This window comes from Leucopleurus acutus (genome assembly GCF_964270905.1).
Source record: "Leucopleurus acutus genome assembly, chromosome: X".
NCBI classification, from domain to species: Eukaryota; Metazoa; Chordata; class Mammalia; order Artiodactyla; family Delphinidae; genus Leucopleurus; species Leucopleurus acutus.
Window position 1 is genome coordinate 83,000,514 of NC_139148.1, and position 72,089 is coordinate 83,072,602.

General features: G+C 37.3%; 1 pseudogene across 1 annotated transcript; it reads left to right on the top strand.

The window, feature by feature from the left end:
- Positions 1 to 23,760: 23,760 nt before the first annotated feature.
- Positions 23,761 to 24,162, top strand: LOC309978739 (small ribosomal subunit protein eS25-like; annotated as a pseudogene). Its single transcript has one exon. The product of its transcript is annotated as a small ribosomal subunit protein eS25-like (transcript).
- Positions 24,163 to 72,089: the final 47,927 nt, after the last annotated feature.

Below are 72,089 nucleotides of genomic sequence, written 5' to 3' on the forward strand. Positions count from 1 at the left end.
ACATAAGAACTGAACACTCTAGGTCAAGTAAAGCTCTGGGGAGCAAAACATGATTGGTTGAGGGAGAAATGAACTAGGATTTCTACCCAGGGTGTTTCTGATATAGTGACGGTATGAGGATGAAATTTATGATGTCAGAATGTGACTGATGGAAGGAGTACTGAACTATGTTTCCTCCCATGGGATTTTTGAAAGGGTCTATATTGAGGTGAAGAGTAATCAGAGAACTTGCTGGAAAAAAGACTCGCTCAGAATGTGATTTAATGGAAAAGAACTGAATAAGCCCACACCCCTGGTTATTTCTATGAGGATAGGTTTGAGAACAGAATATTCTGGCAAAAGTGATTGTTTTGGAGCAGATCTGAACGTTTTGGGTTGAAGGAAAATGGAACTAAGAACCTTCCTCTAGATGTTCCTGATATAGTGCCATTATGATCACAGAACTTTCTAGAAGAAGGAAATGCCAGGAGGTGGGTCAGAATGTGATTAGTTGAAAGACAACTGAACTAAGTTCCCTCCTCTGGGGGTTCTGTTAGGGTTTTTTGTGTGTCTGTGTGTGTAGAGGGGAGGAAGGGGTATAATGACAGAACTCTCTTAAAGAAGTAAAGTCAGGGGTGGGCTTAGTACATGATTGGATGAGGAAGAACTGAGTAAATCCATTCTTTTGGGAGTGTTCTATGAGGGTTGGGGGATAAGAACACAACTTTCTTGAAAAGAGCTATGTAATAGAAGACAGAGCCAATCAGAGATCATCACTACAAGGGGACAAACATTATTATATATGATAATGAGCTTCAAGTTATAAATAGATTGGGGGACCAACTCCTTTAATTTTGTGAATTTTCTTGGTCTATTGTTTCAAAGTTGGCTCCCTTTGTTGACTTCTGATTTTAAACTGTATTATGGGACCAGTTTCAATATACTTTCTTGCTCCTCTGCTTCGCTTCTCTGTCTTTATAGTTTTAAAATACTGACTATGTACATTAAGCCTCCACGATAAAGTACGTGGAGTTCAGACTCTTCTTAAACTAGACAGTCAAGTGATTTATGGAGGTCATGTCCGAGAAGGTATTCTTACAGGGATGGAAATGGAAATAGGGCAGTAAAGGAAAAAATGGGAATGGAACTAGGTTTAGGGGAAGGATTCAGTTTGAGTTTGGACAAAGAAACTGTCAAAAAAATCAAAGCTCAAAATCAAAACCACAATGAAGTATCACCTCACACCAGTCACAATGGCCATCATTTAAAAGTCTACAAATAATAAATGCTGGAGAGAGTGTGGTGAAACCGAACCTTCCTATACTATTGGTGGGAATGTATTTAAATTGGTGCAGCCACTACGGAAAACAGTATGGAGGTTCTTTAAAAAACTAAAAATAGAGTTACCATATGATACAGTAATCCCACTCCTGGATATATATCCAGAGAGAACTCTAATTTGAAAAGATACATGTACCCCAATGTTCATAGAAGCATTATTTACACTAGCCAAGACATGGAAGCAACCTAAATGTCCATTGAGAGATGAATGAATAAAGAAGACGTGGTATACATATACAGTGGAATATTACTCAGCCATAAAAAAAGTACGAAATAATGCCATTTCCAGCAACATGGATGGACCTGGAGATTATCATACTAAGTGAAGTAAGTCAGACAGAGAAAGAGGAATACCATATGATCTTAGTATTTGGAGGGAATCAGGAGTCGCGTTTCATTGTTCTAAGCAGTTAGCTCCTATGAGCTGGCAGTTGCAATGCACTAAAGGAAAGAAATCAGAGTGTCCTCAGCCATGCCATGCTCTAGACTTTTCTCATGGTGGTAGGAGGATGGGGTTTGAATATTAATAATGCAAACTAACAGGAAGCATTTTCAATCCAGAGAATTTTTTTCCTACTGGAAGCATTTTTTGTATTCAATAATTTTCTAGAAATGACATTGCTAAGCATATAGAATATAAATATTGTTATTTCCTACGGTGACTTGTTAAGACCAGGGTGAAAATCTGACCCTGAAATTTATCTGAAAGTGAATTCTAGTTTAACACACTTCTTTGTTGAGCATTTCTTTATATAGCAAGTCAATGATTTTCCACCTCTTTAGAGAACAATTTCTGGTTGTGTCTACATACATGTGCTAGAAAAATATCTCACAAAGAGCAGATTCTTGGAATAGTAGTGATAGTATATGTAGTTAAAATTTATGTTTAAAAAAAATTCTTAAAGTGCCACTTTATCTTAACTTTAATCTTAGAGCACTTTTCAACTACAGTTAACTCTTTGTGAAGAACACTTAAGCTTTACCTTCTAAGTCCAACAGGAGAGAGTGCTACTCAAAGTCAATTTATTAAAGACTCAGATATAGAGCTTGAACAAAATGGAGCTATGGCTGTCATCCTCCAAGGGAACAGGCTCAAAGTTTTAAGCGATGCACTTAAGGACACACTAAAGAAAATTAGCAAAACTGGAACAAACCCAAATCTCACTTTCAGGTCAATTCTCTTTCTGTTATCCATATGGATTGAACTTTAAAGGACAACTATAAGATTACAAACTTAAACTTTAGAAGATGTTAAGAATTTTCCGGATAGCATTGTTGCTTTTGTTAGCTTTGGTATTCCATAGGCATGGATGTTACTGGTTTAAGGATGAAGCTGGAAACTTAAACTTTAGCAAGATATTAGACATTTTCTGGATAGAGGTGCAGGATTTTGCTGGATTTGCTCTCCTGTAGGCACTGGTGTACTGGCAGGTTTTGGTTGGGTCTTTGTGTTTGCTGTTTTCTTCAAGGATTCTCTACTGCTGACTCTGTTGAAAGCATTTTTGAAATGAAAATAATATAATGTATAGAATTTTCTCCAAAATAATCTAGTGAGCAGGAGGATTGGATAGGTGTATAAATAAAACAAGATTGGCCATGTGTTGATAATTGTTGAGGTTGCATGATGAGTACCTGGAGGTCCATTATACCACTATATCTACTTCTGTATATACCTGAAATTTTCCATTATCAAAAGTTTAAAAAATATTATTTATATTATAAAAGACAAGCCTGATGGGTAATAGGAGCTAGCTAGTAATAAAGTAATGAAGCTAAGGGCTTCTTTTGAAAGTCAGGCTGGATATAAAATCTTTGGCTCATATATCTTTCTTTAGCTATATTGAGTATGCTACTGCTTTTTCTGCTGGCATAAACTTTGCTATCAAAGTCTGACTATAACCTGATTTCCTTTCTTTTATGAATGATCTTGATCCTTTTAGCTGAAAGGGTTTTGTTTCTTTTCCCCTTAAAGTCCAGGAAGTTTACTAGAATATGTCTCTCTCTTGGTTGATCTGGGTCAATTTCCTCAGAAATTTGTGAGGAGATTTGTGCTCTTTTTTTTTATTGGAGTATAGTTGCTTTACAATATTGTGTTAGTTTATATTGTACAGGGAAATTTGTACTCTTTTAATATGCACTTTAAAATATTATTTCAGGGAAGTTTTCTTGCATTATGCTTTTGAGAATTTGTTTTGCTTTGTTACCACAATTTTCTTCTTTGGGGATTGAGAACCTGTGGAAAGTAAAAAAGATTTCGAACAGCTGCTGAGGACATCATCACAGGGATGAATGAAGAATTGCCAAGTAGTATTGAAGGCCCAATTGAGATTAAATGGCATAAATTTGTAGTGGAGCCAATTGGCACTGTTCTCCAACTTTCAGTGGCAGAACTTAAAACAAGCAAACAAAACAGATTTTTGGGTTTTCCAGTGCTATCTATTGGCAAGGCACAGATAGAGTGTAAGGTCAAGGGGATGAGGTAGGAGTTGAAATGTAGTTGAAATAATTATCAAAATGTCAATTGTACAAATAAGACAGAAATACAGCCTGGAATTTCTAGGACAGCTCCAATATGCTACTTTTTTTCAATAAAGAGAATTTAAATGTGTGACTAAAGATAACTTAATTCTTACTCTTTTGTAAGAATGTTTACAACACATTATCAAATCAGAAAAAAAAGTAATGCTGATAAACCATGTGTCCCCAATTTTTATCTGGATAGAAATATTCCATATCTATATGTCTTTGGCCATAAAAAATACACATGGATTGTGTTGTGCAGCAATGATATCGATGCAAATAGTGCTTGAGAAAAAAAGACCCTTTAATTTGACACACTTTTTTATCAGTCATGCAAAGCAGTGTCAGTAAGTTTCAGATTCTTACTAATATTATTTCTGCTAAATTCTAGGCTTGTGGAGCTGAAGGTACCACCAATGTAGGAAATGAGGAAAGTTGATATTTGTCCATAGATTCCCTTTCTGAAATGAAAATCCATCAATGTTTGTATTTTCTGCATTTACACCCAGCTTAAGGTAATTCTAGACAACACTGTAATGTTGAAAATGATATCATTTTTTTGGTCTCTCTTTCCTTGTAGGAGTGGTAAAAATGCCCATTGATCAAATCCCTTCTTATTCTCCTTTAAGTTTCTGTGTTTCCTGCTCTTTACCTGTGATCCTGTCATATTTGACCTCATGTATGCTCATTGATTGGTAGACTTTCTTGATCATTTTCCCTTATCTTCCTATTAATTGTTAAGGGGTGATGAATGAATAGAGCAAATGTTTATCTCCACATGGTGGTGGCCTCAATCCTTTTAAAGCTAGATATACAAGTCCCATTCATAAATCTGAAGAAATTCTGTGGTCAACTTTAGAATCTCACATAAGGTTTCATTACCTCTAGCTAACCTCTCTTTCCTCTTTTTGTCTCTAAAAAGCCCATCTTTCTTTCTTTTTTTTTTTGTTTTTTGTTTGTTTTTTTGCGGTACGCGGGCCTCTCACTGTTGTGGCCTCTCCTGTTGCGGAGCACAGGCTCCGGAAGCGCAGGTTCAGTGGCCATGGCTCATGGGCCCAGCCGCTCCGCAGCATGTGGGATCTTCCCGGACTGGGGCATGAACCCGTATCCCCTGCATTGGCAGGCGGACTCTCAACGACTGCTCCACCAGGGAAGCCCCCATCCTTCTTTCTTAGTGCCCGCCCTTGAAATCGTCTGGTCAATACCCATTTTATCATCTTTGTCCCACTTTTGTTTGCCCTAACTAATATGATGAAATGTATTTGGGATGCACTGGGATCAGCTAGTCAGGATCTTAGCGTGAGCTTCTTGACCATTTACCCAGCTTGCAGCCCTTATAACAATCTCCTGTAAAATCTCACCCATTTCCTGTTTCCAACTACCTTTTCAGGACCAAGGCAATGTTACAGATGCTGGGTCCTTCTTCATGACAGTGCTGCAGATGCCTACACTGAGATTACTGATTGTAATGGGTTGAATAATATCCTTCCCAAATTTCTATCCACCCAGGACCTCAGAATGTGATCTTATTTTGAAATAGGGTACTTGAAGATGTAATTAAATTATGGATTGAGATGAAATCATAGTGGGATTGAGGTGGGCTCTAAATCCAGTCAAAGTGTCATTATAATAGATAGAAAAGAACACACGGAGACACACAGAGGAGAAGGCCGTGTGAAGATGGAGGCAGAGACTGGAGTTATGCTATCACAAACCAGGAAGCGCTAGGGGCCACCAGAAGCTGGAAGAGCCACCAAGTTTGGGGTAATTTGTTATGGTAGCCCTAGGAAACTGCACCAAAAATACCACATCGTATTACTGCCAAGACTGGTGGCACCAATGCTGCTGATTCTTTGACTTTGAATGTCTCAAGGAGATTTATTCTTTTAACTGTAGGCTCTTTGCTAAAAGATTCAGACTTAAGACTCTTGGGCCTGACCTAGAATATTATCTGATATCCACCATGTTATACTTCGAGTCTCCTTGCACTCTGTTCTCCAAGACTGGTATATTTCCAGAGTTGAACTTGTTCATCTTGATTCTTCCCATATAACTCTTTCCCAGAAAAATCCTTAGACTCTAGCATAATATAAATGGATCCCTTGCTTTGTTGTTGGATCTCAACAACTCTGAAAATGTTCAAAATGTGCATGACATTCCTGCTATATTCTTCGCTTCTTCGTTACTCCTGAATACAACTTGCCCTGTCTATTTAAAGAGTCTATCTCTACCCAATAATAAGCCCTTCTTAGAAAGATGGAGAAATTGACACTCCTTCAGGTAATTCTAACTCAATACCAAGGCATGGGGAAAATGAAAAGGTGGCGCCATCTGGTTCTTGCTCATCAGTTCACATAGCTTGCCACTGTTAGTTGCTACTGTCCCTGTCTGGTGGCCTATGGTAGCCCATGAGGTCCAGAAGAAAGCTGCTGTTCAGTGCCTACTTAGCCCACGGTAATCTTTCTATTGCCTCTATGCCACATTTGAGGCATGAGTATAATTTATGAGGTAGCTTATAGTCCCACATTAGACAACACAACCACAGTCACTTCCTCTCTGGAGTCATCAGACATCACCATCCACACCCCAAGGCATCAGAGTGGAGGACCCCTCTCTTCTTCGTTCTTACTATCTAATACTGCTTCCTTTTCATTTCTTCCCTCTGCAAGCTAAGGGGAATATCAAGACTGCAGGGAATGCCTTTCTCCTCACCACTCATTTACCCTTATGGATTAATCTAATTCCACAGACTTCTCCATAGCGCCTGGCTGGGGAGCATGTGGAGGTGTGGTTAACAAAATCGGTTTAAATATTTGTTAGAAAGCCTTAAGATGAGAAAAAATTCCACCATGAAATGCAGTCTTCCCCCTAAGATAGCAAGAGGACAGGTACTTCCCTGTCTCTTATCTGTTGCCTAAGGAACATTCTGATTCCAAGGCTGGGGAGGGTCCTTTCTAGCACCCTGAAACACAGACCTACTGTGATCTTGAATGGATAGCACTGTGCAAGAGCCTCAAGGGAAGACTGGGCAGAATACTGGGTAATGAGGAAAATAAAAAAGAGGGATGGCGTTTTATTGTATAATAAGACAAACCAAGGCTATCTGCTTAAGTTGCTCCCAGTTTTGTAATCATCAGTCATTGTAAATGAATCTGGTGTTAGCACAGAATTCCTGAACAGGAATCAAGAGCTCCTGTGGCTCAGGGATAAAAATACCTTGGGATCTTGCTAGGGATACATAAAGAAGGACAGGAGATTGGCACCGTACAAGATACTAGACAGCTTTGAGAGTGGCCTGTTACTATTGTGGGCTACTCTCCTCTTTTGAGGGAGTAGAGTAGCCTATACATGGAAGTGATTCCCCATAAGATTAAAAAAAAAAGGCGCATTCTGATTTCAGGATAAGCCTGGAGTAGTGGGTTAAGTAATCAGTTCCCATTAATACATTGGAACCACAAAGGCAAATATATGAATTCTGCCTTTGGGTGGAGTGCGCAGTGCTGCCATGAATGTTTCCTGTTATACAATGATGAAGTTGGCAGGACTGTCCTTTGTGATAATATACAGCAATCACAAGATTCACATCTGGATTTAACACTTTTACATATCGTAAGCTAAAAAGGAGGTCCATACTTTTTCTCCTACTTTGTAAGAAGATTCTTTTTTTTTTTAAAACTGTTTCTTCAACTTCATGGTTGATTTTATTTATTTATTTTTAATTTAATTTTTATTTTATATTGGGGTATAGTTGATTTACAATGTTATGTTAGTTTCAGGTGTACAGCAAAGTGGTTCAGTTATACATATACATATATCCATTCTTTTTCAGATTCTTTTCCCTTATAGGTTATTACAGAATATTGACTGGAGTTCCCTGTGCTATAAAGTAGGTCTTTGTTGATTATCTGTTTTATACATAGTAGTGTGTATATGTTAATCCCAAACTCCTAATTTATCCCTCCCCCCAAGCTTTCCCCTTTGGTAACCATAAGTCTGTGCGTCTATTTCTGTTTTGTAAAATAGGAATAGAAGGTATAGATCAATCCACTTATGTTGAGACTTAGATAAAAGAAACTCAGGCTCACATGTGTCCAGGTCCCCACAGAATAAGAAGGCATAGACCAAAGTTCTATCTCAAAATAAAGTTTATGTCCCTTGAGTTTCTTCTGTGTATATATCCTTTCTGATTCTCATGAGTCAGATATGATAATATTCCTTTCATAAATTTAGGATAATAAAGCACTAGCTTCCTACTGAACAGTCCTAGGGCACTTTATATTTGGGGTTCTGTGCAGTCTTAATATGTGACTTAAGAGCATATTAATCCACATGTGTTAGAATCTTTCCAGATTTCTTACTACTATGGTTACATGCATATCAACAGTGGGCTTCAGGAATGATCCTATTCTCCAAGATTTCATTGATTATGATTCTCTAGCACAGCCTTCTTCCTAGATTATTCCTAGAATGGCCTTGAGTCATTCAACTTTACAATGTGCTGCTCCTTTTGTGGTCACTCCACATCCTAGGCAAACATAGAAACACCCTGGTCCTCACCTGAAATTTCCTCTTCAACCTCTCCTACCCTCAATCCCGGAAAGTCTCCGAAATGCAAGTCATTTTGATTTATGTTTTGTTATTTCCTAGAATGATTGTCAGAGGGAATAAATTGGAATTGGGAATTACTTTCTTACTTGCTCCTATCTTATAAACTTTTATGAAATGTACGGAAGGTGTGCTGGTAAATAGCAATTCACAACCTACTGCTGGTATTCCTGTGTCAGGTATTGAAAGTGGCTAGAGATAGTCCCAAATCCTGCCACACTTCCTCCACGCCCGTCAAATCAGGATAATTCCAGTAGCTGGTTCACTTTAATTTCTACAGCGTCTTAGAGAAATTCCAACCTGACAGTTAAGATACTAATTATCTTCCTAAAAGACATTCTCTACCCTCTTCTTCCTGAATAACAGAACTTGATTTTTTCAGGAAGTAAGCAGAGATCTCTTAATCTCAGGGTAGAGAGACCCCTAACCCAGCCCCAGTGGATAAACTAATTGCTCCAGTCACTTGAATTCTGTTTTCTTCCACAAGTGCTTTGTCTAGGATTGGACCCAGAGTTGAGTGACTTCTGACCACTGGGATATAAATGGGAGTCCGGTGGGCTGTTTCTGGGAAGTATTTTGCTTGCTGGTAAAGGGGACAGGGCATAAGAAGAGGGCTTGCTGACACTGTCTCTTCCCTCTTCTTCCAGCCATAAACTAAAAAGACAAGCCTGCAGCTCTGCCAGCCATCTTACAACTATGAGATGACAATCATGAGGATAAAAAGCCAATAGAACAGGAATGAAAAGAAAGAGTTTGGCAGAAAAAGGCAAATACCACATCATATTCTCTCTTATATGTGGAATCCAAAAAAAAAAAGCTGAACTCATAAAAACAGAGAGTGGAATGGTGGTTACTAGGGGTTGAGGGATGGGGGACTGGGAGAGATGTTGTTCAAGGGTACTCACTTGCAACTAGTAGATAAATAGGTCCTGAAGATCTAACATACAGTATAGGGATTACAGACAACAAACCTATACTATAAGCATTAAACTTGCTAAGAGACTAGATCTTAATTGTTCCCACCACTAAAAGAAATAATTATGTGACACAACAGAATGGCAATCATATTGCAATATAAATGTATCAAATCAATATGTTGTATGCCTTAAAATTACACAATGTTATATGTCAATTATATCCCAACAACAACAAAACAGAATCTGGGTCTTTGTTGAGCAGCTGAACCAATACTAGCAACTGCTTACCTGTAGACCAGCAGATCTCAAACTACTGTTCTCAGAACCCTTTCCAATTATACTCACTATTGAGGAATGTTAATTTCTTAGTTTTGATAAATGTGCTGTTGTTATGTAAGATGTTAATATTAGGGGAAGCTGGATAAAGGGTATACAGGAACTCTTTTATCTCTGCAACTCTTCTTTAAATCTATTTCAAAGTAAAAAGTTAAAAAAAATTATTGAGGACCCCCAAAAAGCTTTCACTTCAGTGAAATATATCTGTTGATATTTATCATGTTATAAATAAAAATGGAGTTTTAAAACAAATTTTAGTTATTAATTCATTTAAACACTAAAAGTAATATCTATTGCACATGACATAAGTAACATATTTTCATGAATGTTATATTTTCTGAAACAAAAGTAAATTTAGTGACAAGAGTAGCAATGTTTTATATGTCTGCAAATTTCTTTAATGTCCGGTATGATAGAAGACAGCTGGAATCTCATCTTCTGCATTCAATCTGTTATGATATATAGTTCTGGTTCGATATGAAGAAAATCTAGGCTCACACATGCATTTCTTTTGAAAAAAAATAAGTATTTTGATGGCCTTTCCAGATAATTGTAGACATTTCTCTTTGATACTTCACTGAAATTCAAGAAGTGGTAGCTCAAAAAAAGTTCGTTGCAACATGGAATCAGAAACCATATCAATGAGCTTTTCATGCCCCCGCACATTAAAATCTATTTGTCTATGCTGCATTTTAATGGATCTTTTACCCACTCATATTTTGTAACATGATGTATTCATTTGTCATTTGGAAAATAACTGGTTCACTGAGTTTTATACAGGACTTCCAACTGCTGACACATTTCATTATAGAATATGAAAAAAATCATGTTTTTTTCTTAATACCACCATTGATCTCATCAGAAAAGTCTTTATGTTGGGAAGCTGACAAGCTCATGATGGCAGATGTAAGTTTTCCAAAACTCTAATTTTCACTTGAAAGCACAAATGTTATTATTGGTAACAAATACTTTGAGTTGTTTTCCTTAAAATGACAGGCTCACTTTGTTCATTTTCAAGAAAATATCTGCCAAATACCCAAGTCTGTGTAACCATACTTTACCTGTCAGTCATTCTTTCAAGTAAAAATGATGCTTCTTAAAAAAAGCAGCCAACTCAGCTCATTATTCAATTGTACAAACTCTTTTTTTGGAGACAACCATTCAACTCCAGTACCTAGCAGAAGTACTTCATGCAAACTCCCCATTTCATTCCATAGAATATTAAGAAGATGAATATTCAGGGATTGAGAGTCAATAAAATTTGCATTCTTTACTGCTTCTTCAAGAGCATTCTAAAGTGAAACTGGCTTTTTTTTTTTCTTCAAGTGCATGGCAATGAAGACTATAATGGCTACTACTAGTACAGTTTGGTACCACTCTGTTGATCTGTGCTAAGAAGTTAGCAGTTTTAGCTTCTGTTGCTTTAGCACCAACAGTGCAAATGTCAACAGAGTGGAAAAGGCAAATAATATCTCACCATTATTATTAAAATTGTTTTGATCTTGCAGAAACCTGAAAGGTCTCAGGAACCCACAGGGTTCCCTGGGCCACACTTCGAGAACTATAGTTAGACTTATGTGGGGAAAATAAACCCTTATTTGCTTTATCCTCTCTTAATTAGGTTTTCTGTTATCTGCAACTGAAAACATTCCTGATACATTCAACATAATATATTCTTGGCTATTCCTTTGAATTCAAAGCATCCATGCTTTCACTTCTTTTTCTTTTTTATCTTTATGTCTGTTTTACATGACTTTTTTTCAACTTTTTATTTTATATTGGAGTATAGTTGATTAACAATGTTGTGTTAGTTTCAGGTGTACAGCAAAGTGCCTCAGTTATACATAGACATGTACCTATTCTTTTTGAAAGTCTTTTCCCATTTAGGTTGTTTCATAATATTGAGCAGAGTTCCCTGTGCTATACAGTAGTTCCTTGTTGGTTATCTATTTTATTTTATTTCACTTTATTTTATTTTGTTTTTTTGGCCTTGCCACATGGCACGCAGGATCCTAGTTCCCCAACCAGTGATCGAACCCATGTCCCCTGCAGTGGAAGTGCAGAGTCTTAACCCCTGGACTGCTAGGGAAGTCCCCGATTATCCGTTTTAAATATAGTAGTGTGTACGTGTCAATCCTAAACTCCCTAACTATCTCCCTAACTATCCCTCCCCCCGACCCTTTCCCCCGGTAACCATAAGTTCACTCTCTAAGTCTGGCTTTCTCTTCTTCTTGAGGCAAAAAGGTTACCTTTTTGAGTTGAGTCTCTTCTTGTGTGGAGCCAGAGATAGTTCACTCCTCAACATCCTGTGGCTTTTTCCTGACTGGACCATGAGGGCTATACTTCTCTAAGTACTGGAACAATGCTAAGAAACTCTCACACTGCATGTGGTCAGACAGCTTTGAAATATTTCCCGTGACTTAATTTCTGGAATAGGAATCTTAAATGATTAAATTACTGAGCAGTAATTCTACTCATTTCCATAGTTGTAATTAGAGTATCTTCCTTGGCATTATTGCCTCAGTCTAGAGAAGCTGCTTGTCCCAAGAGAGTTGAGTCAGAAACAGGGACAAGCCATTGCCAAAGGTGTGGCCTGGAGACCTTGGCAACAGGTACATGGCACTTTTCAAGATGAAGGAGAAAGAGAAAAGACCTAGGAATAAAGATAAGCGTCTGGGAATTCCCTGGTGGTCCAGTGGTTAGGACTTCACGTTCTCACTGCCGAGGGCCCGGGGTTCAATCCCTGGTCAATCCCACAAGCTGCGCAGCAAAAAAAAAAAGAAAAAAAGAGATAAGCTTCTCCCTGCTTCTATTTTGGGGACATATTGAAGCAAGAATGTTGGTTCCATTCTAATTTACTTTATAGTTTGGTAGTGGTAAAGAAAGTCACTTAGTATTCTAAATCCTCCTTCACTGCAATATGTAATTATAACACTTTACATTTGAATATGTTGTATGCAATAAAACCAGTAACATAGAGAAGGGTTTTGAGAGATTTGAGAACAGAAAAATAAATTTGACCACAATTTAGCCACAGGCTAAATGTTAGGAAAAAACTTTTTAAAAAGTCTGATGTGTTAGTAATGGACAAATCGTATTTTATTTATTTATTTTTGGCCACACTGCACAGCATGTGGGATCTTAGTTCCCCAACCAGGGATTGAACCCGAGCCCCCTAGCAGTGGAAGCACAGAGTCCTAACCACTGGACCACCAGGGAAGTCCCGAGAAATCATATTTTTAAAAATGCCTAAATTTAGTTGCATATATTTTTATCTAAAAGATATCATTTCTTAAGCCAGTCACAGAAAGACAAGTCCTGAATGATTCCACTTATATGAAGTAGTTTTAAAAAAATTTTACTGAAGTATAGTTCATGTACAATGTTGTGTTAGTTTCAGGTGTACAACAAAGTGATTCAGTTATACATATACATATACATGTATCCACTCTTTTTTAGATTCTTTTCCCATAGAGGTCATTACAGAATATTGAGTAGAGTTCCCTGTGCTATACAGTAGGTCCTTATTAGTTATCTATTTTATATATAGTTGTGTGTATATGTCAAGCAGAATCTCCCAATTTATCCCTCCTCCCCCCTTTTCTCCCCTGTAAACCATAAGATTGTTTTCTACATCTGTAGTATGAAGTATTTAAAATAGTCAAATTCATAGAATCAAAGAGTGGAATGGTGATTGCCAGGGAGTGGTGGGAGGGAGAATTGGGGAATTACTAATCCATGGGTATAAAGTTTCAGTTAAGCAAGATGAATAAACTCTAGAGATCTGCTATACAGCATTGTACCTATAGTCAACAATAATGTATTATACACTTAAAAATTTGCTGAGTGTAGATCTTATGTTGTGTTCTTACCACAATAAAATATGATTTTTAAATAAATATGTAAAATAAAAGATATAATTTCTTACTAGGAGTATAAGGGGACTTCCTGAACTAATAAAGGGCATCTATGAAAAACTCACAGCTAATATCACATTTAATGGTGAAATACTGGATGTTTTCATCCCAAGATCAGGAAAAAGACAAGGATGTCCATTCTTGCCATTTGTACTTAACATTGTACTGTAGCCAGGGCAATAAAATAAGAAAAATAAATAAAAGGCATTCATATTGGAAGAAAAGGAGAAAAACTATCTTTACACATATATGACATGATCTCATATGTAGAAAATCCTAAGGAGTCTATTTTTTAAAAAACTATTAGAACTATTAGATCAGCAAGACTGCAGGAAACAAGATTAATATTAAAAAATTCAATTGTACTTCTATACACTTGCAGTAAAAAATCTGAAATGAAATGAAGAAAATTACTGAATTTACAATAGCATCAAAAACAATAAACTACTTAGGAATAAATTTAACAAAATAAATTCAAAATTTAAACTCTGAAAACTACAAAACACTGTTGAAAGAAACTACAGAAGATGTAAATAAGTGGAAAAACATCTCTTGATCTTTGATTGGAAGACTTAATATTGTGAAGATGTGATACTCCCCAAATTGATCTACATATTCTATGCAGTTCCTATCAGAATCCCAGCTGGCTTCTTTGTAGAAATTTATAAACTGATTCCAAAATTCGTATGAAATTGCAAGGGACTCAGAATAGCCAAAATCATCTTGAAAAAGAAGAAAAAATGTTGGAGGACTCATACTTCCAACTATCAAAACTGCTATGAAACAACAGTAATCAAAAATTGTGGTACGGGTATAAGGATAGACATAGATCAATGGAATGGAATTGAGTGTCCAGAAATAAATCCATGTGTCTATCGTCAACTTATTTTCAATAAGGAAGCCAAAACCATTCAATCAGGAAAAAAATATTTTTAACAAATGGTGCTGGGACAAATGGATATCACATGCAAAAGAATGAAGTCAGAACCCTATCTCATATCATATACAAAAATTAATTCAAAATGGATCAGCAACCTAAATATAAGAGCTAAAACCATAGAACTCTTAGAAGAAAACACAGGGGTAAGTCTTGATGTCCTTGGATTTGGCAATAGATTCTTAGATATGAAATGTAAAGCACAATCAAGAAAAGAAAAAATAAATTATACTTCATCAAAATTAAAAACTTCTGCATCAAAGAACATTATCAAGAAAGTGAAAAGACAGCCTATAGAAGGGGAGAAAATATTTGCAAATCATATATCTGATAAGGGTCTAGTATCCAGAATATATAAAGAACTCTTACAAATCAACAGAAGACAAATAACCCAATTGAAAATGGGCAAAGGACTTAAACATTTCTCCAAATAAGGTGTAAAAATGGCCAATAAGTACATGAAAAGATCCTCATCATCATTAGTCATTAGGGAGATTCAAATCAAAGCCACAATGAAGTGCTTGTTCACAGTCAGTAGGATGGCTATAATTGAAAAAACAGAGAGTAGCAAATATTGGCAAGGATGTAGGGAAATTGGAATCCTTAGACATTGCTCCTGGGAATTTAAAATGGTTTAGCTGCTGCAGAAAAGTCTTTTCCCTCAAAAATTTAAACATAGAATTACTGTATGACCCTGAAATTCCATCCTTGGTTATATACCCAAAAGATTCAAAGCAGGTATTCAAACAAGTACATGTATTCTTATGTTCATTGCAGCACTATGCACAATAGTCAAAAAGTGGAAACAGCCCAAATATCCATCAATGGATGAATGGATAAACCAATTGTGGTGTATCCATATAATGAAATATTCATCCATAAAAAGGAGTGAAGTACTGACACATGCTACAATATGGATGAACCTTGAAAACATTATGCTAAGTGAAAGAAGCCAGTCACAAAAGACCATATATTATATGATTTAATTTATATTAAATGTCCAGAATCGGCAAATCTGGAGAAACAGTAGATTAGTGGTCACTTAGGGCTGGGGAGAATGAGAGGACAGAGGTGATAGCTAAAGCTATAGGGTTTTTTTGAGGTGAAGAAAATGTTCTAAAATTGACTGTGGTGACAATTGCACATCTCTGTCATTATACTAAAAAAGATTAGCATATACATTTTCAAAAGGGTGAAGTATATGGTTTGTGAATTATGCCTCAATAACCCTATAAAATAAAAATGATATATTTTCCAGAAAAATACAAAAATGCAATTCATATTTACTTTCTATTTCCTTAATGTCTCTCAAGCAAAACAGATTTTTTATCACTGTATTTGAGGGCACTTCTCTAACAATTCTTGTAAGCCTCCTTGTGCTTACCATCCTAATACAGAGAGCTAAGAAACTAGGAAACTACTCATGAAAAGAGCGCTTGGCAATGCTCATTACCAAAAAGTATTTGAACTTGGGACAGAGTTGACAGCACTGAATAATCACAATATAGTGTGATAAAGGTTATAATGGTTGTATCTAGTAAGATAGAAGTTGGATAGGTAGATTGAGAAAAAGGCGTTGAAGATCACTATCTGATCCATGAGTCACAGAGGTCAAACATCATGGTTTGTATGGGAAGATTTCTGGGAGTTTCCATGGACTGAGTTAGCAGTGGGGCTGGAGGTGGCCAGTATATATGGACTAAGAGAAACAACCAAGATAACTGAAAACAGGAATCACTAGGTGATTTAATTGCAGGAAGTGATATTCTTTCTTTCAGTGAATCTTACACTTGCCAGCATGTTAAAGAGGCTGCTTGTCATTTGAAAAGAAAATTACGGGAGTCCCAATTTTAATCTGTGTGTGATTCACAAAGAATAGACGTATCTTATACTCCAATAAAGATGTTAAAAAAAAAGAATAGACATATCTAACACACTAGTCGAATGAACCCAATAAGTGTATGAGTTCTGAGGAGCCTCTTGGAAGAACTCTTCCTCAGGGAAGAAGGATCTGGGAGTACAGTCTTAGTCCTCTAATGGGTGCAGTGATATTGAGCAGAAGATAGTGACTGTCATTTGTGTTGATCTCCTGATCCCAGCCCGAATATGACGCATAGTTAAGTCCTAAATTCTTAAGTCATTGGGGGTACAGGCAGAATTGCATGGGTTCCCTTATTAACAGAGAATAATGCTAGAGACATATAAGAACAAGGAATAGCAGCAGGTAGTCTGGTGGAGGTGCTGCTGCATTCGGTGGAAGCCACCTTGATCTGGAATACACGAGAGATCCCATGAAACCTTCCAGAAACACTTAGGGGAGGACCTTTGAAGAAACAGGAAGTCATGTGTCATGTAGATGGGGGTGTGAACAAATTGTTAGAGGTATTACTGTTTATGTCATACCCACAGGCTAGTGAGGACTGAAGAAATAGGAAACATGGACAAAGCTCCTAATCCTTCTGGAACAGTTAAACGCAATCTTAAGGTGGAAGTGACCGTTGACCCATGCTTTGAAGGAGTACAACGTGTTTACCACACTGAGAGAGGGTCCGAAGGGCATTTCAGATTAAAGCAGAGGGGATGTACAAATACACAGTTGCTCATTACGCCTATTCATGAGTTGTTTTCATGGACCAAATGTTTTCCATTTTGTGGCTACACGTGTACATACTTAGTGGGGATCCTGCCATTTGACCACAGTCACCACTGAGAGTAGCTCAACTATTTCCTATAACTGTTGGAATTCTTAAAATATTAGAACTTAAGGGAACCACAGATGCCATCTACTGTCACTCTTCCTCCCTGTCAAGTGCAAGGGATAATTGCAAAGCTATTAGCAAATTCCAAGGCTCTATAATCACCTTGCATGTATATACAACATCTGCTTTGTCATGTAAACTTAGAGGAGCTAAAAATTCCTATAAGATTTAGAAGGCTGAATGGATGCTAAAAATCTGGTCAACAGGTCATTAAGTGTTTCTTTTGTTAATTGAATGGTCTAGTAATTCGACACACAATGGAAGGCAGAAAATTATCTCTAATTCTTTGAGGATCAGATAGCATTTATACTTATGAGACAAAAGAAAATGGCAGTGAGAATGTTAATGCTTAATTGTTCGTGGATCACATGCTCTAGCATCTAAATGTCATGATAGTGCTTACAAACTGAACATTGTGATTCTAATTTAAATTATTTTTGTGTCACTTTACAATATTTATTTCTTTCACATTGTCTCAAATAAGTGGCTGCATTTATTCATCAGGAAATATACAAAGCAGAATTCACTTTATATCTTTAAAATAACCTAGAGTAAGCCCTGAATACAGTACCAAATGTGATTTCTTTGAAAACCCAGGTCAAAAAAAAAAAGGGCAACTCTAAAATTCAGTAAACAGATTACAATAAAAATGTAACATTTCCATAGCTTTTGCTTTCCAATACAACTGTGGCATTTTTTCAGAGACTATAAATGAAAACATTGGTAACATATACAAAACTTTAATGTAGTCGACCCTTGAACAATTGGGGGTTAGGAGCACTGACCCTCCACGTAATTGAAAATCCACATATAACTTTATAGTTGGCCTCTGTATCCAAGGTTCCGCTTCTGGGGATCCAACCAAAGGTGGATGGTATGGTACTGTAGAAAAAATCCACATATAAGTGGACCCACACATTTCAAACCCACGTTGTTGAAGGGTCAACCATACTTATATACGAAGGTATGTGCATTATATTTAACCTTTCCATTGTGAGATTATCAAAACCACATTGTTATCAAAATTAAACACTAGGGGAGGGTGGAAGGAAGAGAAAAATATTAAACACCAAAAAAAGTTCTGTGCCAAAGCTAAAATAGTCTCCAATATTTCATTTTTAGTAACTTTAACTTTAAACAATGCATAGCTTCATAGTGTCATATTACCCAGATACTCTTTCATTATTGTCAGGCATTATAAGCGGTAAGATTACTTAAAATAAAATCTGTGTATTATGCACATTGCAGTAAAACTCTTAATTAGCACCACCTACACAAAAAATTGTTGGAAATGTAAAGTGTAAGGCCTTCCCCTTGAAGGATCTAGGATCTAGAAGAAAGGAGATACAAAATGTTCAACATATGACAGTACCCCTGTGTCAAATGAGTGTGACAGTCAATAACAGCTATAAGAATTCAGAGGAGGGCCTGAGATTCCTAGGTACATATGGCTTTGCAAGGCTAGAATTTCTAAAGTTTTCTTTATGCTGAGCAGTTTGGCTGCAGTTAGAGCTGAGATGCTATTTGTGAGACTACAGTGTATGGGTGATTGCCTCTTAACCCTGGGATGGTTAATTATATCAATTACAATTGTTTCATACTACCATATATGACCATATATATTTCTAATGACAGTATTTTCCAAAAATATATATTTGGAGCAAAGTTTAACCTTTTTTTTTTTTTTTGGGCTGTGTGACATGTGGGATCCTAGTTTCCTGAGCAGGGATCAAACCCATGCCCCCTGCATTGGAAGCATGGAGTCTTAACCACTGAACTGCCAGAGAAGTCCTGGAGCAAAGTTTAAAGAAATTAAAACACCTAAATATCATATAGTCTTAATTTCTTAACAGCTGCACATCTTTTTTTCTCTCTACTCTTTTTGGCACAAGGATTATCTTGAGCTGGTTATTTTTAAGAAACGGTAGACACAGGAAATGCTCTGAAAACTGAGTAGAAGTTACCCTTTTGTAAGAGAGATTTACATTTATAAGGAAAATCTCCATTTGTAAGGGTGTCTCCCTCTCTGTACCAGGAAGAGAAGGATGACTAAATCCCTAGAAACTCATCAACAGAGAAGGCAAGGCCTTAAATCTGTATAACAACCTTACCCTTGTTAACTGTGTTTTCCTGGTCACCTCCCTTAACTGGTTGCCCACCCTCAGCACCTTCTTTAGCTTAAGATGGCATTTAAGGTGATGGCTTTGGTCATTTTGGAGAGTCACTCAGCTTTCCCATGTATACAGGAGATATACAGGTTATTAGACTTCTGTTTGTTTTTCTCCTGTTAATCTGTCTTTTTATTACAGGGGTGTCTCATCTAAGAACCTAGAAGGATAAAGGGAAAATTGTTTTTCCTCCCCCATGGTACTTTTCTTGAAAAACTGGTTTTCTCTTAGTTCCATACAACAATTCATTGATTTACTAACCAGCCCCTCTCAGTCTCTTTGAAAACAAGCAGGACACTGTGAGTCCTCCCAGTACAAAAGCATTTTCATGTCCCCCAATCCTTGTTTGAAGGAAAAAGGCTTTCAGCCTCTTAGAACTTCCCTGAGTTCCAAAGGGCAGTTATAATTAGAGGAGTGAGGGAATGCAGAATAAAACAATAGTGCAGCAATGGAGCAGGGTCCTGGTTCCTCCTGGGGGATCTGCATAATTGTCTGATACATATCTCTGAGTTCTTCTACAGGAACTAAGGCCCCCACCCAGGTGGAGGATGGTAACTTCAGGCTGAGCATAAGCCATGGACCCCAGACTGACTGGAACCAGAAGGCTGATGATTGAGATTCCTGGAACACCACCCTGTTACCTCCCCACCAACCAGTCAGAAGAAAGTCACATATCTTGCAGCCATACCCCCAAATTTTGCCTATAAAAACTGTTCCTTAAAAACCATCTGGGTCCCCCCCTCCAAAAAGAAAAAAACATCTGAGAATTCGGGTCTTTTGAGTACAAGCCACCCATTCTCCCTGCTTGGCCCTGCAATAAACCTTTCTCTGCTCCAAACTCCAACATTTGGTTTGCTTGGCTTCACTGTGCGTCTGGCACACAAACCTGAGTTCAACTACATCTTTGCTTGTAGGAAAAAATCTGCCTGTTATTAAAATAAATATGGCTTGACAGACACAATAAGAAAAATGATAACCAGATACAATCTTATCCTTTTTTCTGTAATAACTGTGTTCTTCCAATCATAAGGAAGTCATTTTTCTTTTACTTCACTAATTCAACAAGCATTTACTGGGCACTTACTATGCACCTGGCACTATACTAGATACCAAGGATACAAAAAGGAAAAGGAAAAAAGTCTCCTCGATCGTGTATTCAAATAATTGCAACAGAATGGGGATAAACAGAAGTGTTCAAACACCATACTATGGTCTCCAAGGCCCTTGCTTATCTTTCTAATCTCTTCTTGGCCACTATGTTCCTGCCACACTGGCCTTCTCTTTATTTCAAATACACTAAGTTCCTTTTCACCTCAGGCCTTTGCACTTATTTCCTCTTCCTGCACTGTTTTTTTCCCTACATTCATCAGCTGGCTAAGTCCTATTCACCTGGCAGTAATCAATGTGAATATCATTTCCTCACAAAAACTTTATCCCCTCAGATGAGGTTTTTTCCTGTTGTATACTCTCAGTGCCCCCTGTAATTTTAAATTTTAGCTCTTGAAAACTAAAGAATGTCGCTCCACATCTGGTTCTACAAGAATGAAGTCACTAGCCACTGCAGTCACTGACCTTCAACACACCCTGAAAGGAGTTCAGGGTGGAGATCAAGAATGAGACACCCTCTGCTTTGTGAAAATCTGGCAGAACCGGCCTTCAGATAGTTAGATATTTTCAGGAGAAAATTTTATGAACCCAATTTCTTGCATCTTCTCATACCTAGAAAAGCTCTAAAATTATTAATGGAGGCATCTGCTCCTTGTGACTAGCAGCAACCCTCTACCAAGATGTGTGTGCTTGATTGCACATATCTCCTCCAAAATCACTTATATACTGACCTCCCCCTCTACCTCTTCAGAGCAGTTCCTCAGAGCTATCTGAGAGTCTGTCTCCTGGGCTAAAGTCCTCAGTAAGCCCCAAATACACCTGAACTCACAGCTCTCATGTTGTGCTTTTTTTTTTCAGTCTACACCCAAATCTCATTGCAATTAAATAATTATCCATGTAATTGGTTATTGTCTGTATCTTCCACTAAACTAGACTATAAGCTTAATGAAGGCAGAACTACATCAGTGTTGTTCAGTAGTATATTCCTAATGGCCAGCACAGGGCCTGGAATATAGAAGTTTCTCAATGAACATTTGTGGAAGGAAGAGAGAACTAAAGGAGAAAGGAAGATGCGGAGGGAGGGGGGGAGGGAGGAAGGAAGGAAGGAAGACAAGAAGACTGAATGTGCACTAAGAAGAGAGTGGCTTATCCCTGTTTATGGGAGTCAGAGGCACTAATTTTTGAGGTTTCTCTTTTCATCAGAGTTACTTATTCTTAGTTTCTTAAACACCCCCTTTCTTTTTTTTTTAATTTTTATTGAAGTATAGTTGATTTACAATGTTGTGTTAATTTCTGCTGTAGAGCAAAGTGACTCAGTTATATGCATATATACATTCTTTTTATATTCTTTTCCATTATGGTTTCTCCCAGGATATTGAATATAGTTCCCTGTGCTATACAGTAGGACCTTGTTTTTTATCCATTTTATATATAATAGTTTGCATCTACTAATCCCAAACTCTCAATCCATCTCTCCCCCATTCTCCCTCTCCCTTGGCAACCACAAATCTGTTCTCTATGTCAGTGAGTCTGTTTCTGTTTCGTAGATAGGTTCATTTGTGGCATACTTTACATTCCACATGTAAGTAATATCATATGGTATTTGTCTTTCTCTTTCTGACTTCACTTAGTATGATAATCTCTGGTTGCTGCAAATGGCATTATTTAATTCTTTTTTATGGCTAAGTAGTATTCCAGTGTGTGTGTGTGTGTGTGTGTGTGTGTGTGTGTGTGTGTGTGTGTACCACATCTTCTTTATCCATTCATTTGTCAATGGACATTTAGGTTGTTTTCATGTCTTGGCTATTGTGTATAGTGCTGCTATGAACATAGAGGTGCATATATCTTTTTGAATTATGGTTTTGTCCAGATATATGCCCAGGAGTGTTCATCACCCCTTTCTAATAACTTGTATCTCTACATTCCAGACCAGGAAGCTGTGCTAGCTCCAACCACTTTCTGACAATGACTGTACCACTAGCATGAAGTTTTAAAGTGATCTCAATACAATACAACCCCAGTGGTTTTAATATGGGGCCTGCTGAATGCAATTTCATACTCATCCCAAACTCCTTCCCTCTTTAGTTAAATCTTTTGTGTTATATCTGCATTTGTGTCTGTACCTCTATCTTGGTGATGCAGAAAGTAGAAATGAAACATCAAAAATTAGATCCTTTAGGTCATCTGTAAAGCACTTTTTCACACAATCTGCCCTCCATTCCCACAGGTAATTATGAATTGCTGGTAGAAAGTTATTGCCATCAGTCTTAGAGAGATTAATATGAGCAAAACTAACAGTTCCCTTCTCTCCTACTTAATGACTGCAGTCAGAGATTTCTTACATTAATATAAAAGAGAAGGCAGACAAGATGAAATTGGTCTTCTTAGAAGCTTCAACAGCAATCTAGTCTCTTTCAAATATGAAACAGCAACTCCCCTCTCCATACTTCAAAAAATTAATATAGCATTTGAAATTATCTTTTCATTCTACTTTTATTATAATGCTCCAATTTTAAGTTACTATAGTAACCATTTTGGATTTGAGTGAAAAATTCATTACTGTCACTTTAATTGTTTGGTTTTTGTTTTCTACTCTAGCTACATTGGAGTTTAAAAATGGAAAATAGATTTATCCTGTACTATTCTCTAAATATTATGGAGCACAAAGACAATTCAGACAATGATTCTGTATGACTATTATTGGAACTATCTGTTTATATACCAATCATTGATGTCTGTTTTAGAAACATTAGATATTGTACTAAGGTAGACCACTGTTCGGTATAATTAAATAAAAGAGTGTGAATAACTAATATTCAACACTCCACTAAAAAGCATACAACATGCAACTACTTCTGTGATACTTATTAAAGAACATTTATTTGTTACTTATATTGAGGAATATAAAGATGGTGGTCATGATATTTACATCATAACACAATGTGTGCTTTAGGAGAGAGGACCCCATAATGGATTAGTCTGATTTTGTCAGAATATTCATCAAAATTACCAATTAATGTAAGTTGTCCATGTCTGATTATTTTTTAAATTTCCTAAACGCCTAATTATCTTCAACTGTTTTACTGGTTATTGCCCTTAAAAAACTGTTTGCGGACTTTGGGTCCAACATCTTAGCAAGGCGGCAGTGGTAGCAGCTGCTCTTTGGGTTTCACTATGCTGCCCAAGGATGACAAAAAGAAGAAAGATGCCAGAAAGTCGGATAAGAAAGACAAAGCCCAGGGAACAAATCTGGGGGCAAGGCCAAAAAGAAGACATGGTCCAAAGGCAAAGTTCGGGAGAAGCTCAATAATGTAGGCTTGTTTGACAAAGCAACATATGACAAACTCTGTAAGGAAGTTCCCAAATATAAGCTTATAATCCCAGCTGTGGTCTCTGGGAAACAAGATTTGTGGTTCCTTCACCAGGGTAAGCCCTTCAGGAGCTCCTTAGTAAAGAACTTCTGAAACTGGTTTCAAAGTACAGAGCTCAAGTAATTTACACCAGAAACACCAAGGGTGGAGATGCCCCAGCTGCTGGTGAAGATGCAGAACAGGTCCCACCAACTGTCCATTTTGAAAAATAAAACTGTATTAAATCAAAAACAATCATTTGTGGAGATTCCACAAGGCTTGTAGTAAGTGTGCTTTCCTCCTTCTGGCTGTGTTTTTGGGGCTCTACAAGTCAGAGATCACATCAAACCAAATTCACTGACCATCTATGCTATATGATCCTAGGGTACAAATCTGTATGAGGGCAGGTGTTCTCAGGTTTATTTTACCCCCCTTCCTTTCCCTTTTCCTGCTCTGCTTAGGTCCAGAGAAGCCTTCTCTCTGGGTCTGTGGGGTTGGTAGGATCAGAAAGTGACCAATTAGTTGTGGTTCATCTTAATCCTCACCCTTACCCCTCCAATGTCTTCAAGTCAAAAGCAACTTCGGCACTCAAATAGTCCTCTGGCCTCTTTGGTCAAGCTTCTCCTCAAAATGGGTCTGCTAGGGCTGCATAATCTTTACAACTCCTCAGTGTTTTTTTTTTTTAGGGTTAGTTTTGTAGTGCAGATTTATTTATTTATTTAAAATTTATTTATTTATTTATTTTGGGCCACACCAAGCGGCTTGAGGGATCTCAGTTCCCCAACCAGGGATTGAACCCAGGCCATGGCAGTGAAAACCTGAAATCCTAACCACTAGGCCAACAGGGAACTCCCACAACTCCTCAGTGCTTTTAAGGTGATTTATTCAGAGTTGTTTTCAGCCAGAGAGTTTGATTCAAATAACCCACTACCTAACCTGCCCTTATGGGGAATAGCTATTACATTTTTATTGTATGAAATTATGCATTTGTGTTTAACAACTGTGATACTTGCTTTTAGGAACTTCACAGTGCAATAAGATGAAGGAAATGTAGTCGCACAGTTTTTGTTTTGAGAGATTAGTAACCATATGGAAGACTGCTCTGTCGCAGACTTTTGGGGGAAAAAGGTGTGAGACTTTTGATGGATTGTCCCATTAACGTTATGAAACTGAAGAGCCCATTTTGCTTGATGACAATTGTTCTTTCCTCAAGGGGTAACTTCAACTGGTTGGCCAATAAGTTGCATCCTTGCCTTGAAGAAATAACCACCAAAGGAAAATCACTCCTAGCTGGTTTCCCAACCACCTCCAACTGGTCCTGAGCTGCCCTGTAGTGGCCAAGGTCCAGCCTCGTGAGGGGAAGCTGTGAGGGCAGCTAGTTGATTCAGACTGTAGAGACAGCATTTAGTCAACAGCCTTGTCTCTCATACCCTGATGCCTTAGAACTCCAACGTGTGTCTGTGAAAATGAAGGCAGATTCCTGACTCCGGCTACGGATAAGTGGATAACCTTGGGCCAAGTTTGTGACTTCATAACTTTTTAACAACAGCTCCATTTATGGCTTAGTGCTTAACTAGCCAGGACAATGGATTTGATTCCTGAAAGGCCAAATCAATAACATTGGACACCACAGCTTTGAGGGCAGGATTATGGTGAAAGTGATATTTTAGATCTTACAGAGGAAAACTAAGTTCACATTTACTAAAAACACAATTTAGGTATTAACATACTTCCTAATATACACTTAAAACTTGTCTAAATTACCCAAGATTAACCAAAAGGAAGAATAGAAATGCATTGTAAATATGAAAAAACACTAAACTTAAAATCACAATATCATGCTATTCTTCTTTTAGCATATTAAAATAGAGGTCATCTGAAATTCATTGAGTATTAACTCATAGTTTTTGCATAAACATAAATAGCATATTTTACCTAAGACACTGGAGTTTTTATGAAAATAATTAGTCCATTAAAATTAGTTCAGTGCCTTTAGAAATGAATAGGCTAAAATGCAAAGCAAGATCTATTTATCCAAGAACAAATTGAACCAAGATTTTAATTTATTTGTTAGTGAAACAAAATTGTTAATCTTCTATTAAAAATTATTTGTATTTGTATAATATCCCATGGTTTATAAAGTACTTACACACCCAACATCTTATTTAATCCTCTCAACAGCCCTGTGAGGTAAGCATTATCACCACTTTACAGATTAAAAAACAAACTCAAGACTCATTTAGAATATAGGTCTTCCTAAGTTCACAGAGTGAATCAGTGGCAAATAAGTCTTAAATTCAGTCATCTGACTTACAATCCAGTGCTTTTTCCACTAAGTTCACAATTTACATTTTTCTCATCATTGTAGAATCATTACTAGTTTCATCCTAGGAAAAAGACCAATCCTTAAAACTCTAGGCCATGTGTGCAGATAAACAATGAATAAGGACAAATTCATGAACTTTCAGTTCAGGTTTGTCAATCAAAAGATTCTGGGCTTCCCTGGTGGTGCAGTGATTGAGAGTCCGCCTGCCGATGCAGGGGATACGGGTTCGTGCCCCGGTCCGGGAAGATCCCACATGCCGCGGAGCGGCTGGGCCCGTGAGCCATGGCTGCTGAGCCTGCGCATCCGGAGCCTGTGCTCCGCAACGGGAGAGGCCACAACAGTGAGAGGCCCGTGTACCGCAAAAAAAAAAAAAAAAAAAAAAGATTCTGTAACTACATACAGAGGCATTCCCCAATGATGAACTCGATGCCTAGAAAATACTCCCCAAGTCTAAATGAACAATCTTTCAACTGTTTAATAAGGGAATTTCACCTTCTAACAAAAAGATTTTTTCCCTCCTTACGAGTAAAGTTAAATCTTAACTCAAGGCCAAATAAATAGTTAAATTATTTTTCTCATCCTTTAACCTAGAAGTTGCTTTTCTTAGCTAAATTCACGGAAGCAGTCTACATATTTTAAGAATTTTCATTTAGTGTTACATCGACTTTCACCTTTACTTTATGGCTGAAACTTTGAACAAGTGCCAATAAATCATGACTGAGATGAAACCGAGCAAGATCCTTAGAAGCAGAATAATCAAGATATATGCATTTGAGAGACCAGTAAAGTAAATGCCCCTTCAATTCTGTATGTATTCAATTTATATTCATTCTGCTTAAAATTATTTAAGACTTGCATTTGATATAATTCCTAAGTCACTAGTGCTTAAGATATCATACGATTTTTGAGGAAATATGTAAACATTATGTAAATATTGATCTATAAACTACACATATTTGTAAGAACTTCTCAATACAGTTAACAATTCTGTTAAATCCCAGTGCTTCTATTTTTTTATACAAACTATAACTTTCCAATGACAGATCTCTATTCTCAATATATTCATTAACAATTTGAGACATTTCATATTTGTAAATTAAAAGTTAATTTTACAGTACATATTCCAAGTTAGCAGGCCAAAAGGAATATTTTTCTCTAATTGACATTGAAACAAATGATTAGCATGCTACAGTACTTGTCCAACTCTTTTATATTCATTAATTATTCAGGATTAATTCTGCAAAAATCCAGAGAATGCTTATGACGATGAGTTTTTAAGATACACAACTGTTCTAGGATATAAGAAATGTTCATGAATTTATCATGTGTTGAAATATACTATGAAGATCTCGACTGCTAGAAATGTCTCCTACCTTTTTAAAAATATAATTACTAAATATTGGTGGAGAACACACATTAACATTCGCCAATTAAAACTCAATTACAATTTTCTGAACTATTAAGATTTATTAACCTTGTGCAAGGTTATATACAAATTATTCAGATGCTTTTAATTTGTGAAGTACTTTAAATACATTACTTACTTCACATGTATTGTCTCATCTGGTCCTGTCAACAATCCTGGGAGATAGGGGGAGCAGTTAGTAAGCCCACTGTAAAGGAAGAGAAGACATGCCCATATTAGAAGCCAAGCAGAGGAAGTGTCAACACTATGCCAGGTACAGTACTAGATGCTGAGGATATAATGAACGAGCTGCATAATCAGAAAGCTTCTGATATAGCAGAGAAGACACACAAGCATTAAGAATGAGCTGTGATGAACACTCTAGTGGGGAAATCAAAGATGCTATGGAAGCTCAGAAAAGGGCAACCTAACTTCGCCTTAGAGGAGTCAGGAAAGTGTCCTTGAAAGAAGATATATTTGGCAGGCACAAAATCAGAAACTTCCTTGCAAGATATGCTCAATGGTTTGTATCTTATTGTGAAGGCTGTGGGAGCAGTGGGAGAAAAATGAGGGGGAATGCTGGAAACATAGGTCTGAGATAGAAAAAAATTTTTTAAATTATACTAGCATTCATTAACCACTTAATGGGGGGGCAGGAATTGCGGTGAATCTATTTCTGCAATCTATATTTTATTAAATCTTCACATTAACCCTAGGAGTTAGTTACTAATGGTATTGATATTGGTGTTACTGTTACTATTATTATTTCTAGTAGCAGTAGTAATAGTCTAAATTGTTGACGATTACTTAAATACCACATAACAAGCCACTATACAGCAAACATGGTAAAATCCCATTTTATATAAAATGAAAGAGAAAATGTCACGCAAATGGCTTATGCTCAAAAAAGTAATGGGGTGATTGTTATGGATTGATTTGTGTCTCCCCCAAATTCATGGTTTGAAGCACTAACTCCCACTGTGACTGTATTTGGAGATAAGGCCTTTAAGGAGGTAAATGAGGTCCTAGGGCCTCATCCAGTCTGACTGGTATCCTTCAAAGAAAAGGAAGAAACACCAGGAATATGGATGCACAAAGAAAAGGCCATGTGAGGACATGAGAAGATGGCCATCCACAAGCCCAGAAGAGAGGTCTCAGGAGAAACCAAACCTGCTGACACCTTGATCTTGGACTTCTAGCCTCCAGAACAGTAAGAAATACATTTCTTTCGTTTAAGACACCCGGTCTGTGGGATTTTGTTATGGTGGCCTGTTGCGCTGTACCCCGCAGTCCTGCAATCCTTGCAACTGCCCAGTTGTGAGACCGAAGGAAGAACCCGGAGCCAGTGACAGAGACATCAGTGATTTGTTGGACAGGGTATCTTACAAGTCAGAGGCAAAGGTCCTGGAGCCACACTCCACACCCCACCCTGTATGGGTGTACGGCCAAGGGCAGGCAGGACACAGCAGCAATCTTTGCTACACAGGGGCGGGGAGGAGGAAGCTATCAGTTATAGGGGCAATGACTTCAGAAGAGCTCCCTCCTTGCCAGGGCGACTGGGGCAAGGGCTGCTGTTTTCCTGTTGATGACAGAATATACTGGAGCCTTTCTGGTCCAGGGCTAGAAAAATTGTTAGCTGGGGGTTGGGCCAATCACACAGGTAGTTACTGATTAAAACTTTCAGCTTAGGAGGGGGAGGCAATCATGCTCAGAAGGGTGAGGTGGGGCCAGGTAGAGTAAGGGATGCACAGAGAGCAAGAAAGCAGCCATTTTATGGGGCTTGAACATACCTGGCCCGAGCAGACCAATACAGTTATATTATTTATTTTCAACCAAGTCATCATATTGACCAAACTACTTTCAGCAAAAAGAAATTGTTTTGGTTTGGGGTAACATTTTGCTTATCTGTTTGCTTTGGTTTTTAGTGAGAGGAGGGTGGACACTCTGCCCTAAGCTTCAGTAGAGTGTGATCCCACTGGTGCAGTTGTGGGAGCAAAGGGAACCAAACCTCTGTCCAAGGCAAGACAGCATAGTAAAGCAAGGGACCATCAGATCCTGGTTGGCACCAAGGTGGGGGATAGACATTGGTCATTGGCAAGAATCAGATCTGAGTTCCATATAGGAGGCACAAGATGGAGGGAGTAGGTTGAGAAGGTAAAGTTTGGTGAGATTGCCTGAAGCAAAAACCTACATAGGGGATATTTTATAAAGAATCAGCTATTGAGCCTGTGGGCTAGTAGAGGCCTTAAAAAAATTGTCTGGAAAAAAACATGAGAATCCTTTCTGAGGAAGGAAGGAAGGAAGGAAGGAAGGAAGGAAGGAAGGAAGGAAGGAAGGAAGGAAGAGAGGGAGGGAGGGAGGGAGGGAGGGAGGAAGGAAGGAAGGGAGGAAGGAAGGAAGGGTTATTGTGATAACACATTTGAATTATCTATCCATAATTATTAGCTATCAACTGAAATGTAAAGAAAAGCTAAGATTGTTACTCATTACTTCACATTCTGCCCCAAGCTGCCACAGACAATATTTCAGATACTCTTACTTAACTGCATATTTATCCAACCAGAATGCCCCTGCATCTCAGACCCGTCTTCAGTTATATTATATAGTTACATCAATGGTCTTGATACTTTTTTGTCCATTGTTTTTTTCTTTTGCAATAAGGGCATAAGTATGGGGATTAAAAGCCCAGGTTCTGTAAACAAACTGCGAGGATTCATATCCAGAATCTATTAATACTTTTATTTAACTGTGTAACCTTGGGCAAGTTACTTAAACTCTCTGTGCCTCAGTTTCTGAGCAAACGTTTTTGTGAGGTTTAAAGGAGTTAATACATATAAAACACTTAAATTCATGCCACACACATGGTAATGCTCTATAATTCTTGGCTCTTATGACTGTTAATTGTGACATTAAACTGTGAAAGAGAGTTTAGCAAAGGAAGACTGGCGTTGCTCAACCACATTCTATTTTACTAGAATGCTTTTTTTTTTCAGTGATAAAACATAATCTAATATGATTTTGTTTCTGTTTTTTTCATTTTAATAATATAATATTGCATCCTAATTATAAAGCATAAAAAACATAGAAATAAAAATATAATACATACTAATATGACTATAAAGCTAATATAAAATTATAGAATGTTTTGAAATACTATCAAGGATTTTTAAAAAATTAAAATAGTAAGTAGCTCCTATACTCAAAATAACCACTGTAATTTTTTTTCAATTTTCCATGAATTCTTAAAACTATTGTACAAATTTTAAATCATGAGACGATATAAGTATTATTTTTAACTTGCAATGTAGTAGGAAGCTTTTCTGTCATAAAATATGATCTGTGAATGTAATTTATCTTAATATCTTTATTGGAGTATAATTGCTTTACAGTGTTGTGTTAGTTTCTGCTGTATAACAAAGTGAATCAGCTATATGTATACATATATCCCCATATCGCATTCCTCTTGCATCTCCCTCCCACCCTCCCTATCCCACCCCTCTAGGTGTTCACAAAGGATCGAGCTGATCTCCCCGTGCTATGCAGCTGCTTCCCACTATCTATTTTACATTTGGTAGTGTATATATGCCCATGCCACTCTCTCACTTTGTCACAGCTTACCCTTCTCCTTCCCCGTGTCCTCAAGTCCATTGTCTAGTAGGTCTGCATCTTTATTCCTGTCTTACCCCTAGGTTCTTCATGACATTTTTTTTTCTTAAATTCCATATATATGTGTTAGCATACGGTATTTGTCTTTCTCTTTCTGACTTACTTCACTCTGTATGACAGACTCTAGGTCCATCCATCTCACTACAAATAACTCAATTTTGTTTCTTTTTATGGCTGAGTAATATTCCATTGTATATATGGGCCACATCTTCTTTATCCACTCATCTGTCAAGGGCCACTTAGGTTGATTTCATGTCCTGGTTATTGTAAATAGTGCTGCAATGAACATTGTGGTACATGACTCTTTTTGAATTATGGTTTTCTCAGGGTATATGCCCAATAGGGGGATTGCTGGGTCATATGGTAGTTCTATTTTTAGTTTTCTAAGGAACCTCCATACTGTTCTCCAGAGTGGCTGTATCAATTTACATTCCCAACAACAGTGCAAGAAGGTTCCCTTTTCTCCACACCCTCTCCAGCATTTATTGTTTGCAGATCTTTTGATGATGGCCATTCTGACCGGTGTGAGGTAATACCTAATTGTAGTTTTGATTTGCATTTCTCTAATTAGTGATGTTGAGAAGCTTATCATGTGTTTGTTGGCAATCTGTAATTCATCTTTGAAGAAATATCTATTTAGGTCTTCTGCCCATCTTTGGATTGGGTTGTTTGTTTTTCAGATATTGAGCTGCATGAGCTGCTTGTATATTTTGGAGATTAATCCTCTGTCAGTTGCTTCATGTGCAAATATTTTCTCCCATTTTGAGGACAGTCTCTTCATCTTTTTTATGGTTTCCTTTGCTGTGAAAAAGCTTTTAAGTTTCATTAGGTACCATTTGGTTATTTTTGTTTTTCATTTCATTTCCATTTCTCTAGGAGTGGGTCAAAAAGGATCTTGCTGTGATTTATGTCATAGAGTGTTCTACCTGTTTTCCTTTAAGAGTTTTGTAGTGTCTGACCTTACATTTAGGTCTTTAATCGATTTTGAGTTTATTTTTGTGTATGGTGTTAGGAAGTGTTCTAGTTTCATTCTTTTACATGTAGCTGTCCAGTTTTCCCAGCACAACTTATTGAAGAGACTGTCTTTTCTCCATTGTATACTCTTGCCTCCTTCATCAAAGATAAGGGGACGATATGTGTGTGGGTTTATCTCTGGGATTTCTATCCCACTCCATTGATCAATATTTCTGTGTTTGTGCCAGTACCATACTGTCTTGATTACTATAGCTTTGTAGTATAGTCTGAAGTCAGGGAGCCTGTTTCTTCCCACTCCGTTTTTCTTTCTCAAGATTGTTTTGGTTATTCAGGGTCTTCTTGGTATCCCTACAAACTGTGCAATTTTTTGTTCTCGTTCTGTGAAAAATGCCATTGGTAGTTTAATAGGGATTGCATTGAATCTATAGATTGCTTTGCGTAGTAGAGTCATTTTCACAATGTTGATACTTCCAATCCAAGAACGTGGTATATCTCTCCATCTGTTTGTATCATCTTTAATTCTTTCATCAGTGTCTTATAGTTTTCTGCATACAGGTCTTTTGTCTCCTTAGGTAGGTTTATTCCTAGGTATTTTATTCTTTTTGTTGCAGTGGTAAATGGGAGGGTTTCCTTAATTTCTCTTTCAGATTTTTCTTCATTAGTGTATAGGAATAAAAGAAATTTCTGTGCATTAATTTTATATCATGCTACTCAACCGAATTCACTGATTAGCTCTAGTAGTTCTCTGTAGCATCTTTAGGTTTCTTTAATGTAAAGTATCAGGTCATCTGCAAACAGTGACAGTTTTATTTCTTTTATGAATTGGATTCTTTTTATATCTTTTTCTTCTCTGACTGCTGTGGCTAAAACGTTCAAAACTATGTTGAATAATAACGGTGAGAGTGACCAACCTTGTCTTGTTCCTGATCTTAGGGGAAACGGTTTCAGTTTTTCACCATTGAGAACAATGTTGGCTGTGGGTTTGTCATATATGGCCTTTATTATGTTGAGGTAGATTCTCTCTATGTCTACTTTCTGGAGAGTTTTTATCATATATTGGTGTTGAATTTTGTCAAAAGTTTTTTCTGAATCTATTGAGATGATCATATGGTTTTTCTTCTTCAATTTGTTAATATGGTGTATCACATTGATTGATTTGCATATATTGAAGAATCCTTGCATCCCTGGGATAAACCCCACTTGATCATGGTGTTTGATCCTTTTAATGTGCTGTTGGATTCTGTTTGTTAGTATTTTGTTGAGGATTTTTGCATCTATGTTCATCAGAGTTACTGGCCTGTAGTTTTCTTTGTTTGTGACATCTTTGTCTGGTTTTGGTATCAGGGTGATGGTGGCCTTGTAGGATGCGTTTGGGAGTGCTCCTCCCCCTGCTATATTTTGGAAGAGTTTGAGAAGGATAGGTGTTAGCTTCTCTCAAAATGTTTGATAGAATTCGCCTGTGAATCCATCTGGTCCTGGGCTTTTGTTTGTTGGAAGATTTTGAATCACAGTTTCAATTTCATAGCTTGTGATTGGTTTGTTTATATTTTCTATTTCTTCATGGTTCAGTCTCGGAAGGTTGTGCTTTTCTAACAATTTTTCCATTTCCTCCAGGTTGTCCATTTTATTGGCATATAGTCACCTGTAGTAATCTCTGATGATCCTTTGTATTTCTGCAGTGTCAGTTGTTACTTCTCTTTTTTCATTTCTAATTCTGTTGATTTGAGTCTTCTCCCTTTTTCTCTTGATTAGTCTGGCTAACAGTTTATCAATTTTGTTTATCTTCTCAGAGAACCAGCTTTTAGTTTCATTGATCTTTGCTATTGCTTCCTTCATTTCGTTTTCATTTATTTCTGATCTGATCTTTATGATTTCTTTCCTTCTGCTAACTTTGGTGTTTTTTTGTTCTTCTTTCTCTAATTGCTTTAGGTGTAAGGTTAGGTCGTTTATTTGAGATTTTGTTTCTTGAGGTAAGATTGTATTGCTATAAGCTTCCCTCTTAGAACTGCTTTGGCTGCATCCCATAGGTTTTGGGTCTTTGTGTTTTCATTGTCATTTGTTTCTAGGCATTTTTTTGATTTCCTCTTTGATTTCCTTGTGATCTCTTTGTTGTTTAGTAATGTATTGTTTAGCCTCCATGTGTTTGTATTTTTTACATTTTTTCCTGTAACTGATATCTAGTCTCATAGCATGTGGTTGGAAAAGATACTTGATACAATTTCAAGTTTCTTAAATTTACCAAGGCTTGATATGGCCTATCCTGTAGAATGTTCCATGAGCTCCTGAGAAGAAAGTGTATTCTGTTGTTTTGGGATGGAATGCCTTACAAATATCAATTAAGTCCAACTTGTTTAGTGTGTCATTTAAAACTTGGGCTTCCTTATTTATTTTCATTTTGGACGACCTGTCCATTGGTGAAAGTGGGGTGTTAAAGTCCCTTACTATGATTGTGTTACTGTCGATTTCCCCTTTTATGGCTCTTAGCATTTGCCTTCTGTACCGAGGTGCTCCTATGTTGGGTGCATATATATTTATAATCGTTATATCTTCTTCTTGGATTGATCCCTTGATCATTATGTAGTATCCTTCCTTGTCTCTTGTAACATTCTTTATTTTAAAGTCTATTGTATCTGATATGAGTATTGCTACTCCAGCTTTGTTTTGATTTCCATTTGCATGAAATACCTTTTTCCATCCCCTCACTTTTAGTCTGTATGTGTCCCTAGGTCTGAAGTGGGTCTCTTGTAGACAGCATATATATGGATCTTGTTTTTGTATTCACTCAGCAAGCCTGTGTCTTTTGGTTGGAGCATTTAATCCACTCACGTTTAAGGTAATTATCGATATGTATGTCCTATGACCATTTTCTTAATTGTTTTGGGTTTGTTTTTGTAGGTCCTTTTCTTCTCTTGTGTTTCCCACTTAGAGAAGTTCCTTTAGCATTTGTTGTAGAGCTGGCTTGGTGGTGCTGAATTCTCTTAGTTTTTGCTTGTCTGTAAAGCTTCTGATTTCTCCATCAAATCTGAATGAGATCCTTGCTGGGTAGAGTAATCTTGATTGTAGGCTCTTCCCTTTCATCACTTTAAGTATATCATGCCACTCCCTTCTGACTTGTAGAATTTCTGCTGAGAAATCAGCTGTTAAGCTTATGGGAATTCCCTTGTATGTTATTTGTTGTTTTTCCCTTGCTGTTTTCAATAATTTTTGTTTGTCTTTAATTTTTGCCAATTTGATTACTATGTGTCTCAGAGTGTTTCTCCTTGGGTTTATCCTGTATGGGACTTGCTGCACTTCCTGGACTTGGGTGGCTATTTCCTTTCCCATGTTAGGGACGTTTTTGACTATAATCTCTTCAAATATTTACTCTGGTCCTTTCTCTCTCTCTTCTCCCTCTGGGACCCCTATATTGTGAATGTTGTTGCATTTAATATTGTCCCAGAGGTCTCTTAGGCTGTCTTCATTTCTTTTCATTCGTTTTTCTTTATTCTGTTCCACAGCAGTGAATTCCACCATTCTGTCTTCCAGGTCACTTATCTGTTCTTCTGCCTCAGTTATTCTGCTATTGATTCCTTCTAGTGTATTTTTCATTTCAATTATTGTATTGTTCATCTCTGTTTGTTTGTTCTTTAATTCTTCTAGGTCTTTGTTAAACATTTCTTGCATCTTCTCGATCTCTGCCTCAATTCTTTTTCTGAAGTCCTGGATCATCTTCACTATGATTATTCTGAATTCTTTTTCTGGAAGTTTGCCTATCTCCACTTCATTTAGTTGTTTTTCTGGGGTTTTATCTTGTTCCTTCATCTGGTACCTAGCGCTCTGCCTTTTCATGTTGTCTATCTTTCTGTGTTTTTTTTTCGCCCCCACAGGCAGCAGGATTGTAGTTCTTGCTTCTGCTGTCTGCCCTCTGGTGGGTGAGGCTATCTAAGAGGCTTGTGCAAGTTACCTGATGGGAGGGACTGGTGGTGGGTAGAGCTGACTGTGTGCTTCCTGGACCTGACTATTTCCTTTCCCATGTTAGGAAGTTTTTGACTATAATCTCTTCAGATATTTTTTCAGTCCCTTTTTTTTTCTCTTCTTCTTCTGCGACCCATATTATTCGAATGTTGGTGTGTCTAATATTGTCCCAGAGGTCTCTGAGACTGTCATCAACTCTTTTCATTCTTTTTTCTTTATTTTGCTCCCTGGCTGTTATTTCCACCATTTTATCTTCCAGCTCACTTATGCATTCTTCTGCCTCAGTTATTCTGTTATTGATTCCTTCTAGAGTATTTTTAATTTCAGTAATTTTGTTGTTCATCACTGTTTGTTTGCTCTTTAGTTCTTCAAATCCTTGTTAAATGTTTCTTTTATTTTCTCCATTCTGTTTCTGAGATTTTGAATCATCTTTACTATCATTATTCTGAATTCTTTTTCAGGTAGGTTGCCTATTTCATCTTCATTTACTCGGTCTTGTAGGTTTTTACCTTGCTCCTTCATCTGTAACATATTTTTTTGTCGTTTTTTTTTTTTTTTTTTTTTGATGGGTGGTGCTGTATTCCTTTCTCACTGCTTTTTGGCCTGAGACGTCCTGCAGTGGAGTTTGCACCAGTTGGATAGAGCTGGGTCTTGGTGCTGAGATGAGGACCTCCAGGAGGCCTCACTCTGATTGATATTCCCTGGGGTCTGAGGTTCTCTGTTAGCCCAGCAGTTTGGACTCTGAGCCACTAGCACAGGAGCTCGGGCCTGATCTCCAGCCTGGGAACCAAGATCCTGCAAGCTTTGTGGCCCAGTTAAAAAAAAAAAAAAGGAAGAAAGAAAGAAAAAAGAAGCAGTACAAAATCAAAGAATAAAAAACAAAATAAAATTAGAAAGATAAAAAATATAGTAGGAAAAATAAAACTATAACTGAAACAACTGCAACAAGATAAAATAAAACCACAACAGAAAAAAGAAAAAACAAAAAGGAGGGGGTAACAAGCCAAAAGGAGAGATCACTAACAAAGTACAAAGAATAAAATAAAATTAGAAAAATAAAAGATTTATCAGGAAAAATAAAAATATAAAAGAATCGAGAATAATGAATCAACAAGGTAAAACAGAACCCCAATCTAAAGGAGGAAAAAAAGGGACTTCCCTGGTGGTGCAGTGATTAAGAATCTGCCTGCCAATGCAGGGGACACAGGTTTGAACTCTTGTCCAGGAAGATCCCACATGCCGTGGAGCAACTAATCCGGTGCACCACCACTACTGAGCCTGCTCTCTAGAGTCCACGAGCCACAACTACTGAGCCCACGTGCCACAACTTCTGAAGCTCACGCGCCTAGAGCCCATGCTCCGCAACAGGAGAAGCCACCACAGTGAGGAGCCCACGCACCGCAATGAAGAGTAGCCCCCGCTCACTGCAACTAGAGAAAGCCTGCATGTAGCAATGAAGACCCAACGCAACGAAAAATAAATAAATAAATAAAATTGATTCTTTAAAGAAATAAAAAATAAATAAGTACAAGAGGAAAAAAGAAAAGTAAAAAAAAAGCTTTGCCTATGGGGGTGGAGTTTAGGCGGGGGGTGGAACTTAGGCAGGGGCAGGGTTTAGGGTGGGGTGGGACCTAGGCAGGTGGGGGGTGATGTTTTAGTTTGGGGTGGGGCCTAGGTGGGGCGACGTTCAAGCATGGGGCGGTGCTTTTGCTTAGGACCTGCACAGAAGGGGAGAGGCAGCATGTCAAAAGGAGGGCCTCTGGAGTGTGGAGTTCTGGAGTTTGGAGGTAGGGCCCTGAGTGAGGGTGTGTGGGTGGGGTTTAGGCCCAGCTCATTGGGGGGGTCTCTGAGTGTAGGGGTAGGGCCCTGAGTGGGGGTGTAGGGGTGGGGCTTGGGTTCTGCACGGCAGGAGGGAGGCTCTAAGGGCAGAGGATTAGGCCCGGGAGCTGAACAGGCTCCCCAGTGCCTAAGTGGACAGGGAAAGCACTGGCCCCGTTCCCTTTCGCTCCCTCATTCCCCTCCCCGACTGTCTCTCCCAGGGTCTCTCCCCTTCGCTGCTGGACCCCTAACCATAGGTGGGTCCCTCTGGGTGTAGGAACTCCTCCCCTCCCCAGCCACCCCTCAGGGATGCCAGTCCTTGAGGTCCGGTCTTTCCCTTTGCTCCCCCTTCCCTCCCTCCCACTCCCTCAGGACCCACATGGCTGGAGGGGGCCTCAGTGGGCAGAAGATCAGGCCCAGGATCTCAGCAGGTTCCTGGGGCCCCAAGTGAGCAGAGGAAACCTGGCCACACTCCCTTTTGATCCTCTGCCCTACCAGTGGTTCCCCAATTTCCCCCTTTGGGTGTGGGATCCCTTCCCCTCCCCCAGACACCCTTCAGGGCCGCCAGTCCCATCCCACCTCCACTTCTCCTCCCCCTTCACTCCCCCCCCATGCCCCACATCCTACCTGGCCACTGGGGGTTCCTCCCATCCCCTTAGGTGTCCATGGTCCCCCACCAGTGCCTGGTAGGTGCCCTAGTTGTGAGGAGATGTGAATTCTGCATCCTCCTAGTATGCCATCTTGACTTCACCCCCGTGAATGTAATTTTAATTATTGTATAACATTCTATTGAATAAATGTACCACTACTTAGCCATTCATATTTTTAGGCATTTAGGCTGCATCCTCCTCCTCCTTTCCTTCCTCTTCCTTCTTTTCCTTCTTTGCTATTGTAGTTAACACTTAGATATGCATCCTGGTACCAAAATACAAATAAATATATTGATAAATGAAAGGATGGATAGATAGGTAGATAGATAGATGATAGATAAAGCTGCTTTGAACATCTTTAATACTAATATTTGTCATCATCTCTGATTATTACCTTAAGAAGAATTCCTAGAAATAGAATTCCTGGATCAAATTTTTAATATTATATTATCACTTTCCACCAAATATGTTGGGCCAAACAAATATTCACCCACAGCATAAAAGGGCTCTTATTTCCCTGCTTTACTAGTAACAGTGTATATTTAACTTCTTCATCTTTGCTAATTTTTATGGGCAAAAAGCATATGGCATTGTTTTTTTAATTTGATTTTTTGATGACTAGTCAAATTCAAATATATGCATTGACCCTTTGTACCTATTTTATGGACTATCTTTTAACAACTTTAGATCACCTTTCATTTATTTATTATGTTTTATATGTAGACACACATATTCAAGTTTATATGTTATAAATAAAACCATATCATACACAGCTGTAGCTATAATGAAGTTTTCCTTTTTTCTTCTTTCTCATTTTGCTTTACATACACCTATATCACCTTCTCCCCCATAGCCTATGTTAATAACTTAGCATGTATCCTTCCAGAGTTTTCTCCATGCTCATATAATCAACCACCATAAGACAGAGACAGAAAAAGACAGTGTGTGTGTGTGTGTGTGTAAGAGAGAAAGAAGAAAGGAGAGGGAGAGAGGAGAGAGGAAGGGGAGAGGGAGGAGAATTGTTGGGACCATGAACACCAGAGCCAAAATGTCCATGTTGAAATCACATTTCTGCCATTTACTAGCTGTGTGAACTTGGACAAGTGACTTTACCTCTCTATACCTCAGTTTCCTCATTGGTAAAACAGGCATCATAGTAATACCCACCTAAATACATACATGTAAATTCCTTATAAGATTTCTGGCACATTGTATGTGTAGTATAAATATTAACTGTCATTATATACAAGAGTTTGGGGTCATCATTTGTTTTACAAAAATGGTGTTGTAACATACACATCCTTTTGGAAGGAGGATCTTGTTTTCCTGATATGTGAGACATAATAATTAATATATTTCAGTAAGTCTTAAAATGCATTTGATTGAAAGATGCATTATTACTTCATGCCCCACTAAGAAAGAAAAAGTGTTACCAGTTAAATACAACACAATGTTTTCTTATTATTTAGAGTCTTCATTCTTATTGAAAGGGTTCTTTGAGACATATTTATACATAAAATTTTATCATATATTATTCTTGTGTATATGTTTTAAAAAACTATAAAAGAACTAAATTGGTTACAGTAATCCCTAAAAAAAAAACTTTCCCACATGAGTCCAATTCTTCTGCACACTCTCAAGTCAGAGTTATCATCACCCATGGATTTGCACACATTTTTTTCTGTGTCATCCAGAACATTGGTGGTGAGGCATTTCTTTAAAAAGGGCTTTACTATCATCACCGGGATTTTATTTGAAGCCATGTACACCCATTCTGCAATTCTTGATGCTGGAGTCTTCTTGATCATATCAGAAAGTGTCAATACAAGGTTTTCAAAAAATAGGGGAATTTCCTGGTGGTCCAGTGGTTAGGACTCTGCGCTTTCACGGCCAAGGGTCCAGATTTGATCCCCGGTCAGGAACTAAGATCCCATAAGCTGCGCAGCACAGCCAAAACAAAAACCAGTCAGGACTCATATTCTTTTCTCCAATTATTTGCTTGAGTGAAACACTGAGGGATTGTAATAGTTTTCCAGCCATGGTATCAGGAGCAACAACCATATTTGTGCCAGCGCAGTGGGGGTAACTATAGCATGACTATTACCTAGCCCACAGCAACTATAGAATGTCATCAATTCTAAGGCACATCCCAATTTTAGAAATGAAAAACTGAGAGAAAAAATGTGTTTTGAACTAATAGGATATGGTAACCCATTATTTTGATTAAAAAGAAATTTTCCCTGACTGCCACTGAGCTTAGCATATTTACATTTTGTGGGGAGGATTTAGTCTTCCATGATTTGCTTTTTTATATCCTTCATTTTTCTATTGGGGTATTTTCTTTTTCTTATCATTTTGTAATAGTTCTTATATATATGATAGATATTAATTCTTAGTGATCATCAGTACCAGAATTTTCCCAAATCTATAATTTGTCTTTTGCCTTATTGGATTTTTTCTCATGCCAAATATTTTCATTTTTATATAGTCAAATACATTGCTTTTTTTAAATATAACTTTGGGTTCTCCTGCCTTGCCAATGTCTTTTTGATTTCTAAGCTGTAAACATAGTCTCTTTATTTTTCTTCCATAATTTTTATTTTTGTTTATACTTAGTATTTAATTCATCTATCTGTTTTTCTGGTGTTTTTCTAACATGATTTGAGAAAGGAGTTTAACATTATTTTCTTCTATGTAGATAGCCAGTTGTCCCAGAATCATTTATCAAATATTACATCTTTCCCCACTGAATTTGAAATAACATTTTTGTTATATATTATCTTTTCATATACTTTAGGATCTATTACTTGGTAAATTTTATTCTTCAATTTATCTTGAATTTATTCTTGTGCAAATGGTTATTCAGGTGTTTAGAATTATTTATTGAATAATTATGCCTTCCCCACTGATTTGAAATACGGTGTGTGTTTGTTCCATTCATCTTTCAGCTTTGGCACTAGCATCACCCCATTTCAATTTTTGCAGCTCTATAATATGTTTTTATATCTGGTAGACAAATCATCTCCTCTCATTTTTTTATTCTTCTTTATCAGAATTTAATTGGATATATTCTCATGTTTATTCTTTCAGATGAACTCTCAGATGCTCTGATCACATTATATCTCTCTCACCATACACATAGATACTAAATAAATAATAAATACAGTGAAGTGGTTTTGATTGAGTGTGTTGCATGAATAGATGGATCTCTCCATAAAGATATACTTTCTATAATATGTTCCTCCATTTACTAAAGTGTTCTTTTATGCCTTTAGTAGAGTTTTGTAGTTGTCTTAATTTGGTGGTGCACATGTTTTTGTTAGCTTTATTATTGGGAGACTTTTCTTGGTTAGTATTGTGATTTTTTTCCTTCATTTTATTGTCAAATGGATTATTGTTAAAATATTTAAAAATATTGATTTTAGTATATTAATGTCATAGTTTTGTACTTCATTTTCCTAGAGTTTGCATATAGAGAATTACACCACTTATGAATAATAAAATTTTTCTATTTTTTATTTATATTTGATTTGTATATTTATATTTTAGAAACTCATTGACAAACATGTCCATATTATGTTAAATAATAGAGATAGTGGTGAACAATCCTATTCGTTTTGAATTTTAATAGGAATGCTTCTGGTATTTCCTCATTATGTATGATGCTAGTTTGACTTATATTAGTTTTTTATCATGTGAAGAAATTCTATTTCTGTTTTACCAGGGGTTTTCTTTAGGAATGTCTGTCAAATTCCTCCCCTCAAAAGATATTTAAGCATCTGTTGAAATATTTTTCTCCTTTGATTTATTTTGAATTATTATTAGTTTCTTAAATTGAGCCATCTATGAATTAATGGTATAACATTTACTTAATCAGCAAATATTAGTCTTTGAATATATCACTGGATTCAATTTGCTTTGTCATTTAGGATTTTTGCACCAATAGTTACAATTGGTATTGGACAGTTATTTGCTATTTTTGTGCTGTCAAATTTTGGCACCAGATTTATACTAGCTTTGTAGAATAATTTGTGGAAGCTTCCTTTCTTTCTCTATGATCTTTTATTTGGAAGTTTGAAATAACTTACTATGAAATTGTCTTGGCAGGTGGCTTTCTACAAGGGGTTTTCTGTGACAAGTCTCAATTTTAATCAAGTTTTCTACCTCTACTTGGGTTGATTTTAACAATTAATATTGCCCTAAATATTCATGCATATGTTGAGATTTTCAGATTTTTTAATACTTTTTTTAAAAGTGTATTTCTACCTGTAGTTATATCACGTACTTACTTTCTACTCTTGCATATTTATGCTTTCTTTTTTTTTCTTGTTTAGCCTTGCTAAAAGTTTGTCCATTTTATTGCTCTCTTTGAAGAAAATAGTTCTGTAATTGTTCATTAATAAAACTGTATATTTTTTATTTAATAGACTTTTATTTTTAATTCATTTATCCAATTTTTCTCAGTTTTCCTTTTCTTTCTGTTCTTTTTGAGCATAAGGGATATTGCTCTTTTTTCCAACCTCTTGAGATGTATGTTATTTTCATTCTGTCCTGTTTAATAATAAATGCATTTAAAACTAGTAAGTTTCCTCTGAATACAGATTTGGTTTCAGAAATTTTCATAGTATTGTTTTCACTGGCAATATTTTCTGAATGGTGATTTAAGCTAAGCTTGATTTTCTCACAGATCCAATATTTATAGGAGAGTGATTTTTAGTTGTTTAATGGTTTTATTTTTTCAATTTATAACTCTACTATTAATATCTGGTTTTATGCATTTTTTTCAAAGAATGATTTGTATAATTTCCAATTTGGGGAAAGCAGTAAGATCCTTTATGACCGATTTTGGTAAGTGTTCTGTAGACACTTGAAAAAAAAAAGAAAAGAAGTGTATTTTCTGTAGTATAAATGTGTGTCAAATTGATAGTATTATTAATCTTATTACTTTCTTCTATTTCTATTTAATTTGTCAAATATTATGAGAGACATGCTAAAATCTCTCCTAATGGTTGTGCTTTTGTCAACTTTCCCTTATAGTCAACAACTTTTGCATTATATATATTCTGATGTTGTCTTATTTAATACTTAAGCATTGCTTTATCCATAAAAATCGGTTTTCTCAATGTAGTTTTATCCTCTTTGCTTTTAATTCTACTTTGCCTGGTGTTGAAGTTGTGAATCTTTCTTTTCTTTCATTTTCATTTGCCTGGTATAGCTTTGCTCTCCACTTTATTTTTAACCTTTCTCTGATCTCTTCTTAAAATATTGGTCTTGTATTAAGGGGGTTTCATCCATTCACACTTATCATGATAAGTGATATATTTGGTCTTAATTTTGGCATTGTATTTGATACTTTCAGTGCTTGATATGTCCAGATTTAATATGGTCATTTCTTTTTAAATTTGTTTCCTTATTTCTCCAGTTTTCCTGGTGCTTGTTTTCTGTCTTTCTCTTTTTAATCTAGTGATATGGAAGTTGTATATGGTAGTATTATTATGTGATGTTCTAGTAAACTGGTCTCCCCAAAAAGCTGTGATTTGTAGTGTTTTTGTAGTATTTGCCAATTGCTGATTTTGATGGCATAAATACTCCCACTATGGCCAATTTCAAGTCACCAACATGATGCAACTGAATGCAGAGATAGCTCCAGCCCACTACTGGATTTATGCTACAAATGCTTATGTTTACATGTTAAAAGTTGACCTCTATATCTCCACAAACATCAAAAATATGTGTGGGGCTTGCCTGGTGGTGCAGTGGTTGAGAGTCCGCCTGCTGATGCAGGGGACACGGGTTTGTGCCCCGGTCTGGGAGGATCCCACATGCCGCGGAGTGGCTGGGCCCGTGAGCCATGGCCACTGAGCCTGCACGTCCAGAGGCTGTGCTCCACAATGGGAGAGGCCACAACAGTGAGAGGCCCACATACCACAAAAAAAAAAAGTGTGAATTGATCTCCTCTATATAGGATGTCTTAATATGTGTTTATTCTGTTACCACCAATCCCCACCAACACTCATGTTTTATTAAAATAATCTGATCTCTTGAACTGAGATTATTCAATCCTTTTTATTATATAATTTATCCTTTAGTAGTTATTTGAAATTACTGTCATTTTATAACCACACCAATAATAATTATTTTTTATTTATATAATAGATGTGTGGTTTTCTAATTAAAGCACTCATAACCACATTTTATGATATTCATGGGGAATGATTCAAATTATATTCAGTTCCCTCACTTTTCTGGATATTTTAAATTCTGCTCTTGGATTAAGCTAGGCTATCAGGATGGTATGTCTAAGGCCTTTGCTACCTTAGCCCTTCAGAAATAACCTTCACCAAGTCAAATGTTTGTTAACATCAGGGTAATTTTCAAAGAACACAAGAAACAATAAGAATTTCACTACAAATTTTGCTGTAGATGGAAATGGTTATCCACTGTATCTCTCAGTATTCCTAACAGAAACCTCCATGTGTGTGGAATTTTGTTTAGAATCCAACTGGTACTTTAAAAACTTTTTTGAGGATCATGAAAATGACTAAGTTTCTTTTTTCCTTTTGATTTCCAGGAATCTCAGGCCTAAATTTGAAGCTAAACTTCAGGAGTTATGCAAATTCTTCTGGCCTGCTTTTCCCCAATCTTGGCTTTCTGTTCATGATTTTATTTTGGCCCTGATAGTTCCTATTTATATTTTCTTATTACTTTATTGTATGTGCTCCTCAACAGGCTGCTTTACATTCCTTGCAAACAAGGAGAGTAAAATAATAATAATAATAATAATAATTTCTCTATAGAAATTCTATCATTTTGTTTTGTGGTTCCTGATCATTAAAATGGAAGCTAGGGCTTCCCTGGTGGCGCAGTGGTTGAGAGTCCGCCTGCCGATGCAGGGGACACGGGTTCATGCCCCGGTCTGGGAAGATCTCACATGCCGTGGAGCGGCTGGGCCCGTGAGCCATGGCCGCTGAGCCTGCGCGTCCGGAGCCTGTGCTCTGCAACGGGAGAGGCCACAACAGTGAGAGGCCCACGTATCGGGAAAAAAAAAAAAAGGAAGTTAATGTTGTTTTTATTTCTTCAAGGTCTTTATATGAGTGGAAAGTTACCAAAGAAAATTTGTTTTGGATTATCAGTATTTGGGTGCTTGTCCATCAGCTGATTTCTTCAGTATATCAGTGGTCAAAAAGAGACAAAATAGGCTCTTCATCCCTTATGTAATGTGTTTCTTTGACTGCTTCAAATAAAATTGGAATTTAGATTAATTTTGGTTTTGTTTTCATGCTGATGTTATAGTAGTTTGCCTGATAAACTACACTGAATTTAATAAAACTTTATAGCTGGTACTGAAGTCTTGTTTTTAGTGATTTGGGTAGTGGTACAGTGTATTAGAATGATCTCAGGATTAAGAGTTGGGAGTCTTGTTCCCAGTTCTAGTTAAGGTTCAGCTACAAGTTTGCCTTTTGATTTGTGGTAAATCACTTTACCTGAGTCTTAAAATTAAGGGATAAAATGATATGCATTTTAAGGTCTCATCCAGTTCTAATGTCTTATTATTTGAATTATGAAAAAATAGCTCGTGAATACTTACTAATAAAATATGTTCATTATACCTTTATTGTATCTACAGTATTCCAACTTTGTCCATGCCTTAAATTTATATGACTAAGTGTGCATATTAATATAGTGAAAATAAGAAGCAATAAAAAACGAACATCTCATTCATGCATGCAAAATTCTTGTTTTGATGACATTTTTGAAATCCATGGTATTACGACAAGTACTCTTTTTCCTGTTTCCATAATGACAAAATAACATTAATAATACATGCCTGGAATATTAACTATGTTGTGCTAATGAAAAGTTTAACGGCTTAAAAAATGCTAACAAATAACTCATGATTGTGTTTTCTGAGTAGTTTATTCACTTTTGTTGCTAAGATCATCCCTGAAATGCCCCAGGATCCTAATGGTTTGACTCCTACATATAAGATTATCACTCCTACAATAACAAAAGGAAAAGACAACCTATGGACTAGGAGAAAATATTTGCAAATGATGTGACCAACAAGGGCTTAATTTCCAAAATATATAAATAGTTCATACAACTCAACAGCAAAAAAAAAAAAACAACCCAATCAAAAAATGGGCAGAAGACCTAAATAGACATTTCTCCAAAGAAGACATACAGATAGCCAACAGGCACATGAAAAGATGCTCAACATCGCTAATTATTAGAGAAATGCAAATCAAAACTACAATGAGGTACCACCTCACACCAGTCATAATGGCCATCATTAAAAAATCCACAAACAGAACTGCCGTATGACCCAGCAATCCCACTACTGGGCATATATTCTGAGAAAACCATAATTCAAAAAGAGTAATGTACCACAATGTTCACTGCAGCACTATTTACAATAGCCAGGACATGGAAGCAACCTAAATGTCCATCAACAGAGGAATGGATAAAGAAGATGTGGTACATATATACAACAGAATATTACTCATCCATAAGAAGGAACAAAATTGTGCCATATGCAGAGATGTGGCTGGACCTAGAGTCTATCAAACAGAGTGAAGTAAGTCAGAAAGAGAAAAATACCATATGCTAACACACATACATGGAATCTAAAAAAACAGTACTGATGAACCTAGAGGCAGGGCAGCAATAAAGAGGCACACATAGAGAACAGACTTGAGGACATGGGGGGAACATGGAAGCTGGGACAATGTGAGAGAGTAGTGTTGACATATATACACTATCAAATGTAAAATGGATGGCTAGTGGCAAGCTGCTGCATAGCACAGGGAGATCAGCAGGATGCACTGTGATGATATAGAGGGGTGGGATAGGGGAGGTGGGAGGGAGGCTCAAGAGGGAGGGGATATGGGGATATATGTATACATTTAGCTGATTCATTTTGTAGTACAGCAGAAACTAACACAACATCGTAAAGCAATTATGCTCCAATAAAGATATTTTTTAAAAAAGTAAAAGAAGAGGCAAGGAACAGAAATCAGAATTCACAGAGATTAAACCAGGTATATTGGACGACTCCTCGCAATCCCTGCCCCCCCAATTTCTGTTTAACGTCATCAATCCTCAGTATCCCCATCTGTAAAATGGAAATTGCAATAGTAGCTACTGCATATGGTTACCATGAAATCTAAGTAAAGTGGTTAACAGAAAAAAAAAATCCACAAATAATGGACAGGATGTGGAGAAAAGGGAACCTTCCTACACTATTGGTGGGAATGTAAATTGGTGCAACCACTATGGAAAACAGTATGGAGGTTTTTCAAAAAACTAAAAATAGAGTTGCCATATGATCCAGCAATCCCAATCCTGAGCCTATATCCAGAGAAAACTATAATTCAGAAAGGATACATGCACCCCTATGTTCACAGCAGCACTACTCACAATAGCCAAGACATGGAAACAATCTAAATGTCCATCGACAGATGAATGGATAAAGAAGATGAGGTACATATATACAATGGAATATTACTCAGTCATAAAAAAGAATGAAATAATGCCATTTGCAACAACATGGATGGACCTAAAGATTATCATACTAAGTGAAGTAAGTCATAAAGTGAAAGACAAATACCGTATGATATCACTTATGTGTGGAATCTAAAATATGGCACAAATGAACTTATGAAAGAAATAGAAACAGACTCACAGACATAGAGAACAGACTTGTGGCTGCCAAGGGGGATGGGGGAAGGGGAGAGATGGACTGAGAGTTTCGGATTAGCAGATGCAAGCTATTATATATAGAATGGATAAACATCAAGGTCCTATTCTATAGCACAGGGAACTATATTCAATATCCTGTGATAAACCATAATGGAAAAGTATGAAAAAAATGTATATTCATGTATAACTGAATCACTTTGCTATACAGCAGAGATTAACAAAACATTATAAATCAACTATATTTCAATAAAATAATTTTTTTTAAGATTATTATTCCTGGGACTACGTCATAGAAAAGCAGGCTTGTAGAGTTGGAAGGGTCCTTAGAGGTTATTGTTTCTTATATTGAAGACAGCTGCATCCTTTCACTAAGTACAGTGTTAGAAATGCTCATATGACAAAAAGTACTTTCCTACCATATATAAAATATGAATGGAATTTGAAAACAAAGGTTTTCCATTAATACTGTCATATCAGTATCCTATCCTGGGGCCTACCACAAGGAAATAAATTACATTACTTCTAAGATCAGTGATAGAATGATAAGTCAATTTATTTCTTCTGTACTGCCCATTTAGGTAGTTAGCCACCAAGGTGGTCCCCAGTGTTGCTAACCTTCTGGTATTCACACTCCCCTCCCAGATTGTACCAGTGTTGGTCTGTATGACCAATAGTATATCGCATAAGTAATGGTATGTAGCTTTCAAGATCAGGTTACAAAAGACTATGACTTTTGTCTTAGCCACTTCCTCCTCAGAGCACTCATGCTGGGGAAGCCGTGGATACATCCAGGTGGCAAGGAACTGTAGCCTTCTGCCAACAGCCATGTGACTGAGCCATCTTGGAAGAGAATCCTATAGCCCTAGTCAAGTCTTCAGATGCTGCAGCCATGGCCAACGATTTGACCGCGACCTCCTGAGAGGTCCTGAGAAAGCACCCAGCTGAGCTGCTTCCAAATTCCTGAACCCCCGAAAATGTATGAGATAATATCCTTGTTGTTTTCACCTGATAAGTTTTAGACTGATGCACAATAATAAATAACTAATACAGCATAGTCTACTTTAATATTAAATGATAGGTTAAAAATTATTTTTCAGAATGTTCCTTTCCAGGTCTTTCACAACCTGTCTACACATTGAAAGACAGTAAGCCCATTCTCCAGAAAATGTAATTGTTTCTAACTAATTTTGCAAATAAAATTGCTATGTCCTGTAATCAACTCGGATTTTTCAACAAATAAATGGCATGGGGGAGAAGAGGGTGAGGGGAAATTTTTATTGATTAAAATAGATCAAAGAGACATATCAACAACTTCAATGTGTTCTTGATTGGATCCTGATTCAAACAAACCAATGGTAAAAAGACATGTTTGAGGTCATTGGGGAAAAGTAAACACGAACATATTAGATGATATTAACAAATTATTGTTACTTTTCTTGGGATGATAATGATATTGTGATTATAATTTTTAAAGTCTTGTCTGTTAAAGATATATTATGAAGCATATATGGTTGAAATGATATCATAGCTGAAATTTGTTTTGACATGCTCCAACACAAACAAGCAGAATGAAAGGTTGGTGGAGAAGGGTTAGATAAATCAAGCATAGCAGAATAGTGATAACAATTGAAGTTAGGTGATGGATACATGAGGATTCATTATACTAATATCTCTTACTTTTCTATCTGAAGATTTGTATAATAAGTTTTTAAAATATTGAGCACCTTATACTTTATTTAAAAGTAATATGACAATATAAATATGACATTGTAATGTTTGTTGTTGGAAAATATGACACAGTTCAAAAGGTTCTCCAAATAAAAACTTATTTTAAGCTATTTCAAGAGTAAACAATTTTACAGTGGTTATCCAAAGTCCAGGAAGTTTTCTTTTGTACCCTAAATAATTGTAATAATTTATTTTGAAAAAATTAAGTAAAATTACAAATAGTCAAAAAAATTTTTAAAAGACTTCAGGTGAAGTGGCACAGGTCACAATTTGATGTATCTCCAATGCTCCAAACACATTGCAATTCTAGATAAAATACAGAAAAATAAATCTAAGACACAACTGAGCTTAAAAGCAAAAACAAACAAATAAACAAAAACCATCTCTGTGGACCAGAAATTACATAGAAATGAAAAGTGATAGGGCGCCCTTGAGCCACTGGCCTGCTGGTCCTAGGTTTTAGAAGCAAAGTAGGGATGGCTAAGAGTTTACCTCCAGTGGGGTAACATGGGTTAAAAGTGCTATAGAAATAAGAAAGGAAGTAAGCAAAGTTTATTGTTTAAATCCGGGATCTAGGATGGATTTATCATGATCTAGAAAGAAGGCTAGAAAAAATAAACTGCCAGCAGATAGAGCTCAAAAGAAGCTGCAAGTCTAGTGAGGTGGGGAGCAAATATGGCTGAATATTTGTCTATCCAAAAGACTTTTTCTTTTTACCAAGTAATTTTAGAGACGAGTTTGATAAATATTTTGAGGATGTTCAGAATACTAAAAATAATCATCATCATCATCATCAAGATTTCATATTGATTAAAAAAAAACCAGTAAATTATGGAAAAAAACCAAGTGGAACTGAAACATGAATAGGCAGATGTGGAAAAGAACCAACCAGAAATTCTAGAAATGAAACATCTAAACTTTAAAAACAAAAGAAACCCGATAAGTAGGATAAACAGTTGGATAATTAGTGAATTGGAAAGTGATACTGAAAATTTTACCTGGAATGAGACACAAAGACACAAAAAGAACAAAATTGTGGCCAAGATATAGAGAATAGATTGGAAGACCACAGCATCCCTTTAATGGAAGTTCCAGAAAAAAAAAATGGTAAAGGAGAGAATGATACAGAATCAATATTTGTAGAACTTATGATTAAGGTTTTTCCAAAATCTAAAGACACAAAGCTTTAGATCTAAAGTATACTCTGACTACTGAGTAAGATAAGTATAAATAAATCTGCATCTAGACACATAGTAATAAAAAAACAGCATAACACCAAATACAAAAATAAGATCATAAAAGTTACCAGTAAAAAAGACAGATTATCTTAAATGGGAAGAAAAATTAGACTGAGCAGCTTCTTTTTTTTTTTAGCAATATTAAGTACTAGGAAAAAATAAAGTAATATTTTCAATGTCTTAAGAGTAGTGCTATTGCCCCTTAAGCTACCATTCAAGAGTGATAGCAATGGAGGGAAGAAAAGGAGGAAGGTAGGAAAGGAGACAAAGAGGGAAGGAGGGAGAAAAAAAGAAAGAAAGAAAGAAAGAAAAAAAAGAAAGAAAGAGAAAAATAGAATCCAGAAGGAGAGCATTAGATCGAAAAAAACAAAGCTAAACAAAGAGGTTGTCAGTAAAACAAATTAATTTTATATTATAAAAAAGAAGTATCAACTGTCTTTAAGTTTTAGAAAAAAGCTTGATACAACAATAGCAAAAATGCACTTTAAAGTCCTTATTGTTGTCAAAAGGAAGAGAAAACCTGAATAACCTGTTAGAAAAAATATGTATTTTGAAAAATTTAAGGTCCAACATACATTTCTACAAGTGTGGCAGACTAGATAACCTGCAAATTTCCCAACCACAAAACAGCTAGAAATGCTGGAATAATAAGATTTAACTGACATCCTTTTAAAAGCATAGCTGTGCTCTAATGAAAGGAAAGGAAATCACCAGTGGCAAAGAATGAAGAGGAAGCTGAAAGCCAGAGAAATAAGTTTCTGAGCTGATACTGCAGGCGTGTTGAGGAAAGTTGCTGGTCACAACAATTTAGAAGTTTGGATTTTAAAGTCCAAGTAGGGATAGGACATCAAACCTAGAGTATACATGAAGTGTGGAGTTGAAACTGAGAAATTCCTCACAGAGAATGGGTCTCCAATGGCTACAATTTGAATAAAAGGAAGAAGTAGAAAAATGTAAACAACTGGCACAAGGAGAAAACAAAGACAGTTGTCTGTATTGTCTTGCTTGCTTTGTGGGGAGAGGGGTAGGCCGGGAGTCTCCTTTAAGAATTCCTAACCACAGGCCTGCCTTTAAACAATGAGTTTGTGGTTTGAATTTACATTACCTGGTTGACCTAATTTAAAGGAATTAGCTCATGTGATTATGAAGGTTGCCAAGTCCAAAATCTCCAGAGTGGGCAGGTTGGTTGGAGACTCAGTGAAGAGCTAATGCTGCAGTTCAAGTCCAAAGGCCAATAGGCTGAAGACCCAGAAAAGAGCCAGGGTTACAGTTCAAGTCTAACGGTCATCTGCGCAGAACTCCCTCTAGCTCAGGGGAGATGAGTGTATCTTCTATTCAGGCCTTCAACTGATTGGATAAGGCCCACTCATTATGGAGGGTAACCTGCCTTACCCTTAAATCCATTGATTTAAATGTTAATCTCATCTAAAAACACCCTCACAGAAACATCCAGAATGTTTGACTACATATCTGGGCACTGTGGCCCAGCCAAAATGACACATAAAATTAACCACTACAGTTAGCTAACTCAACAGCCATCTCCTGCTTTGTTCTCCCTTGCCTCTTACCCACAAATACTAGAGATGCTAGAGAAACTATATGCTTGCTTTTCCAGTCTCTGGGAATGGCTATATGACTGAGATCTGGTCACTGAGACTTAACTAGAAGTTGGTTATGGCAAAGGGAGTGGTTTCTTTTTGGGGTAACAAAAAATGTTCTAAAATTGATTGTGGTGATGGTTGCAGAATTCTGTAACACTTAAAATAGGTGAGTTGTATTATATCTGAATCATATCTCAATAAAGCTGTCACCAAAAAATATTTGTTTCTTCATATCATTTTCCACTTTCTTTACACTATGATAAAGGTATGGAAATCTCTGCTCAAAGAAAGAAAGACAGAAAGAAAGAAGGAAAGGAAGAAAAGAAGAAAAGTCACCTCTGCCAACTCCTTTCAGGCCCTTGAGAGAGCAGAAATCTAAACCAGGCTATTTCCAGCTTTCTGTGTAATAGTGACTAACCCAACCATACAATAGATCAGATTTGATTGCCCTGTATTTTTTTACACTTTACTGCCTAGCTCCTAGCTGAAATAATCTCTGACGCCCCTACCAATATGCTTGGCAAGTAACTCACTCTTAGGACAAAGAAAATCCTCTTTATTAAAAAAAAAGGGGGGGGGTTGGTCAATGGGCAAAAGGAAAGAAAGCCACCTCACTTTGCCTTTCTTTGTGACAAATATATATTAGTAAAATGAGGTTCCTTCAATCCTTACAAAGGTTCCAAAGATAGACATGTACAAAGCAATTTTAAAGATAGATTTCAGAGAAATACATTCTCCAGACTGGCCACTTTGGACTATGCTTCAAGAGTTACTAAAAGTGCATGTGTGACAGGCAGCTTCTAAAATGGCCCCCAGTGATCTCCACCTCTTGATATTCACAACTACTGCAGTTCCTTCCCCTTGGGTGTAAGCTGAACTTACTCTCTTTCAACAAATAAAATATGTCAGAAGTGATGGGATGTCACTTCTAAGTCACAAAAAAGACTATGGCTTCCATCTTGGGCTCCTTCTTTCACTCTTTTGCTCTAAGGGAAGCCAGCTTTGTGAGTTGTGCTGTGGAGAGGCCAATGAGGCAATGACCCTGAAGCCTGCAAACAGCCACGTGAGTGAGCTTGGAAATGGACTCTTTCCCAGTTGAGCCTTGAGATGATGGCATCCCAAGCAGACACTGTGATGGCAGCCTTATAAGAGACATTGAGCCAGAGACTCTCAAGTGAGCTGCACACAGACTTCTGACCCACAGAAACTGAGATAATATGTGTCTGTTGTTGTAAGGCTCTGAGATTTGAGGTAATTTGTTAGGCACTAATAGATAACTGATATAGATGTAAAATAAATAACACCTCCCATCCAATTAGCTACAAAATAAACTATTAAGATCTTGAAGTATAGTTGATATACAATGTTGTGTTAATTACTGCTGTACAGCAAAGTGATTCAGTCATATATATATATATATATATATATATATATATATATATATACACACACATTCTTTTTCATATTCTTTTCCATTATGCTTTATCACAGGATATGGAATATAGTTCCCTGTGCTATACAGTAGGACCTTGTTGTTTATCCATCCTATATATAATAGTTTGCATCTACTAATCCCAAACCCCCAGTCCTTCCCTCCCCCACGGCAACCACACGTCTGTTCTCTACGTGAGTCTGTTTCTGTTTCGTAGATAGGTTCATCTGTGCCATATTTTAGATTCCACATATAAGTGATATCACATGGTATTTGTCTTTCTCTTTCTGACTTACTTCACTCAGTATGACAATCTCTAGGTCTGTCCATGTTGCTGCAAATGGCTTTATTTCATTCTTGTTTATGGCTGAGTCATACTGCATTGTATTTATATACCACGTAAGATCCATACTTTTAAAGTTGAGTCAAAGCAATGGAAGTGGGGGTGGGAACTAGCTTACTTTAAGGATTTGGGGGATGTACTGTTACTTTCTGAACAACTTTAAATGTTTAGAAACCAAAGAAAAAGAGAGTTGTTTAACTCAGCCCTTTTTCCTCTCTTCCAGTTTTGGGGATGATCACCAGCCAATTATGAGCTCCTTACTGACTGATGATTAAAACATCCAATACAGCCTTACCCCATGACAATCTTAATTTCCTCACATTTTCCAGGACTAGCCCATCACATTCCAGGGAATGCCCTGGAAAATACTGGCATTTTACTATGCTCGTCTCCATCCCTTTCAACAGAGGCAGTACAGAGCTGAGCCACAGTTTCTTTACTCTTATTACAACAATTTTCTTCCTTTTTCATACTTTATACTGTATAAAGCCATTTATGTAATGTTGGATATTATTCTTAGAATTAAGCACTTCTGAACACCATATACACAAATCCTACCTTCCATAAAAGGGTCTGTGAACCTATGGGTACATAAATGTTAAAATTTCACTACATTGTAATAACTAGAAAAAAAAGCCATCTGGTATGGTGAAAAAGACCAAATTTTTAAGTATTTTTCAAAATACATGTTTTCTACCTTTAGACACATCAATAAGAAATTAAGATACAAATGATAGTACATATCAGGTAAAATACTCATGAAAAATTGACCATAGTCAACTATATTACATAACAGTGCATCATAAATATTGGCCTTCAGTTTCAGACCAAGAAGTGATTTATTTCACATGCCTTAAGTTTTTGATACCATGGTTATATACACTACTGAATTCTAATTCCCCTTAATCTGTAGTTAAACCTTAAAGTTGTAAGTGGAGGAACTTTGGAAATTTTTCCTCAATTAAAAATTATGCTGAGCACAAATTATTAGAAAATTTAAAGTACAAGTGACATTTTATTAGCACATAGGCTTAAAAGCTCTCACCCACAGCTGATTTTGTTCAGTCTCATCTGCTTCCCTTTTTTCCTTAATATCTCAATAAAATGGAGGAAAATGAGTGGTAGCACCTAAATTAATACAGAATTTAAATTTGGGGAGCAGCAAATGAGCAGGCAGGGTACATAGTATAGGCTTAATGTGCTTGGTACAGTTCACTTAAGGAGAGTGATTATTGGATTCACAGACATAGCAAACCAAAGGGGAAATGGAGGGGGAGGAATAAATTAGGAGTATGGATTAACAGATACACACTACTACATATAAAATAAACAACAAGGACCTACTGTATAGCACAGGGAATTATACTCAATATTTTGTTTTTGTTTTTGTTTTTTTGCAGTATGCCGGCCTCTCACTGTTGTGGCCTCTCCTGTTGCAGAGCACAGGCTCCGGATGCGCAGGCTCAGCAGCCATGGCTCACGGGCCCAGCCACTCCGCGGCATGTGGGATCCTCCCGGACCGGGGCACGAACCCGTGTCCCCTGCATTGGCAGGTGGACTCTCAACCACTGCGCCACCAGGAAAGCCCTATACTCAATATTTTGTAATAACCTATAATGGAAAAGAATCTGAAAAAGAATATATATATATATATAAAACTGAAGATGACTGAATCACTTTGTTGTACACCTGAAACTAACACAACATTGTAAATCAACTAGACTTCAATAAAATAAATTAAGATTAAAATTAAAAAAATAATAATAAGACGGGTTATTGTATGTCCAGGAATCCCTTTAATCCAGCTAGACTTCTAGAACAGATGGCAATGTATTATAACTTATTGATGTATGCAGATACATCAACTATATAATTTATTATGTGCATTAGTCCCCTTTACACACTCCTTTACAAACCCATCCGTGATGGGAGCAAAATGGTGAAGTTTACCCTTTAGTTTTACACAAGACTGATGATCTTAGCATTGCTGTTTCACCCTCTCCCTCAGTTTGACATGCATACAACTAAGGGAGTGATTTTTCCGTTATTAAGAATTATATATAAACTGAATTTCTTTGGTACTGTAGATAGTCCTAGTGAATTATGCATGGGTCTTCCAAGAAAGTTATAATTCTGTCATTCCAAATACATTGTTCAACCAGGAGACCGGGACTGATTTAAAAGTATACTGTGGGAGCTTCCCTGGTGGTGTAGTGGTTGGGAGTCCGCCTAACGATGCAGGGGAGGCGGGTTCGTGCCCCGGTCTGGGAGGATCCCACATGCCGCAGAGCGGCTGGGCCTGTGGGCCATGGCCGCTGAGCCTGCACGTCCGGAGCCTGTGCTCCGCAGCGGGAGAGGCCGCAGCAGTGAGAGGCCCGCGTACCGCAAAAAAAAACAAAGTATACTGTGATTGTAAACCACTTAGGTATTCTTTGGGATGAAGCACAATGTATAATAATGTTATACATATGAGAACGAGTAGGAACAAGAATGACAGAACATATGAGGTGTTAATCATTTAATATTATTTCTAAATTACTCAAAGTGATTCCCAAGACAAATGTTATCTTCATTTTGACATCAAATCCATGTTAACTTGACAGGTAGAAAGCAATTGCTGCTTTATATTTTCCCTGCCTTTTTTCTTGAGATTCACTAGGCAATAGTAAGTTTGCTTATTTACAAAAGACAGAACTGCATCAATAGATATCATCCATGAAATAAAACTCAGATGGTACCCCAGGGAAACAGATTTTCCCCAGATACTCTTAAAATCCCCACAGTGGTCAACCAACTGTTCTACCCTGTCTGTCTTTTGCATGGACAGAAATTGCTTTCTTTCTTGAATTCAACAGAGATTTGGTTTTTTCTAAGGCAGCCCTCAGGGACATTCTGAAAGCTTTCTCTAGATGGTATCATTTATTTATCTGTCACAAAGAAACTCAAGCAAAAAGCCATGCTGTAAGTAACAACTAGAATTACATCTGAAGTCCTTCTCCCCTTATGCTCAGGTCAAGGTCTGGCTGTATAGTTCTCAATCAGAGAGTAAGTCATTGTTACTATTTGGTAGAGGGAAGCAAAGTGGGGAAAAGTGAAGCAACTCTTTTAGGGAACAAAAATAAATCAGTGAAACTCAATAATCTGCCTTCTTCAGTTGGAGAGCATGCTTTTATCTTCCCTTTCAAGAATAGATATGGAAGTGCTTATCTTTCCCTTCAATCAAATCAATGAAAATTTTCCTCATGTTGCTAATGAGAATTCTGAAGACACTTCCAAATGAGTTTTGACATCATCTTTAGGATTAAAGGAAATACGTTTAAATAAAAGTTGGGAAGATTGCAGCAAAAAAAATCATCAGAACAAAATTTAGCATTTCAGCTTAGGAGGCATCTTCTATTAGTAGACTAAAGATTGTATTTTTAAAGTCCTGCCTATTATAAAAACCACCAACTTCTGAGAAAAGTTTTATTTCAAAGACTTGGTGGGGCTTCAAAGAACATGCACCCAGCACAACACAGGCAATCGATCTACTGGATGACTCAGTGAGTTAACACCAGATTTTAGTGTTTCAAGAATTCATTAAGTGATACTTTGTCTCAATTATGTGTATAAATCTGTATCTCTCTGCAAATGAATATACACTGATGGTGTATGTCTGTACAAGTGAATTATACATGAACTATAAAGAATTAATAAGCAGAAACCTCAATTAGAATCCGGAGATCAGAAGGGGGAGCTCTCATGCCCTGTGATGATAGCAGAGCCCAACAGGAAGAGGAAAGACTCCCTTTCTTTCCTGGCAAGGTCTCAGCCAATGAAAAGTCGTGGACTCTTTGTTCACTACAGCCCTCCCAATTTTCTTTTCCTCTCTATAAAAAATGTTCTCCTTCTTTGCCCTGCGGGGACTTGCACGTGGCTTCCCATGGTTGCAGACCCTGAATGGCAATTTTCTGCTGATCCTATCTTTGCTGGAAAGATATCTGGCAGTCTATTTGTTTCTGGTCAACATTTTGGTGCCCTTTACAGGCACCAGAGAAGACTCCCTATGGCTCCAGAGCAGGTGAGCAAACACGTATAGTACCCACAATTGAGCCCCTTGTCGCTCACTGCTTTTCTTGCCAACCCTAAAGTTTGAAGTTTGAAGGTACATCTTTCTCCTAGATCTGAGCTTATGCCCCCTTTGCATTTGAAGCTCCCCGGCCTTTACTCGGGATCCTTTTTTTTTTTTTTTTTTTCCCGCGGTACGCGGGCCTCTCACTGTTGTGGCCTTTCCCGTTGCAGAGCACAGGCTCCGGATGCGCAGGCTCAGCGGCCATGGCTCACGGGCCTAGCATGTGGGATCTTCCCGGACCGGGCACGAACCTGTGTCGCCTGCATCGGTAGGCGGACTCTCAACCACTGCGCCACCAGGGAAGCCCACTCGGGATCCATTTTTGTCTTTCTGGTTAAGGCCTTGCTCTGTATGCAAGAACTTGCTTGGCACTTCAGTCTGATTTGTGATCAGACTGTTTGACTAAAGCTGGCCAGCCTTTGACCCTCTCAGGAACAGGGGTTGTTTCTTTTAAACAGTGCTGGGTTTTTCAGTCTTTGGCCTAGTCCTTTGGATACTGGCTTTAAAAAAAATTTTTTTTCTTTAAAAACCTTTGGCCTGGCTCTGGGACCAAGCTATCTCCTTAAGACTGGCTGGGATTGGCTTGCAAACTATTTGAATTGAACCCTTTGTTGCTGTAAGCCATTTAAGCTGTTTGAAAATTGTTCCTTAGAGGAAAAATCTCTAGGAAATGGTATCACAGTTATCTAAGTATTTTGAGGGCACCTCCCTACAGGGACCTCAAGCAATTTTATGTTTAAAAACCTGGGTCCTTCCTCATGCATATTTCTAAGTAAATGGACCAACCTGACCAAAGGCAATTTAGAATATCAATGGCCACTATGGGGAACTTCTCAAATCCCCAGACTTAATTTCCCTAAAACCAAAGTCCACTACGATAGCTCCAAACTTCCCAGAACTGAGTGGAATGCTTATTTCAACTGGTATTTTGAGACTAAAATTGCCTCTCTGCAAAATAAGATTTTAAGATTAGCTGAGGCAAACAGATGATTAAAGAAAGATGAAATGGCTCCCGAAGCCTCAGGCTCTTCTTCCTTGGCTTCTTTGTTGCAGATTTCACCTCCTTCCCTTCTAGGGCTCCTAAAAGAAACGAAAACACTCCTAGATTCTGCTATTATTGCAAAGAACCAGGACATTGGAAAAGAGATTGTTAACAAATTTAAGAGTTTTAGGCCCCTTCAGGCTTCTAACCAGCCTTTGCACAATGTCCTCCCAATTCTCCAGGGAACTACAAGGGCTCTTCCCAATATTCCCTCTTAATCTGCTTGGAAAAACATATTTCTGTACTGGGGATGAATCTCTTCCAGTCCTAACTGACACTAGAGCCATATGCTCAGTGCTCAAACCCTCTACTGTAAAGCAGCCACTGCTGCTTTAAATCTCCAGAAGTTCAAATCAAGTCTTGGTAAATTTAAGAAAATTGAAATTGTATCAAGTATCTTTTCTGACCACAAAGATATGAGACTAGATAACAATTACAGGAAAAGATCTGTAAAAAATAAAAACACACGGAGGCTAAACAATACACTACGTAATAACGAAGCGATCACTGAAGAAATCAAAGAGGAAATAAAAAAAATACCTAGAAACAAATGACAATGGAGACACGACGCCCCAAAACCTATGGGATGCAGCAAAAGCAGTTCTAAGAGGGAAGATTATAGCAATACAAGCCCACCTTAAAAACAGGAAACATCTCAAATAAACAACCTAACCTTGCACCTCAAGCAATTAGAGAAAGAAGAACAAAAATACCCCAAAGCTGGCAGAAGGAAAGAAACCATAAAAATCAGATCAGAAATAAATGAAAAAGAAATGAAGGAAACAATACCAAAGATCAATAAAACTAAAAGCTGGTTCTTAGAGAAGATAAATAAAATGGATAAACCATTAGCCAGATTCATCAAGAAAAAAAAGGAGAAGACTCAAATCAATAGAATTAGAAATGAAAAAGGAGAAGTAACAACTGACACTGCAGAAATACAAAAGATCATGAGAGATTACTACAAGCAGCTCTATGCCAATAAAACGGACAACCTGGAAGAAAGAGAGAAATTCTTAGAAATGCACAACCTGCCAAGACTGAATCAGGAAGAAATAGAAAATATGAACAGACCAATCACAAGCACTGAAATTGAAACTGTGATTAAAAATCCTCCAACAAACAAAAGCCCAGGACCAGATGGCTTCACAGGCGAATTCTATCAAACATTTAGAGAAGAGCTAAACCTATCCTTCTCAAACTCTTCCAAAATATAGCAGAGGGAGGAGCACTCCCAAATTCATTCTACGAGGCCACCATCACCTTGATACCGAAACCAGAGAAGGATGTCACAAAGAAAGAAAACCACAGGCCAATATCACTGATGAACATAGATGCAAAAATCCTCAACAAAATACTAGCAAACAGAATCCAACAGCACATTAAAAGAATCATACACCATGATGAAGTGGGGTTTATTCCAGGAATGCAAGGATTCTTCAATATATGCAAATCAAACAATGTGATAAATCATATTAACAAATTGAAGGAGAAAAACCATATGATCATCTCAAAAGATGCAGAGAAAGCTTTTGACAAAAGTCAACACCAATTTATAATAAAAACCCTGCAGAAAGCAGGCATAGAGGGAACTTTCCTCAACATAATAAAGGCCATATATGACAAATCCACAGCCAACCTCCTCCTCAATGGTGAAAAACTGAAAGCATTTCCAGTAAGATCAGGAACAAGACAAGGTTGCCCACTCTCACCACTCTTATTCAACATAGTTTTGGAAGTTTTAGCCACAGCAATCAGAGAAGAAAAGGAAATAAAAGGAATCCAAATCGGAAAAGAAGAAGTAAAGCTGTCACTGTTTGCAGATGACATGATACTATACATAGAGAATCCTAAAGATGCTACCAGAAAACTACTAGAGCTAATCAATGAATTTGGTAAAGTTGCAGGATACAAAATTAATGCACAGAAATCTCTGGCATTCCTATACACTAATGATGGAAAATCTGAAAGTGAAATCAAGAAAACACTCCCATTTACCATTGCAACAAAAAGAATAAGATATCTAGGAATAAACCTACCTAAGGAGACAAAAGACCTGTATGCAGAAAATTATAAGACACTAATGAAAGAAACTAAGATGATACAAATAGATGGAGAGATATACCATGTTCTTGGATTGGAAGAATCAACATTGTGAAAATGACTCTACTACCCAAAGCAATCTACAGATTCAATGCAATCCCTATCAAACTACCACTGGCATTTTTCACAGAACTAGAACAAAAAATTTCACAATTTGTATGGAAACACAAAAGACCCCAAATAGCCAAAGCAATCTTGAGAACGAAAAACAGAGCTGGAGGAATCAGGCTCCCTGACTTCAGACTATACTACAAAGCTACAGTAATCAAGACAGTATGGTACTGGCACAAAAACAGAAATATAGATCAATGGAACAGGAGAGAAAGCACAGAGATAAACCCACGCACATAAGGTCACCTTATCTTTGATAAAGGAGGCAGGAATGTACAGTGGAGAAAGGACAGCCTCTTCAATAAGTGGTGCTGGGAAAACTGTACAGCTACATGTAAAAGTATGAGATTAGATCACTCTCTAACACCATACACAAAAATACGCTCAAAATGGATTAAAGACCTAAATGTAAGGCTAGAAACTATCAAACTCTTAGAGGAAAACATAGGCAGAACACTCTATGACATAAATCACAGCAAGATCCTTTCTGACCCACCTCCTAGAGTAATGGAAATAAAAACAAAAATAAACAAATGGGACCTAATGAAACTTCAAAGCTTTTGCACAGCAAAGGAAACCATAAACAAGACCAAAAGACAACCCTCAGAATGGGAGAAAATATTTGCAAATGAAGCAACTGACAGAGGATTAATTTCCAAAATTTACAAGCAGCTCATGCAGCTCAATAACAAAAAATCAAATAACCCAATCCAAAAATGGGCTGAAGACCTAAATAGACATTTCTCCAAAGAAGATATACAGACTGCCAACAAACACATGAAAGAATGCTCAACATCATTAATCATTAGAGAAATGCAAATCAAAACTACAATGAGATATCATCTCACACCGTCAGAATGGCCATCATCAAAAAATCTAGAAACAATAAATGCTGGAGAGGGTGTGGAGAAAATGGAACACTCTTGCACTGCTGGTGAGAATGTGAATTGGTACAGCCACTATGGAGAACAGTATGGAGGTTCCTTAAAAAACTACAAATAGAACTACCATATGACCCAGCAATCCCACTACTGGGCATATACCCTGAGAAAACCATAATTCAAAAAGAGTCATGTACCAAATTGTTCGTTGCAGCTCTATTTACAATAGCCCGGAGATGGAAACAACCTAAGTGCCCATCAACGGATGAATGTATAAAGAAGATGTGGCACATATATACAATGGAATATTACTCAGCCATAAAAAGAAACGAAATTGAGCTATTTGTAATGAGGTGGATAGACCTAGAGTCTGTCATCCAGAGTGAAGTAAGTCAGAAAGAGAAAGACAAATACCGTATGGTAACACATATATATGGAATTTAAGGGAAAAAAAATGTCATGAAGAACCTAGGGGTAAGACCGGAATAAAGACACAGACCTACTAGAGAACGGACTTGAGGATATGGGGAGGGGGAAGGGTGAGCTGTGACAAAGCGAGAGAGAGGCATGGACATATGTACACTACCAAACGTAAGGTAGATAGCTAGTGGGAAGCAGCCGCATAGCACAGGGAGATCAGCTCTGTGGTTTGTGACCGCCTGGAGGGGTGGGATAGGGAGGGTGGGAGGGAGGGATATGCAAGAGGGAAGAGATATGGGAACATATGTATATGTATAACTGATTCACTTTGTTATAAAGCAGAAACTAACACACCATTCAATGGTGTAACACACCATTGAAACTAACACACCATAAAGCAATTATACCCCCAATAAAGATGTTAAAAAATATATATATATATCTCCAGAAGTTCCTGTCTCTGAACCCATTCCATTTTGTTTAGGCCCTTTGAAAGATACACACCTTTTTCTCCTTAGTTCCTCACCCCTGTCCGTTTATTAGGCAGACTTCTTAGAGAAGTATCATGCCAGAATTTATTTCTCCAAAAATGGGGAAATCATTTTAGAAACTGACTGGAGTCATCAAAGTAACCCATCAGATGAATTAAATGACCCTTTGGCAACTTTTATTTGTTCCTCTCTGATAGCACTAGAGCTGATTCTGGAAACACTGATCATTTGTCCCGATTGAATCAGCTACCACTTTCCTTATGGGCAAAATCTCCATTATGTTGGCAAAATTCACTGCATACCTTCCATTAGATCCCCAAAACCTCTTCCCAGAATTCATCAGTACTCTATAAGTAAAAAGCCCTCAAGGCATGAAGCCCATAACAGAAGATTACAAGGCTCAAGGCCTCGTTATTCCTTGTACTAGTCCCTGTAATACTCCTATCTACTGGTGAGAAAACCTACTGGCTGAGGGTGGAGGTTTGTCCAGGACCTCTAAGCAATAAACAACATTGTTATCCTTCCACATCCTGTTGTTTCTAACTTTCATAGGCTACTAACAACCACTCCCACTGGCAGCAAATTCTTTACTGTAATTTCTTTATGCAGCACATTCTTTAGTATTCCAGTTTATGAAGCTAGCCAATATACCTTTCTTGTTTTCACTTGGGAAGAAAAGCAATTCACCTAGACAGTAATGCCTCAGGGTTGTACCGAGAAAGTCCTTATTTCTCGCAAATCCTGAAGGCTGATCTGAATGATATAAAGTTCCCTAGGGGTTCTGCTTTGTTGTAATATGTGAATGATTTGCTTCTTTGCTCTCTTTCTCAAGTCTCCTTACAGGAGGACACATCCACATGCTAAAGCTTTTAGCCTTAAGGGACACAGAGTCACCAAAGAAAACTGCAGTTTTCCCAAACCCAGGTTTGTTATTTAGGATATCAGGATAAGGGCTACAGCTAGATCCAGAGAGTTTCCTAAGTTTCCCAAAACTAAGCACCAATTGCAAGGTTTTCTCAGCCTAGTTGGTTATTGCCAAAATCGGATTCCAAATTTCTCTCTTATGGCCAAACCTTTACATGTTTTACTAAACAGTTAAAATTGTAACCCAATTTTATGGGAAAAACCAGATGACATAGCCTTCAATGCCTTAAAGGAGAGTTTGAAGAACCCACCTGCCCTTGGACATCCCAATGATCAGATTCCCTTTTTCCTTTTTGTATATGAAAGGGAAGGAAATGCACTTGGGTTACTCACCCAAAAACATGAGGACCACCACTGACCCATAGAGTATTATAGCCAGAAACTGGGCCCTGTGGCACAGGAATACCCCCCTTGCATTAGAGTCATTACGGCCCCTGTCCTTTCAGTTAAGGCCACTGAAAAAATCATTGTGGGATCCCCTTTAATCATTTTTGTACCTCATGTAGTAGGAGCTCTCCTGATTTCTCATCCCACTCAACATTTCTCAGTCAGCTGCCTCACCTCCTATGAAGTCCTTTTGTTAACTGCTCCTCACATAACTCTTATGTTGTAATAACCTTAACCCGGATGCTCTTCTCCTCTCTGTCACCAGCTAAGTCCCTTAGGACAGCTTAAGGCTGACAGACCACCTCCTGACTCCTCGTAAGGATCCACAGGAAATTCCACTGGGTAATGTTGACTTCTCATGGTTCACTGATGATTCTTATTTAAATGGTGACAATGGCAAATATTGTGCTAGGTGTGGTATTACAAATCCTTTTGAAGTTGTTGAGGCAACATCTTTACCTATGATTACTCTGGCGCAGCAGGCTTAATTATAAGCTCTTACATGGGCTTGTGTTTTATAGCCAGGGACAAAATTGCCAATATTTACACTGATAGCAGATATGCTTTTGGAGTAGCCCGTGGTTTTGGAATGTTGTGGAAACAACATTGGCTTCCTTACTTCCAGAAAATATAAAATTTAAAATGGCCCCTATATTTGGGAATTATTGAATGCAATATTTTACCTGCAGCTTTAGCTTTTTTTTAAGATTTCGGGGCATTCTATACTTGACTCTCTGGAAGCTAAGGGAAATTACCGTGCCGATATTTGTGCTAAAGGGACCAGTAGCAGCCAAACCTCTGTCATGGTCCAAAGGGATATTTCATAAAATTGATATTGACATTTATAAGAGTGATACTGGAAAGTAACAGATCCCAAACATGGAACTGGTTGATTGCAACTGAAACGTGGGACACTCAATTCTCCTGTCTCCAGCCATGAAATTGGCAAACTCTTATTTTGCAGTAGTTTATTAAACTGCCCCTGTTGCATCTTAGGACTCAGACCTTGGGCTTACCAAAGTTTAGGGGCTTGATATAAATACTTTAAGATATTGGATTTCATTGCCTACTGCCTTTGTTCTTGAATAAGTGCCTATTCAAGGAGGGTAAAATGTATGGTCCAAGCTGGTATGTCTGAAAGAGGACAGGGGAGAAAATAGAGATACTTTCAGCTTATGACCTGAAATACAAAATGGCTGACAGATAGATAATCATGAATCTTACCAGGTTGGAAGTACTGTATGTGTACTCTGCTCCAAGCTAAACGTAGTGTGAACAAGTTTTGGGGAATAGCAGATATAGCAGGAGATAAGACCAGTACTGATCCCCTAGCTCCCTACCAGAGACCTTATCCTGTGAGTTCCCTATGTGACAGAGAGCACAATTATCTGCATTTTAAAGAACAGTCTATTAGGATTCTGCCTTGGGCAAGGAGCAGATTAACTGCACCCCCATCATACCCTAACCTACTATAACTTGTTCCAAGAAAGAACAAGATGCCATTTAACTAAGGGCTGTGTCAATGAGCATAACATCTTGGTTTGTTGCGTAAAGGCAGAAATTCTGAGGCCCAGATTCAAGGTCTATGACTCTAAGAGAAATGTGTCTTTGGTTACCAGACCATGAAACCCACCAGATGTAAACTGGCAAAAAGCCGATTAAGATTTTAAAAGGATTGATAGTCTGCCTGAAAATAAGCCAAAACAGTGGAGGGCAGTGCCAAGAGAAAGAAAGACATTCTAATGATATTGGTGGAACCCCTTGAATTTCCCAGTTAAATGAATGAACATATTCCTTTTTTTTTTTTTTAAGGCTGTTTGATGTGGATTTCCATCACTTGTAACTAAGAGTTCTGACTAACACAAGGCTAAAGTGAATGGGAAGAAAATTAAACTGTATTGAGAAGTTTTGATATGCCAGAAACTGTGCTAGGTGCTTTCCAATATTCTTATTTAATGTTCACAATAACCCTGTAAGGTATTGAGTATCTTCCTTTATTTTGTGTAAAGGAAATTGAGGCTTAGAGACTTAAGTACACATTAAATACCCATGGCCACATTGTTAGTAGGTGGTGGATTCAGGATTTAATCTAAGTCCGTTTCATGCTAAAATTCATACTATGTTTACTAAACCACACTCCTCCTCAATAAAACGAGGATCATAATAGTGCTTGCCTCATAGGGTCATTATAAATACTTGGAATATTGTTGGGCACATAGTAAGTGCTAAATAGTTAAACAAAATGCATAAAGATAAAATAAATAAATAGACAAACAGTGGATCAAGGCATTCCTCCTTGACATCAGAATTTAATATAATCCACGAATGACATGCAGTTTGATCCTGGCAAATCTTATGATGTCTAATGGCCTTGATTATTTGAAATCTGTAATCAGAAGATGGTTATAGTCACTCACCAGCTTAAAAAAGAATAATTATAATTGCTGTAAACTTTTAAAATAGAAAAGCTACCAAAGTCAAAGTAGATTTGGTTATTTTTTTCAGGAAAGCTAAAATAATTAAAATATATATACTATAAAAACACTATTTGGACATTATAATTCTTTCAGGGTCCCAAGCTGGGAACTTTTAGCATGAATATTATAAATTAAGAGACATTAAATGCAGGACTCCTGTAATGAGATTTCTCACTTAATATGCAATACTACACATAGGACTTGAACTTACTCCTATCTTGACTAGAATCTGCTTGAAAATTTAGGTAACAACAACTTTGCTCTATGCCGAGTTTCAAGGTATAAAATAAATTATTCATAATGAGTTAATTATCATCTCAGTGTGCCATCATTCCTATTTTTAAAATGATATTCAAAAGATTAAATCCTCAGGAATTTAATCATAATTTGCATACACTAGTTTTAAAAATAAGTAACAGTCTCTCGATCAATGCAGAATTACAAAATCTCCCAGATGAAGATAACCTTCACATCATAATACAGATAGAAAAATAATTTTCCTGTCAAAAAAGCTAACAACAACCCTCAATTGCTTGAGGACATTTTATAGGTTATTTTAATAAATTGCCTCACATTCCCCTTTCCTATGAAAAGAGGAAAAATTATATCTCTAATTCTATGTGGGCCTTTGATTTTCAGCACATGGAGGACTGGGCTTCAATAATTGAGTCCATGCCTCTGCTCTTTTCCCTTGAATATATAGGTGGTTGATCATCACTGAATCTCTTAAACACAAAATAGTGACTGACACATAGTGCCCCCATCCAAATTTCTTAGACTTGCATAGACGAGAAACTACCAGGTCATCACAGGAATTATTATTTTCTCCCTGAAGCCACTGTGAAACACAATGGCTGAACAGTATAAACTCAGGCATCTCTGTTTCCTCCAGACCCCAAAGCAAGCCTTTGTGATAACCAACCCCCGACACGTAAAACAAGAAACAAGGACCAAACATTACCTAATAGCAGACACAACATCCCTTCCACTTTGAAAATAATCAATAGATATAAAAACTTTATGATTTCTCATATTTAGTTTACTACCAGATTATATTTTGGTCTAGTACTTCTTCCTGCACAGAAATCCATACAACTAACATATTGAGAATTAACATATAGAATTAAACCATTTCACCTTACAAGCATATTTATTGTTTGGTTGAACATGTTACAGACCACAATTAAGTCTAGTTCTTACAATTTATTGCTTAACTTAATAAATGTGTTTTCCCCAAATTTATTACAAACTCCAAGTGTTAGTGTCTGAAGATGCTATGTAACACTTCTGTATTCCCATTGTATAATTTATCCCAGCATTGACACCATATTCTGCACTGCTTCTTCAAAAACAAAACATGTTTGCTATGATTCTAACCAAATAGTGTCTAGACATCAAAAGAAAGTTTTCTCTAATCTTTCCACCTTTTCAAATACTCAGAGAATTTACTGGAGAGGCAGAGAAGAAAACGAGATCAAAGTTTTAACATTTTTAAAAACTATATGTTCCCATTTCTTGACAGATAAAGAGACAATGAATAAGATCTGCATCCTGTGATCAATAGAAATGTAGAGGTTTGAGTTTTATTATTTTTCTTGTGCTTGCCTTTATAAGATAAATAGCGCTTGCCAATGACTTCGTTACACCCAGCACTTCAAGGTAAACATAACAGAATTCTACTTTTCTGGCACACTGTGATGGCATGGTCTTCTTGGTAAGTAAAAGATGACATTGAATTAAAGAACTTATTTCTTTATAGGAACTCAGTTATAGCCTTCTCTGGCATTTTCCCGAATCAAATCCAGGACTACATCTTGTGTTAAAATTCTCATATACTCCCTTGGCACAGAGGTAAAGAAAGGCTTCTCTGCCTCCCTCTTTGATTTTCCTCTTCAACCAGGTTAAAATCCAACCCAGGATTTTTAACAAACACAGCTGTATATAAAAAACAATTGCTAGAAGACAACAGAATTCTTGACTTGAATAACAATTAAAAAAACAAAAACTGCTCGAATACCCAAATGCTGCCAAGTTCTCCAATCTTCTGAAGCCACTCTTTTCATGTAATATCCAACTATAAAATGATGTAAATCACCATTACTTATACAATGAAAAGTCCAGCACCCTCCCTAAAATCCAAGGATTCCTGGGGTGGGGGTCTGTGGCTGCAGACGTGAAATCTCATCCCCAAATACATCCCTCACTGATTCTCTATCCCCTTATCATCATATGTCTGAAAGCTGCTGACCTCTTATCTCCCCTACTTTGTGGCCCTCCATCCCCCCTGCCCCATCTAGCACTCTTCCTCCTTGATTCCCCAAAGTGCCAGTAACACATGGAGTATGGAGTTCAAGGAAGTCATGTGGAATCAAACGAAGCCAAAACGAGGTGTGGAATTAAACTGGAGAAATAAATGAATGTATGTAGCAAAACAGAAACAGACTCACAGATATAGAAAACTAGTGGTTACCAGCTGAGGGGGTGAAGCGGGGAGGGACAAAGGTAGGGGATTAAGAGATACAAACTACTATGTATAAAATAAGCTACAAGGATGTATTGTACAGCACAAGGAATATAGCCAATATTTTATAATAACTTTAAATTGAGTATAATCTATAAAACTTTTGAATCACCATGTTGTTACCTGAAGCTAATATAATACTGTAAATCAACTATGCTTCAATTAAAAAATTTTTTAATTAAAAGAATAATAAAATGTTGCACCAAGAAAAAAAAAACAAACAGGAGAAATGTCAAACCAATAAGCCCAAAAGTGACAATGAAGACAGAGGTGTAGCTCAGAAATTATAAGAGAGATGGCCTCTGCCTTCACGGAATATATATACAGTCTATTGGGGCATTTTGAAACATACTTGAGCACCACTTACACTTAAGCTGGGGCCTTTGTTATACACTTAATGTCTTTCTATGATGGTGTTTTTTCCTTTAATGAACCCAATGATCAGAGATCTGTCAAAGTAAATAGGAAGCCAGAGAGTAATCAGGTAGCTAGTGGTGTGTTTTATAATTGGCCAGGTGATTGAAGACCTGTCTTGAGTGAAGAACTGGACAGGAAGTGGCCAGGGAGGGATAATGTTTTCAGAGGATCTGACTGAGGGAGAGCTGTATTTTCCATTGTCTTAATACTTGCCAATCATTACACATCTGTCAGTAAGAAGAGAGTTTGTTCAGCCCGTTCAGTGCACCTGTGTGATCATATTCTAATTCCCAATCAGAGTTCACTTGCTCTAGAGGAAGCCATTTCCAAATGAAGTGTTACTATTTCATCCTCCTGGTTTTATTCCTTGGTTTTTAGGGCCAAAGAAGTGCTGCTCAAAGGGTAAAATTTTCTGAAATATCCAGTGACCTGAAAATTCAAGTAAGTGCTGGATCCTAATTATAAATAGAAAGAATGGTAAAGAAAGTACATCTGAACATTGGATAATAGAAATATGTAATCAGAGTTGGTAATAGAGATGTAGAAATAGGCGAGACTATCAAAAAAGAATCTTCCAGGCACCCTTGTAATCTACTTAGATATTTCAGTATTTGACCTTGAAACAACTTCTGGCAAGTTGGATGGCATAATTTCCTAGAATATCATAGTGAATAAATCCATTAGCCCAATGACCCTCACTTGGCATTTTCAAAGAAATTTACTGCCTGTAGTGATAAGGTTTTGAACACTAAAAGCTGCCTGGCTGATGAAAATCCTGTTTGAAAAAAAAAAAATCTAGGCAGATTTCACACAGGAGTTCCACCAAATACACTCACACACCCATACTGTTAAAGTGCATTAAGGTCTCAGGATATCATGGGTATTACAAATTCTATTTCTTCTATGAAAATATTTTTAATCCAGCAAAAATGTTTTGAGACCTACTATGTACAAGGCATATGCTAGGTGCTTAGGGGAGCATAGAGAGGAATAAGAGAATCCCTTCTTCCTTCTAGTAACAGATAAGACAATTAGGCAAATAACTAAATACTAGAGATAAAAATACCCTACTGGGAGAGCTCAGGGAAAGAAGCAATTGATTCTTCTTTTTTAAAAAATTAATTAATTAATTAACTTGTTTATTTATTTTTGGCTGCGTTGGGTCTTTGTTGCTGGGTGCAGCCTTTCTCTAGTTGTGGCAAGCAGGGGCTTCTCTTCCTTGCGGTGTGCGGGCTTCTCATTGTGGTAGCTCCTCTTGTTGCGGAGCAAGGGTTCTAGGCTTGCAGACTTCAGTAGTTGTGGCTCACGGGCTCAGTAGTTGTGGCTTGTGGGCTCTAGAGCATAGGCTCAGTAGTTGTGGCACACGGGCTTAGTTGCTCTGTGGCATGTAGGATCTTCCCAGACCAGGGATCAAACCTGTGTCCCCTCCA